General features: G+C 40.4%; 7 protein-coding genes across 10 annotated transcripts; 5 read left to right on the top strand and 2 right to left on the bottom strand.

Moving 5' to 3' along the window:
• Positions 1-16,925: 16,925 nt before the first annotated feature.
• Positions 16,926-23,156, top strand: LOC105285398 (phytanoyl-CoA dioxygenase domain-containing protein 1 homolog; the record flags this gene model as incomplete). The annotated part of the gene is made up of 3 exons (XM_011349568.1): positions 16,926-17,195; positions 17,406-17,556; positions 22,593-23,156. Coding segments are annotated over 3 exons (840 nt in total), but the record flags the coding sequence as incomplete, so codon positions are not given.
• On the bottom strand, positions 23,048-30,146 carry LOC105285396 (transcriptional protein SWT1). The gene is made up of 13 exons (XM_011349566.3): positions 29,776-30,146; positions 29,503-29,684; positions 29,094-29,398; positions 28,840-29,001; positions 28,496-28,752; positions 28,176-28,412; positions 25,429-25,647; positions 25,175-25,354; positions 24,901-25,096; positions 24,666-24,784; positions 24,263-24,420; positions 24,028-24,165; positions 23,048-23,952 (listed from the first exon to the last, which is right to left on the bottom strand). The coding sequence occupies exons 1-13, from the start codon at positions 29,899-29,901 to the stop codon at positions 23,745-23,747; spliced, it is 2,487 nt and encodes an 828-aa protein (XP_011347868.1). The 5' UTR covers positions 29,902-30,146; the 3' UTR covers positions 23,048-23,744.
• Positions 30,147-33,849: 3,703 nt separating this feature from the next.
• LOC105285397 lies at positions 33,850-34,797 on the top strand. Its single transcript, XM_011349567.2, has one exon. The coding sequence runs from the start codon at positions 33,850-33,852 to the stop codon at positions 34,795-34,797; it is 948 nt and encodes a 315-aa protein (XP_011347869.2).
• A 4,840-nt stretch (positions 34,798-39,637) lies between these two features.
• On the top strand, positions 39,638-40,944 carry LOC105285394 (protein lin-7 homolog C). Its single transcript, XM_011349562.3, has 5 exons — positions 39,638-39,872; positions 39,963-40,004; positions 40,085-40,197; positions 40,269-40,514; positions 40,597-40,944. The coding sequence occupies exons 1-5, from the start codon at positions 39,836-39,838 to the stop codon at positions 40,753-40,755; spliced, it is 597 nt and encodes a 198-aa protein (XP_011347864.1). The 5' UTR covers positions 39,638-39,835; the 3' UTR covers positions 40,756-40,944.
• Positions 40,945-46,554: 5,610 nt separating this feature from the next.
• LOC105285395 (casein kinase II subunit alpha) lies at positions 46,555-54,639 on the top strand. 3 transcript variants are annotated; one of them, XM_020033619.2, is made up of 8 exons: positions 46,555-46,762; positions 47,537-47,768; positions 47,852-47,963; positions 48,049-48,261; positions 48,617-48,811; positions 48,982-49,333; positions 49,425-49,502; positions 51,679-54,639. In XM_020033619.2, exons 2-8 carry the CDS (start codon positions 47,674-47,676, stop codon positions 51,795-51,797), a joined length of 1,164 nt encoding a protein of 387 aa, XP_019889178.1. In that variant the 5' UTR covers positions 46,555-46,762; positions 47,537-47,673; the 3' UTR covers positions 51,798-54,639. The 3 variants fall into 3 exon arrangements, with proteins under 3 accessions (XP_019889178.1, XP_011347866.1, XP_019889179.1); XM_011349564.3 differs by having other exon boundaries at positions 46,556-46,762; positions 49,425-49,518; positions 51,679-51,779; XM_020033620.2 differs by lacking the exon at positions 46,555-46,762 and adding an exon at positions 46,799-47,376.
• Positions 54,640-58,603: 3,964 nt separating this feature from the next.
• Positions 58,604-63,241, top strand: LOC105285393 (ubiquitin-like modifier-activating enzyme 5). Of its 2 annotated transcripts, none has more exons than XM_011349560.3 (6): positions 58,604-58,874; positions 61,225-61,360; positions 61,463-61,659; positions 62,212-62,398; positions 62,496-62,832; positions 62,915-63,241. In XM_011349560.3, the coding sequence occupies exons 1-6, from the start codon at positions 58,732-58,734 to the stop codon at positions 63,094-63,096; spliced, it is 1,182 nt and encodes a 393-aa protein (XP_011347862.1). In that variant the 5' UTR covers positions 58,604-58,731; the 3' UTR covers positions 63,097-63,241. The 2 variants fall into 2 exon arrangements, with proteins under 2 accessions (XP_011347862.1, XP_011347863.1); XM_011349561.3 differs by lacking the exon at positions 58,604-58,874 and adding an exon at positions 60,905-60,940.
• Positions 63,242-63,798: 557 nt separating this feature from the next.
• LOC105285392 (actin-related protein 6) lies at positions 63,799-65,399 on the bottom strand. The gene is made up of 3 exons (XM_011349559.3): positions 65,127-65,399; positions 64,079-65,047; positions 63,799-64,009 (listed from the first exon to the last, which is right to left on the bottom strand). The coding sequence occupies exons 1-3, from the start codon at positions 65,198-65,200 to the stop codon at positions 63,880-63,882; spliced, it is 1,173 nt and encodes a 390-aa protein (XP_011347861.1). The 5' UTR covers positions 65,201-65,399; the 3' UTR covers positions 63,799-63,879.
• Between the last annotated feature and the right edge of the window lie 4,038 nt (positions 65,400-69,437).

The raw sequence follows: 69,437 nt of genomic DNA, 5'->3' as shown, positions 1-69,437 counted from the left end.
AGGTTTTGCAACAGATGGCTATAGTATCAGTTGTTCAATAGCTGTTTCCCGATAACTGTTGTTTCTTAGTGTTGACATTATCCATGACATTTAGTTATTATAGCAAGATGCAATAACAGTCGCGTGTTATAATCATCGTAAAAATGCACTTCCGAAACAGCATTTTCGACATGCGTTGCTTTGTTTTTTAATCAAGAAAACTGCGGCTGACGTTATAAATGTGGAAACTTATGGCGATTCTGCGCATGCAATTTAAGACGTGTGAATAACTGGTTTAGACGCTTTAAAAAGTGTGATACTGATGCGAAGGACAAAGAAGCTCGGGAACATACGCAAGAAGCTTGAAAAATGCAGAATTTGCAGCATTATTGGACGAAAATCCAACACGAATGCCTCATTCAGAACTTGCCAGAGCATTAATGTCGATCTACAGAACAGTTACCAAACATTCACATGAAAATGGGCAAAAATTCAGAAAGAAGGGAAATGGTGTTGACATCAATTAATCGGAAAGGCCCATTTGAACATTTGCAAATTTCGTGGATCGCCAGGCAAAGAAAGAAGAGTCCTTTTGTCTCGGATTGTTACTGGGGATGAAGTGGATCTATTTATGATAGTCTCGAAAACGCAGAAAAACATGGGTTGGATCTCTATGACGTAAACCATCAACATCCACTCCGAGACGCAATAATTCACGGTTTCAAAAGTAAGCTCTGTATTCGGTGGGGATAGTGTACTATGGCTGTTAAATCCGCACGAGACTGTCACGGCTGATGGTTTATCGACACCAATTGTACAAGTTGGAAGAAGCATGTGGACGAAAAACGACGCACCAATTGGCGAGCAACGACCGGAAAGTATTCTTCTTCGTGAACAGTAACGCGCTCCGACCTCACGTTGGCGTTATCAGTGAAACAAACACTATTAGAGCTTGAATGGCAAGTCTTCTCCGGACATTGCTGCCATGCGATTATTATTTGTTCCGGTCGATGGCAACACGCTTTAGAGGATACATTGATAATTTTCGAAGAAGTGCGAAAATTCGTCGGACTGAATGGCTTCGACTAAAAAAGAAGAGTTCATTGTTATCGTGGTGGAAATCGGCATCTCTTGCCAGAGCATAAATGTTGATCGTACAAACAGTTGCCTAAACATTTACATGAATGGGAAAATTCAGAAAGAAGCGGAAATGGGTTCGACATCAAAATTATCGGAAAGTGCCCATGTTGGAGGGCGAGTTCGAGGTTGTCGGTGTATGCGCCAGGCAGAGGAGAAACGAAGGAGTGCTTTTTTGTCTGCGGATTGTTACTGGGGATGAAAGTGATCTATTTTGATAATCCGAACGCGGAAAATCATGGGTGGATCCAGGCGAACGCATCACATCAGCGTACGAGACCAATATTCATTGCAGAAAGTAATGCTCTGTATTCGGGTGGGAATAGTGTACTATGAGCGTTAAAATCCCACGAGAGGTCACGGCTGTGGTATCGAACCAATTGTACAGTTGAAGCCAAAGCATTGGACCGAAAAAACACAATCCAAATTGCGAAGCAAAACGACGGAGAAGTAATTCTTCTTCCGTGACAACGCTCGACCTGACGTTGCGTTATCAGTAAAGAAACACTATTAGAGCTTGAATGGCAAGTCTTCTCCGACACTTGCTCCAGCGATTATTAATTTGTTCCGGTCGATGCAACACGCTTTAGAGATACACACTTTGATAATTTCCGAGAAAAGTGCGAATTCGTCGACGATGGCTCGACTCAAAAGAAGAGTCATTTTATCGTGGTGGAGAATCCAATCTCTTGCCAGAGCATTAAATGTTGATCGTACAACGTTGCCAAACATTACATGAAATGGGAAAACCTTCAAAGGAAGGGAAATGGGTTCGACATTCAATTATCGGAAGTCCATGTGAAATTTGCATTTCGTTGATCGCCAAGGCAAGAAAGAAGAGTCTTTTTGTCTCGGATTGTTACTGGGGATGAAAAGTGGATCTTTTTGAGATAATCCGAAAGCGGAAATATAGGTGGATCCAGGCGAACCATCAACATCCACTGCCGAGACGCAATATTCAACGTTCAAAAGTAATGCTCTGTAATTCGGTGGGAATAGTGTAACTATTGAGCTGTTAAATCCGCACAAGACGTCACGGCTGATCGTTATCGACACGCAATTGTACAGAGTTTGAAGCAAGCATTGGACGAAAAAACGACCACCAATTGCGAAGCAAACGACGGAAGTGATTCTTCTTCGTGACAAGCTCGACCTCACGTTGTCGTTATCAGTGGAACAAACACTATTAGAGGCTTGAATGGCAGTCTTTCCGGAACATTGCTCCATGCGATTATTATTTGTTCCGGTCGATTGCAACACGCTTTAGAGGATTAACACTTGAATACATTTCGAAGAAGTGCGAAAATTCGTCGACAGAATGGTCGACTCAAAAGAAAGAGTCATTTTATCGTGGTGGAATCCATATCTTTGCCAGAAGCCATTAATGTTGATCGTAGCAACAGTTGCCAAACATTTAACATAAATGGGAAAAATTCAGAAGAAAGGGAAATGGGTTCGACATCATTATCGAAAGTGGCATTTGAAACATTTGCATTTCGTTTGATCGCCCAAAGGTAAAAAAAGAAAAAGAAGAGTCTTTTGTCTCGATTGTTCCTGGGGATGAAAATTGGATCTATTTTGATAATCCGAACGCAGAAAAATCATGGGTGGATCCAGGCGAAACCATCAACATCCACCTCCGAGACGCAATATTCACGGTTCAAAAGTAATGCTCTGTATTCGGTGGGATAGTGTACTTGAGCTGTTAAATCCGCACGAAGACGTCACGGCTGATCGGTTATCGACACCAATTTGTTACAAGTTGAAGCAAGCATTGACGAAAAAACGACCACCAATTGCGAAGTAAACGCACCCCGAGGAGTGATTTCTTCTTATGCACGGGCTCGAACCTCACGTTGCGTTATCAGTGAAACAAACACTATTAAGAGCTTGAATGGCAAGTCCCTTACCCCCGCACCCCGCGATTCTCGCGGACATTGCTCCATGCGTTATTATTTGTTCCGGTCGATGCAACACGCTTTAGAGGATACAACACTTTCATAATTTGGAAGAAGTGCGAAAATTCGTCGACGAATGGATCGACTCAAAAGAAGGTCATTTTATCTGGTGGAATGCCATCTCTTGCCACGGATAGATGGAAAAAGTTATAGAAACGAAGGAAAATATTTTTGAATTAAGGTATTCATCCATTATCATATTTTAATACATGCGTTTTTGAGCAAAAAAAACTCCTGCAGTGAATAACGTAAAATATATATTCCTAATAGCGTCTATCGAGAAGGAGCGCAATTCCTCCGCCTCGTCGAATTCCGCGGACGAGCAGAACGCATAGATCTCTGTCAGACGGTGTCCGTTGCTTCGCTGAACGCCAATAATGCCCGCAGTGTGTATATATGTTTAATTAGCCGCCGACCTATTCCGAGGTTGGTAATATCGGCGGTACGTCGAGAGAGAGAGTTACAACGTTTAATAAACGGGACATTTAGTCGCATATATTGGAAAACGGCTATTCAAAGAGCGAGAGAGAGACGTAAACGCGAGCGTTCGGCCTCACGCCTTCTTGAGGTACTTCGCCGCCGGCCTCCCGGCGACTACCCCAGCGTTCGGCGCTTCTCGATGCGAAATAAGCCACCTCTGCTAGAGAAGTACCTCTCCGCGCGCCATCTAGCTTCTCCCCCCCCCTCTCTCTCGCTTCTACACATAGGGGAAAGTAAAAGAAGTTTTCGCTTATAGAATTCTTTTCCCTCTCCCGTACGCATCAATCCCTCCACCAACTACGCGCGTAGCAGTAGTAGTAGTAATGTGGGGGCCCGTCTTCCCCTGTCGCCGTCTCCGACCCCCACCGTCCACCAGACGAAACCAATATACCGGCATCATTGCGCGCCGACCGCCGTGAGGAGCGCCGCATCGTTGTGCAGCGCTGTCATTTGTCGCGTTTCAGAGAGCGCGCGTTTCGCCGCCCAGGTGCACGGGGAGACGTAGTGCCGGCCGGGAATCGTCACGCGACGTGCTATCGTGAAAATCTGTCCTTCGACGTTTGACGTTCGACTAGGCTAGGTTAAGATCTCCCGAGTGATCTGAACTCGATCCAATTGCGAATTAGTGAAATCGTGTGCATCGATACGTGAGGATCAAGTGTCAGTCGGCGGGATTATAACCTCGTTCCTCACGCCGCTCACACGGATACGTATACGATTCGCTGTGCGCGCTTCCTTTTCAAAACGCCCTGAACGCTCACGACTCACTCGCGCACGGGACCTGTGAGCCCGCACGCGAGCTGGATTTCACGCCGGTAAGTGTTTCGAAGTGTCGTAACGGCGATTTTATGTCACTGTACTCGATGTCATTGCACGAATGCGGGTATCAATGGAGCGACGACTGCATGCAGCCGAGCGGAGGCGGGGAAGTCCACCCTCGCAACCTGCCGCGGGTGCGACGTTTTCGAAGCCGCCGGGTTTTCGGCGCGCCACGTGCGCCATCTCGCCGGCTCCGCGTGAGGTGGCAACACGGCGACATGGAAATTTCTGAATCGATGGTCTGTCGGCGCCATCCTTCCACTTCCCGGTGTGCCTTTTCTTTTTTGGTCATTAATTCGATTGATGTTTTTCCTCCCCGCCCCCCCGGACATTTCGTTAAAAAAGTCGTATCAAACATTTGACATTGCAGACACTGAATAATTTAGATCGAAAGAAGAAAACGTGTAAAGCGCCGATGCGGTTTCAATAAAATAATTTCTCAGACGATTTACGAGCGGTTTTTTTCTCGGTTAGTTCATACTCTGTACATTTGCTATAGGAACGCGAATTTATAACGACGGAACGGGATACGGAGTAAATATTGCGGATTTTTTGTTTAACACGTAATGCGATAATGCAATGATGACTCGATTGAGCGTTGCTTTCTATCGTGATTTGCTTGCAAGTGAGCCTGCTTCCACACGCACGTATTTATGCGGATTTTCCCGATGTGTAACAAATCAGATAACGGTTAGATAATAACGGTCTTGTGACCGTAGGGCGACCGCCGATAATCCGTATCGCCTTGCGACTGCATCACGCGCGTTTGTTTAATTACCGCGACTATTCCGAGGTTGGTAAGTTCGCGTTACGTCGAGAAATTACAACGTTTAATAAACGGGACATTTAGTCCATAGATGGAAAACGCGTATTCAAAGACGAGAGAGACTAACGAGCGAGCGTTCGCCTCACCCTTCTGAGGTACTCGCCCCGCCGGCCCCTCCGCGACTACCCGCGCGGCCCTTCTCGTCGAATAAGCCACCTCTGCTAGAGAGTACCTCTCGCGCGCCATTCTAGCTCTCCCCCCCCCCTCTCTCGCTCTCACACAGAGTTTCGCTTATAGAATTCTTTTCCCTCTCCGCGTACCGCATTCAAATCCCTCCACCAACACGTGCGGTAGCAGTAGTAGTAGTAGTGCCGTCTTCCCCTGTCGCCGTCCTCCGAGCCCCACCTACCGTCCACCACGACGAACCACATATACCCGGAATCATTGCCGCGCCGACCGCCTGTGAGGACGCGCGCATCGTTGTTGCCACGCTGTCATTTGTCGCGTTTTCAGACGAGCGCGCGTTTCGCCGCCCAGGTGCACGAGGAGACGTTAGTGCGCCGGGAATCGTCACGCGACGTGCTGATCGTGAAAATCTGTCCTTCGACGTTTGACGTTCGACTAGGCTAGGTTAAAGGATCTTCCCGAGTGATCTGAACTCGGATCCATCGAATTAGTGAATCGTGTGCATCGATACGTGAGGATCAAGTGTCAGTCGGCGGAAGAATAACTCTTCTTTCGAGCGTCACTCGACTGACATTTCGCTTTTGTATAACGACACTTCGCAATCCCCGGAACGTTCGTCAGGGAATGCACGGCGTGCGAGATAACGCGAAGAGGCTTGTGCCAACTAGCATGAAGGATTGCGTGTACCAACGCGTGAATCACGAAGCTGTGCGATATATGCGACACACCTCGGTTGGGCAAACATGTCTCTCTTTACATAGCAATATCAAGATAAATTCTTCACTAAGCACGGCGAGAACTGTTGCTCACGATCGGACGTAACAACACAGATTAATCTCTCAGAGTGCACTTTTGCCAGAAAGCTGTTGAGTGTTTCAGCGAAACGTTTCAACTTTATATCAGAGTCGAATGTACTCTAGTATAAAGCAAGCTTGATCATTGGATCACATTTTGAGATATCCCTTTCGAACAATACAATTTAGTTGTCCCCTTTGACTATACAGGGTGTCCCGGGTTTTAACCGGCAAACTGCGGGAGCATATTCTACTAGTGGAAATAAGAAAAAATTCTTATCGAGTTTGCTTAGAAATGCTTTATTACAAAGTTATAAACCAATATGAGATAAGTAACAACGGAACATAGTGTAGAATTTGCAAGGTCGAAGATGTTCACATGTATTCATGTTCACTATGTTGAAACGATTCAGTATGATTGTTACTTTCACAACAGTAGCCGTTAGATTTCAATCGTCGTATCAACTAGCAATTACTATCAGAATGCCAAAAGTGTTTTCAAATGAGGAATACACCGATATTCATTTCGTGTACGGATTCTGTCACGGAAATGCACGAGCTGCCGTACGAGAGTGTCAACGTAGATTTCCTAACAGGAGAGTACCAGATAGTTCTGTGTTTAGTAATACCCATTTGCAATTACGTAATTTGGGTTCATTTCGACCTATGAATGAATATGATGATGTTCGTTCAGCTCTAAGACACCGACGACGCTCGGAAAGAATCTTAAATCTTTTTGATAATACTCCTACACTAAGTGTTCGACGTGCTTCAGCTCAACTGCAGATATCGCGAAACACTATTTGGAGAACATTGCGTGCCGATGACAGATTCGCATATCGTTACACACCTGTACAAGAATGACTTCCAATCGATTATCAGAAACGAGTCGAATTTTGTAACTGGTATGTGAATGCAGTAGAAAGGGACAATCTTTTCTCATCAATGATATTATGGACAGATGAAGCGACCTTTACAAGACGAGACATATTCAATTCTCATAATAGCCATGTATGGGCTCATAATAATCCACATACTACCAGACAAAGAAACTTTCAACACGAATTTCGATGTAATGTTTCGATGGGTATGCTTCATGACCGGCTTATTGGTCCGTTCTTTTTACCTGACCGATTGAACGGAGAATCTTTTCGAAGATCCCTATCAAACGATTTACCAATTTTGATGGAAAATGTGCCACTGCAGTTTCGCCAAAACAGCTGGATACAGTTAGACGGTTGTCCATCGCACTATGCTAGACAAGTTAGAAACTGGTTAGATGAACATTGTGCTCATTTATATCACTATAACCTCAAAATTGTGGAAATAAGAAAAAATTCTTATCGAGTTTGCTTAGAAATGCTTTATTACAAAGTTATAAACCAATATTGAAAAGAAATATGAGATAAGTAACAACGGAACATAGTGTAGAATTTGGAAGGTCGAGGATGTTTATGTTATGTGTATTCACATGTATTCATGTTCACTATGTTGAAACGATTCAGTATGATTGTTACTTTCACAACAGTAGCCGTTAGATTTCAATCGTCGTGTCAACTAGCAATTACTATCAGAATGCCAAAAGTGTTTTCAAATGAGGAATACACTGATATTCATTTCGTGTACGGATTCTGTCACGGAAATGCACGAGCTGCCGTACGAGAGTGTCAACGTAGATTTCCTAACAGGAGAGTACCAGATAGTTCTGTGTTTAGTAATACCCATTTGCAATTACGTAATTTGGGTTCATTTCGACCTATGAATGAATATGATGATGTTCGTTCAGCTCTAAGACACCGACGACGCTCGGAAAGAATCTTAAATCTTTTTGATAATACTCCTACACTAAGTGTTCGACGTGCTTCAGCTCGACTGCAGATATCGCGAAACACTATTTGGAGAACATTGCGTGCCGATGACAGATTCGCATATCGTTACACACCTGTACAAGAATGACTTCCAATCGATTATCAGAAACGAGTCGAATTCTGTAACTGGTATGTGAATGCAGTAGAAAGGGACAATCTTTTCTCATCAATGATATTATGGACAGATGAAGCGACCTTTACAAGACGAGGCATATTCAATTCTCATAATAGCCATGTATGGGCTCATAATAATCCACATACTACCAGACAAAGAAACTTTCAACACGAATTTTGATGTAACGTTTCGATGGGTATGCTTCATGACCGGCTTATTGGTCCGTTCTTTTTACCTGACCGATTGAACGGAGAATCTTTTCGAAGATCCCTATCAAACGATTTACCAATTTTGATGGAAAATGTGCCACTGCAGTTTCTCCAAAACAGCTGGATACAGTTAGACGGTTGTCCATCGCACTATGCTAGACAAGTTAGAAACTGGTTAGATGAACATTGTGCTCATTTATATCACTATAACCTCAAAATTGTGGAAATAAGAAAAAATTCTTATATCGAGTTTGCTTAGAAATGCTTTATTACAAAGTTATGAACCAATATTGAAAAGAAATATGAGATAAGTGACAACGGAACATAGTGTAGAATTTGGAAGGTCGAGGATGTTTATGTTATGTGTATTCACATTATTCATGTTCACTATGTTGAAACGATTCAGTATGATTGTTACTTTCACAACAGTAGCCGTTAGATTTCAATCGTCGTGTCAACTAGCAATTACTATCAGAATGCCAAAAGTGTTTTCAAATGAGGAATACACCGATATTCATTTCGTGTACGGATTCTGTCACGGAAATGCACGAGCTGCCGTACGAGAGTGTCAACGTAGATTTCCTAACAGGAGAGTACCAGATAGTTCTGTGTTTAGTAATACCCATTTGCAATTACGTAATTTGGGTTCATTTCGACCTATGAATGAATATGATGATGTTCGTTCAGCTCTAAGACACCGACGACGCTCGGAAAGAATCTTAAATCTTTTTGATAATACTCCTACACTAAGTGTTCGACGTGCTTCAGCTCAACTGCAGATATCGCGAAACACTATTTGGAGAACATTGCGTGCTGATGACAGATTCGCATATCGTTACACACCTGTACAAGAATGACTTCCAATCGATTATCAGAAACGAGTCGAATTCTGTAACTGGTATGTGAATGCAGTAGAAAGGGACAATCTTTTCTCATCAATGATATTATGGACAGATGAAGCGACCTTTACAAGACGAGGCATATTCAATTCTCATAATAGCCATGTATGGGCTCATAATAATCCACATACTACCAGACAAAGAAACTTTCAACACGAATTTCGATGTAACGTTTCGATGGGTATGCTTCATGACCGGCTTATTGGTCCGTTCTTTTTACCTGACCGATTGAACGGAGAATCTTTTCGAAGATCCCTATCAAACGATTTACCAATTTTGATGGAAAATGGGCCACTGCAGTTTCGCCAAAACAGCTGGATACAGTTAGACGGTTGTCCATCGCACTATGCTAGACAAGTTAGAAACTGGTTAGATGAACATTACGCTCATAGGTGGATTGGTCGAGGAGGACCGGTTTTCTGGCCTCCAAGATCGCCCGATTTAACGCCTCTTGATTTTTATTTATGGGGAACTTTAAAAAATAAAGTTTACAGTACAGAAGTAATCTCGCTTGAAGATTTAAAGCAACGAATTACTAATTCAGTTACTGAGATGCAACAAAATTTTCAGGAATGTCGTACCGTAACAAATTCTGTACTACGTCGATGTCTAGCTTGTATCGATGTGCAAGGACAACATTTTGAAATGCGTCACTAAATCATTGCGTACATAATTTTTATTTTTATGAAAAAATCCGTTGTTACTTATCTCATATTTCTTTTCAATATTGGTTTATAACTTTGTAATAAAGCATTTCTAAGCAAACTTTTCTTATTTCCACTAGTAGAATATGCTCCCGCAGTTTGTCGGTTAAAACCCGGGACACCCTGTATACCTATGGACTGCTAACGTTGCCACTTAGGTAATGTAAAAGACGCGATCCAAGATCTCAGCGCACCCACGTCCCAACGGCTAAGCCATGGACTAATAGTCGTACATATACCTTTGACTGAATCATTTGTTCTGTGGTTTCATGACGCATGTGAGGTGTTATAAGTGACAAATTCTAAGTGAAAACAAAATGGTTCGTTATTGTTGTATCAAATCATGTACAATCACACGATACAAAGCCAAAACAGGAATACAAAAATCGTCTCGGAATAAAGAATTCACACTTGGTTCCTTAAATTCTCTGCGATTATCGGTCCGCAATTCCGGTTGTTGATGATGCACAGATCCTTGAATCTGAAAGGTTTCTCCTTACTTACTTACGAACGGACGTCGATTAATCATTGAGGTCATACCTCATACAATAACGAGCACTACAGAAAAAATATTTAATATTTATAGAATAGAAAATAAAACACGCATTTCAAAGAATGACTTTGCACGTAATAAGAGATATAAATGTCCAAAATCTTTTTACCAATTTTGACGCGCACGTATTAGATAATGATTTATTAGAAAATCACAAACATAAAATGATAAAAACAATAATAGAGTTTTATTTAAAAATAAAGTTATATTGGTTTGGCAAAGAATTGACACGTAACTTACATGTAAAATATGTCCGTAAAGATTTTACAAAACTAATTTTGTTCAAAGGGCAGTAAGTGTAATCTATATATATATAAGCCAAATACCACTCACTGACTCATCAACGTGCAGCTCGAACCACTGCATCTATCGACTTGAAATTTTAAGGGTATATTCCTACTAGTACGTAGGTGCTCACTAAGGGTGGGTTTTCCGAAATTCCACCCCTAACGGGTGAGAAGAGGTAAAATGTGTTTTTATTCAATTCTACACGTAATATCGCGGGCGAAGCCCGCGTGACGGGGGATGCTAGTGTATAATAAAACTGATTTCTAGTCTCTTAAGATTACGTTTTTATTTTCTTAATTTTTTCCTTTCAAGTATACTTTATTGTACTACATTCTCATGTACCTAATGCTTTATTGTAAGTAAGAAAAGAATTTGAAGTTATTTTGCAATTTAACATGAAAAGTGCAACAATTTTACTGTTCAAAAAGCATTAAAAAAATCATATTAATACAATGACCATGAATATTTTGTTTTATATTGTAGTATAAGAGAATGTGAATATTATATTCTTAAAACAATGTTCACGAAATATATGATTATTAGTTCTTGGTTTGGCCGTTGGTACCTGGTGGCGCTGAGATCTTGGATCGCACAATGGCTGCCCATTAGCAGTTCATAGGTATATAGTCAAAGGTTGTCCCCGATTTTTTTTTGAAAAGTCCTTTAATCGACCAATCTGGCAAATTAGTAATTAATAATATCCGAGAAAGGAATTAAAAATGCGATAGCATTTTGTACATACGACGACTCACGATTACGGCAATCGAGCAAAGGAAATTTTCGAAAGCTGGATGCAATTATCCACACGAGAAAGTAAAGCTATTAAGATACGAATAATGAAGCGACATGTACGAGAGGCTCTTCATCCAGAAATGCATTCGGTCGACTGACACATTTGTTCCTCGCGGATAAGCCGGGCGCCGTCGAGAAAGCTTTCTTTTAATTGCTTAATTTTCCGCGTTGCAGGCTAATCTCGGACGTTCATCTAGCACGCGAGAGTTCATCTAACGCGACTGTGCGACGAGTACTGAGGCAATTTGCTACTTTCCTGACATGTCGGACGACATGTGCACGTCGCGATCTGATTGCGTGATCGGCGTTAGTTAATGCGGTGGGCGTAAACGGAAAAACGCGGAACTCGAGGAGAGAATCCTGTTTGCCCTTTAAAGCAGGCGATGCCCGTGACTATTCTTAGATATCTTTATCGGCTGCGATCTATTTATAAAGAACCATGCAATGTGCATCGCTTAAAACATCGGCGAAAGCACGGGCACAGCGCTCCAATGGCCGAATGATTGATTGATGATCGAATTAAAGCTGAAACTTCGTTCAAACTTGAAAACCGCTTCGCGCGACTGCCTTGTTTCATGGATCGAATTCTTGCGCGAGCAAATCATTTCTATTGGGTTGGCCAAAAAGTAATTGCGTTTTTTTTAATATAAATAAAAGGCGAATTTTTCATGGGAAACAAAAACTTTATTAAACAATATATTGTCCATTTTGTTTGATTATCTTTTGCCATTTTTCAGGCAACTTCATGATTCCGCGCTCAAAAAAGTTCTTATCTTTTTCAGCAAAAATCAATTCCAACAACGATTTCATATCCTCATCAGCAGTAAAGGTTTTACCATTCAAGACGTTTTGCAAAGAACGAAACGAATGGTAATCTGATGGTGCCAGGTCTGGCGAATATGGTGGATGTGGTAACACATCCCATCCCAGCTGCAACAATTTTTCACGAGTGACCAAACTTGTACGTGGTCTAGCGTTATCATGGTGAAACACAACACCTTTGCGATTCACCAATTCTCGACGTTTCTGTTTGATGGCATCATTTAATTTATCCAGTTGACGACAGTATACGTCTGAATTAATGGTTCGATTCCTTGCAAGCAGCTCAAAATACACAATACCTTTAAAGTCCCACCAGACTGACAGCATAATCTTTCTTTGGTGAATATCTGCTTTTCAAGTGCTTTCAGCAGGTTCATCACGCTTGCTCCGCGATCTTTTTCGTTTGACGTTGTTGCAGACGATCCATTTTTCGTCGTCTGTTATCATACGTTTCAAAAATCGATCATTTTCCTCACGTTTTAAAAGAGAATCGCAGATGTCAATACGCTTAATGAGATGAATTTCTTTGAGCTCACGTGGTACCCAAATATCGAGCTTACTAATGTATCCAAGTCGTTTTGAATGGTTTTCAACACTCGATTTCGATATGTTAAGATTCTCAGCAATCTCTCGTGTTGTTAAACGCCGATTCGAATCGATCAGTGCCTTTATTTTGTCATCATCAATTTCGATTGGCCTTCCCGAGCGTGGTGCATCTTTCACATTAAAATCTCCAGATCGAAATTTAGTAAACCAATTTTGACACTGCCGCAGTTTTAAAGCATCTTCGCCATATATTGGGTTGGCCAAAAAGTAATTGCGTTTTTTTAATATAAATAAAAGGCGAATTTTTCATGGGAAACAAAAACTTTATTAAACAATATATTGTCCATTTTGTTTGATTATCTTTTGCCATTTTTCAGGCAACTTCATGATTCCGCGCTCAAAAAAGTTTTTATCTTTTTCAGAAAAAAACAATTCCAACAACGATTTGATATCCTCATCAACAGTAAAGGTTTTACCATTCAAGGCGTTGTGCAAAGAACGAAACGAATGGTAATCTGATGGTGCCAGGTGTGGCGAATATGGTGGATGTGGTAACACATCCCATTCAAGCTGCAACAATTTTTCACGAGTGACCAAACTTGTACGTGGTCTAGCGTTATCATGGTGAAACACAACACCTTTGCGATTCACCAATTCTCGACGTTTCTGTTTGATGGCATCATTTAATTTATCCAGTTGACGACAGTATACGTCTGAATTAATGGTTCGATTCCTTGCAAGCAGCTCAAAATACACAGTCCCACCAGACTGACAGCATAATCTTTCTTTGGTGAATATCTGCTTTTCAAGTGCTTTCAGCAGGTTCATCACGCTTGCTCCACGATCTTTTTCGTTTGACGTTGTTGTAGACGATCGATTTTTCGTCGCCTGTTATCATACGTTTCAAAAATCGATCATTTTCCTCACGTTTCAAAAGAGAATCGCAGATGTCAATACGCTTAGTGAGATGAATTTCTTTGAGCTCACGTGGTACCCAAATATCGAGCTTACTAATGTATCCAAGTCGTTTTGAATGGTTTTCAACACTCGATTTCGATATGTTAAGATTCTCAGCAATCTCTCGTGTTGTTAAACGCCGATTCGAATCGATCAGTGCCTTTATTTTGTCATCATCAATTTCGATTGGCCTTCCCGAGCGTGGTGCATCTTTCACATTAAAATCTGCAGATCGAAATTTAGTAAACCAATTTTGACACTGCCGCAGTTTTAAAGCATCTTCGCCATATATTGGGTTGGCCAAAAAGTAATTGCGTTTTTTTTAATATAAATAAAAGGCGAATTTTTCATGGGAAACAAAAACTTTATTAAACAATATATTGTCCATTTTGTTTGATTATCTTTTGCCATTTTTCAGGCAACTTCATGATTCCGCGCTCAAAAAAGTTTTTATCTTTTTCAGAAAAAAACAATTCCAACAACGATTTGATATCCTCATCAACAGTAAAGGTTTTACCATTCAAGGCGTTTTGCAAAGAACGAAACGAATGGTAATCTGATGGTGCCAGGTCTGGCGAATATGGTGGATGTGGTAACACGTCCCATCCAAGCTGCAACAATTTTTCACGAGTGACCAAACTTGTACGTGGTCTGGCGTTATCATGGTGAAACACAACACCTTTGCGATTCACCAATTCTCGACGTTTCTGTTTGATGGCATCATTTAATTTATCCAGTTGACGACAGTATACGTCTGAATTAATGGTTCGATTCCTTGCAATCAGCTCGAAATACACAATACCTTTAAAGTCCCACCAGACTGACAGCATAATCTTTCTTTGGTGAATATCTGCTTTTCAAGTGCTTTCAGCAGGTTCATCACGCTTGCTCCGCGATCTTTTTCGTTTGACGTTGTTGCAGACGATCCATTTTTCGTCGTCTGTTATCATACGTTTCAAAAATGGATCATTTTCCTCACGTTTTAAAAGAGAATCGCAGATGTCAATACGCTTAATGAGATGAATTTCTTTGAGCTCACGTGGTACCCAAATATCGAGCTTACTAATGTATCCAAGTCGTTTTGAATGGTTTTCAACACTCGATTTCGATATGTTAAGATTCTCAGCAATCTCTCGTGTCGTTAAACGCCGACTGGAATCGATCAGTGCCTTTATTTTGCCATCATCAATTTCGATTGGCCTTCCTGAGCGTGGTGCATCTTTCACATTAAAATCTGCAGATCGAAATTTAGTAAACCAATTTTGACACTGCCGCAGTTTTAAAGCATCTTCGCCATATATTGGGTTGGCCAAAAAGTAATTGCGTTTTTTTTAATATAAATAAAAGGCGAATTTTTCATGGGAAACAAAAACTTTATTAAACAATATATTGTCCATTTTGTTTGATTATCTTTTGCCATTTTTCAGGCAACTTCATGATTCCGCGCTCAAAAAAGTTTTTATCTTTTTCAGAAAAAAACAATTCCAACAACGATTTGATATCCTCATCAACAGTAAAGGTTTTACCATTCAAGGCGTTTTGCAAAGAACGAAACGAATGGTAATCTGATGGTGCCAGGTCTGGCGAATATGGTGGATGTGGTAACACGTCCCATCCAAGCTGCAACAATTTTTCACGAGTGACCAAACTTGTACGTGGTCTGGCGTTATCATGGTGAAACACAACACCTTTGCGATTCACCAATTCTCGACGTTTCTGTTTGATGGCATCATTTAATTTATCCAGTTGACGACAGTATACGTCTGAATTAATGGTTCGATTCCTTGCAAGCAGCTCGAAATACACAATACCTTTAAAGTCCCACCAGACTGACAGCATAATCTTTCTTTGGTGAATATCTGCTTTTCAAGTGCTTTCAGCAGGTTCATCACGCTTGCTCCACGATCTTTTTCGTTTGACGTTGTTGTAGACGATCCATTTTTCGTCGCCTGCTATCATACGTTTCAAAAATCGATCATTTTCCTCACGTTTCAAAAGAGAATCGCAGATGTCAATACGCTTAGTGAGATGAATTTCTTTGAGCTCACGTGGTACCCAAATATCGAGCTTACTAATGTATCCAAGTCGTTTTAAATGGTTTTCAACACTCGATTTCGATATGTTAAGATTCTCAGCAATCTCTCGTGTCGTTAAACGCCGATTGGAATCGATCAGTGCCTTTATTTTGCCATCATCAATTTCGATTGGCCTTCCTGAGCGTGGTGCATCTTTCACATTAAGATCTCCAGATCGAAATTTAGTAAACCAATTTTGACACTGCCGCGGTTTTAAAGTATCTTCGCCATATACATGACATAACTTTTTATGAGCTTGCACAGCGTTTTTCCCTTTTTGGAAGTAATAAAACAAGATATGAGGAAAATGTTCTTTTTGATTTTCCATTTTGAAATCGACGGCAAACTAACAATTGTTAACGAAATGGTGTACTTTCTTTTTGTAAAACAAGCTTGAACTGTGAGTTGTTAACCTACATAATGAATTTGCGGTTTAGAATGAAGTTAGTTACATTTCAAGACATGTATGTCCATCTATTGGAAAAAAACGCAATTACTTTTTGGCCAACCCAATAGATTCATCCGAATTTACACTACGCGATAGCTGCACGGTGTCCCGATAAAAGTACTGGAATATCGAAAGTCACAAGTTATTCGTCCTCATGTCTTGCGCAACTTTTCTGCCTTATTTCGTCAGTAAAATGATAAATTATTTTATTTGAAAAGTAAAATTTATTTAAAAATGCTTTATCATATATTTATGAGAAATCATTTTATTTGAAAAATAAAACTTATATAAAACGATAAATCATTTTATTTGAAAAGTAAAATTGATTTAAAAATGCTTTATCATATTTAATCATTTTATTTGAAAAATAAAACTTATTTAAAATGATTTATCATTTTATTGACGAAATAAGGCAGAAAAGTTGCGCAAGACACGAGAACGAATGTACTCTCAAATTGTACTGCATGCTTATTCGCACCGAACGGCGCGTGACTTTGAAACGCACCAAGACCACTTACTTATGCTGATCGTGTAATCAACAGTTTGAGAAAAATGGCTACGTCGTCCTGGAGGACTTCTTTCGACCGGAGGAGATCGAGGAACTTGGGACTTCCGGAGAGGAATTCACAAATAAGCTGCCACCTGAAGCGGAACGAAAGATATTTAACACGATAGATTTACAACAGAATAAGGATCAGTATTTCTTGGACAGCGCAAACAAGATAAGTCTCTTCTTCGAGGCTGAGGCTCTGGAAGAAGACGGGAAATTGAAAGTTCATCCGAGGGTGTCGTTGAACAAAGTGAGTTCTGAAATTTATTGAAAGGCATTTATTCTTCAATTTAATTCTTCATTATCCTTAATTTTATTCTTGATTGTTCTTAAAATTAAAATTATTCTTTTAATTCTTTTAACGACTTTGATTCTTTTTACTTTTAACGGCTCGTATACGTAACGATAAACTAACTAGGTACACACTCGATCGCGTTCACCATCATTTCGCTTCTTCCAGATAGGCCATGCTCTCCACTGGTTGCATCCTACCTTCAAAAAGTACACTTTCGACGAAAGAGTCAAAGAAGCAGCGTTCCAACTCGACTACCAAGAGCCAGCGGTATGCCAATCGATGTACATTTACAAAAATCCTGGGACAGGATCGGAAGGTAACTAACTCGATCGCTCACTTCTTTCTACACTACTCAACAAAAAATAGGGAACACTTTCTAAACCCTAAAAATTAAGCTATTTTCAAACCACTGAAACTCGGCGAAAAATTATCGTAGGACAAAAATTAAAAAAGCGTTTCAAAGTGTGAAGTTTCAACTTTAACGCGCTTTCGGTAGATTTTCAAAATTTATTTATCTTTCTTGGTCTATGCTTTAAAAAGGAACACATTGCTTTGTTCCTTACAATTACGTATTTTTGACAACTTAAAACTCAATAAAATAAATTTCTTTCGAAAAATGCAACTCACGTTCCATAAACTACAACATTTCGCCTACAAAACGCTTTTTTAAAAACTTTCCTACGATTTTTTTGACCGATTTACACGATTTTGAAGTTAACCCTTTTTTTCTTGAAAAGTGACGTTTACCGCCGATATTAGCGTTACCCAATGTGCACCACGTGGAGGTTGCCGGTCGGATTTTGCACATTGTGTGCGTGTGTGCGTGCGCGCGCGCGTGCAGGCGTGACTTTAATATCGTGTGTTACCTCTTCTTCGATTAATTACCGCTTGTAAGCGCTCTCGACTGTTTATGCACCTTTCGCTCGTGCTTTGTGGAATTTCATGCCAAATTTGTCTGAGCGCTTCTTCCAATTAATTTAAATTATGCGGCTGTTCCTCGCGACACCTTAATCGCCGTTCCATTTCGTCCCAAATGTGTTCAATGGGATTTAAATCTGGACTATTGCCGGGATGTGGTAGTAATGGAATATCGTGTCGTTCGAAAAAACGCCGAGTTACGTTGGCCGTGTGAGGACGAGCGTCCAGATTTAAATTCTATTGAACACATTTGGGACGAAATGGAACGCCGATTAAGACGTCTCGAGGAACAGCCGAATAATTTAAAGCAATTGGAAGAAGCGCAAAAATTTGGCACGAAATTCCACAAAGCACGAGCGAAAGGTGCATAAACATGCGAGAGCGCTTACAAGCGGTAATTAATCGAAGAAGAGGTAACACACGATATTAAAGTCACGTCTGCGCGCGCGCACACACATACACACAACAGAGAGGGTTTGGAGTCTTTAAATACTGTAGGAGTGACGAACTGTGAGGTCCTTATCTCTGCTGTGACACACACACACACACACACACAATGTGCAAAATCCGACCGGCAACCTCCACGTGGTACACATTGGGTAACGCTAAAGTCGGCGGTAAACGTTACTTTTCAAGAAAAAAAAGGGTTAACTTCAAAATCGTGTAAATCGGTCAAAACGAATCGTAGGAAAATTTAAAAAAAGCGTTCTGTAGGCAAAATGGTGTAGTTTATGGAACGTGAGTTGAATTTTTTGAAAGAAATTTTTTTATCAAACTGCAGAGTGTCAAAAATATGTAATTTTAAGGAACAAATCAACATTTTTAGTTTTAACACCAAACAAGGAAGATAGAAAAGTTTTTTATAATCACCAAAAGCGCGTTAAAACACACTTCAAGCTTTAAAACGATTTTTTATTTTTTTTTCTACGATGATTTTTCACCGACTTACGACATTATTTCTAAAACATATAGGGTTAATTTCGAAATCGTGTAACTCGGTCAAAACGAATCGTAGGAAAATTTAAAAAAAAGCGTTATGTAGGCAAAATGGTGTAGTTTATGGAACGTGAGTTGAATTTTTTGAAAGAAATTTTTTTATCAAACTGCAGAGTGTCAAAAATATGTAATTTTAAGGAACAAATCAACATTTTTAGTTTTAACACCAAACAAGGAAGATAGAAAAGTTTTTTATAATCACCAATAGCGCGTCAAAACTGACACTTCAAGCTTTAAATCGATTTTTTATTTTTTTTTCTACGATGATTTTTCACCGACTTACGACATTATTTCTAAAACATATAGGGTTAATTTCGAAATCGTGTAACTCGGTCAATAAAAATCGTAGGAAAATTTAAAAAAAAGCGTTATGTAGGCAAAATGGTGTAGTTTATGGAACGTGAGTTGAATTTTTTGAAAGAAATTTTTTTATCAAACTGCAGAGTGTCAAAAATATGTAATTTTAAGGAACAAATCAACATTTTTAGTTTTAACACCAAACAAGGAAGATAGAAAAGTTTTTTATAATCACCAATAGCGCGTCAAAACTGACACTTCAAGCTTTAAATCGATTTTTTATTTTTTTTTCTACGATGATTTTTCACCGACTTATGACATTATTTCTAAAACATATAGGGTTAATTTCGAAATCGTGTAACTCGGTCAAAACGAATCGTAGGAAAATTTAAAAAAAAGCGTTATGTAGGCAAAATGGTGTAGTTTATGGAACGTGAGTTGAATTTTTTGAAAGAAATTTTTTTATCAAACTGCAGAGTGTCAAAAATATGTAATTTTAAGGAACAAATCAACATTTTTAGTTTTAACACCAAACAAGGAAGATAGAAAAGTTTTTTATAATCACCAATAGCGCGTCAAAACTGACACTTCAAGCTTTAAAATGATTTTTTATTTTTTTTTCTACGATGATTTTTCACCGACTTACGACATTATTTCTAAAACATATAGGGTTAATTTCGAAATCGTGTAACTCGGTCAAAACGAATCGTAGGAAAATTTAAAAAAAAGCGTTATGTAGGCAAAATGGTGTAGTTTATGGAACGTGAGTTGAATTTTTTGAAAGAAATTTTTTTATCAAACTGCAGAGTGTCAAAAATATGTAATTTTAAGGAACAAATCAACATTTTTAGTTTTAACACCAAACAAGGAAGATAGAAAAGTTTTTTATAATCACCAATAGCGCGTCAAAACTGACACTTCAAGCTTTAAATCGATTTTTTATTTTTTTTTCTACGATGATTTTTCACCGACTTATGACATTATTTCTAAAACATATAGGGTTAATTTCGAAATCGTGTAACTCGGTCAAAACGAATCGTAGGAAAATTTAAAAAAAAGCGTTATGTAGGCAAAATGGTGTAGTTTATGGAACGTGAGTTGAATTTTTTGAAAGAAATTTTTTTATCAAACTGCAGAGTGTCAAAAATATGTAATTTTAAGGAACAAATCAACATTTTTAGTTTTAACACCAAACAAGGAAGATAGAAAAGTTTTTTATAATCACCAATAGCGCGTCAAAACTGACACTTCAAGCTTTAAAATGATTTTTTATTTTTTTTTCTACGATGATTTTTCACCGACTTACGACATTATTTCTAAAACATATAGGGTTAATTTCGAAATCGTGTAACTCGGTCAATAAAAATCGTAGGAAAATTTAAAAAAAAGCGTTATGTAGGCAAAATGGTGTAGTTTATGGAACGTGAGTTGAATTTTTTGAAAGAAATTTTTTTATCAAACTGCAGAGTGTCAAAAATATGTAATTTTAAGGAACAAATCAACATTTTTAGTTTTAACACCAAACAAGGAAGATAGAAAAGTTTTTTATAATCACCAATAGCGCGTCAAAACTGACACTTCAAGCTTTAAATCGATTTTTTATTTTTTTTTCTACGATGATTTTTCACCGACTTATGACATTATTTCTAAAACATATAGGGTTAATTTCGAAATCGTGTAACTCGGTCAAAACGAATCGTAGGAAAATTTAAAAAAAAGCGTTATGTAGGCAAAATGGTGTAGTTTATGGAACGTGAGTTGAATTTTTTGAAAGAAATTTTTTTATCAAACTGCAGTGTCAAAAATATGTAATTTTAAGGAACAAATCAACATTTTTAGTTTTAACACCAAACAAGGAAGATAGAAAAGTTTTTTATAATCACCAATAGCGCGTCAAAACTGACACTTCAAGCTTTAAAACGATTTTTTATTTTTTTTTCTACGATGATTTTTCACCGACTTACGACATTATTTCTAAAACATATAGGGTTAATTTCGAAATCGTGTAACTCGGTCAAAACGAATCGTAGGAAAATTTAAAAAAAAGCGTTCTGTAGGCAAAATGGTGTAGTTTATGGAACGTGAGTTGAATTTTTCGAAAGAAATTTTTTTATCAAACTGCAGAGTGTCAAAAATATGTAATTTTAAGGAACAAATCAACATTTTTAGTTTTAACACCAAACAAGGAAGATAGAAAAGTTTTTTATAATCACCAATAGCGCGTCAAAACTGACACTTCAAGCTTTAAAACGATTTTTTATTTTTTTTTCTACGATGATTTTTCACCGACTTACGACATTATTTCTAAAACATATAGGGTTAATTTCGAAATCGTGTAACTCGGTCAATAAAAATCGTAGGAAAATTTAAAAAAAAGCGTTATGTAGGCAAAATGGTGTAGTTTATGGAACGTGAGTTGAATTTTTTGAAAGAAAGTTTTTTATCAAACTGCAGAGTGTCAAAAATATGTAATTTTAAGGAACAAATCAACATTTTTAGTTTTAACACCAAACAAGGAAGATAGAAAAGTTTTTTATAATCACCAATAGCGCGTTAAAACTGACACTTCAAGCTTTAAAACGATTTTTTATTTTTTTTTCTACGATGATTTTTCACCGACTTACGACATTATTTCTAAAACATATAGGGTTAATTTCGAAATCGTGTAACTCGGTCAAAACAAATCGTAGGAAAGTTTTTAAAACAGCGTTTTGTAGGCAAAATGGTGTAGTTTATGGAACGTGAGTTGCATTTTTCGAAAGAAATTTATTTTATTGAGTTTTAAGTTGTCAAAAATACGTAATTGTAAGGAACAGAGCAATGTGTTCCTTTTTAAAGCATAGACCAAGAAAGATAAATAAATTTTGAAAATCTACCGAAAGCGCGTTAAAGTTGAAACTTCAAACTTTGAAACGCTTTTTTAATTTTTGTCCTACGATAATTTTTCGCCGAGTTTCAGTGGTTTGAAAATAGCTTAATTTTTAGGGTTTAGAAAGTGTTCCCTATTTTTTGTTGAGTAGTGTACTTGCACATAAGGTGCAAGACGATCAAACTTAATTCACTTAATTCTCATCGGTTATCCAAGTTAACGATATATACAGATAATCGTCGCATCGAATAAAAACAATGATTGCCTCACAGTTACGATGCATCAGGACGCTTCGTACTTGTACACCGAACCGGTGAAGCTCGTGGGTTTCTGGATCGCGTTGGAGGATGCGACGCAGGACAACGGATGCCTGTGGATCGCTCCGGGTTCGCACCAGAGCGGGGTGCACAGGCGTTACGTGAGGAACAAGGATCCGAATTCGCGAGAATTGCTCGTCTACGACAGCGCGGCGCCCTGCTATCCACTGAGCAATTTCCGGCCGGTGCCGGTGCGCAAAGGAGCGTGCATCCTTATCCACGGTCAAGTGGTTCACTTCTCTTACCCGAACAAGAGCGAGAAGTCGAGGCACGCCTACACGTTCCACGTGATCGAAACGAAACACGTGTCCTACTCGAAGGAGAACTGGCTTCAGCCGCCCACCGGCGGTTTCCCGAGTCTTTACAGGAATTAGATAATCGTACTCGTTAAGAACAATCGTCCGTCGTGCTTTTTTGCTGCCTGGTTATATTTCTCAGAATGTTTACTCTTTACACCGTATAAGAAAATTACTGTCGACCCGGAATACAATTTAGAAACAATAAAATGGATGTTTTCACAAATTTCGCTGCTAGAAACTAATACCGACAATACCTTTAATAAGCATGTTCATGAACTAAACAGAAGGTAACGAAAATGTTTTCCTCATTTTCTCGGTAACTGTGAAGGTAAACCTTGTTTATAACTAAAGTGCAATTAGTTGACGTTCCAACTTTTTTCCTTATTGCTCCTCTGGTCCTCATGATTTCGTCAAGTGCCGTTAACGTTTCGATCGCTTCAAAACTCAACTTACGAATCAGCAATAATGTGTACGGTGGACAAACGCACAAGGAGGCGGACGAAAATAAGAACGATTTCTCCCTGAAATCTCCAGATGATGAGATTCTTCGATTGAATTGAATTGAATTGAAGAATCTCACCATCCGGAGATTTCATGGAGGAATTGTTCTTATTTTGTCTGCCTCCTTGTGTGTTTGTCCATCGTACATTATTGTTTCCATCGTTTGCCCATTGTACATTTTATTGCATATTTCCGTTAATATAAATAAAGTTTGAAAAAATCAAATTTAAATATATCTCAGCTAATAAATAAAGGAATATTTATACATGTACACACACACGCGCCCGCGCGCGTACCTATACGCCTATTAACGGGTAGCTAGCGCGCAGAAGTGACTGTTTATATCTTGAAACTGCCTTAATCCGCACTTCAGCGTGTCCTCTTGTAATTTCGTACAGTAATATATGTCCAAAGGCTCCACGTCAAACGTCTGTTGAAAATACGTGTTTATGCTTTGCTGTAGGTTGAGCAGCGTCTCGTACTTGACGGTGGAGTTCTCAGATTGTCTCAGTAACCTGATGGCAGAAACGGAGCCGCGTAACGTAATGTAACGCGGGGAAATTAAATATTGCTATCGGGAAGCGACTCACCTATTTAGGTTCATCGTTAGATCAAGTATCTTCTGACTGACCTCCGGTCGTTCCTTCTCCAGTTCCGTGTGCGACGAGGGACTCAGAGGTGCGGCATTAAAGGAACGGGCTAGTCCCGCGACATCGCACGCCAGACCGCTATCGAGAACGTAAATCGAATGGATTATTCGATTGCGAAGACACGAGAGAGGAAAAATTGCAGGATCGTCGGCTAGCATCAAGTATATCGCCTTACCATATGTCACGCGCGTGACTGTAAATACGCTCGAAGCACAGAAACGCTTTTTTCGCTCTGTTCTCTTGCTCCTCGAGATTTTCCGAGAAGCCTAATTTGTCGCGCAACTTTTTCTGGTCCATATCGGTGATGTGTTTCCGGCATGTCTTCTTCAGTTCCTGAAAGCATCGATTTCCGACGTCTCATGAATCCCTTGACGCACGAATTATTTACATTCCCGTCTCACGTTACAAAGATATCTCCGATAATGAATAAGGATCACAACGATACGTTTGCTTTTTTAACAATATTAATAAATAAATTGCTTCGTTTTGCTCATAAATGACGACGGCTTGGCAACGAATCATAAAGGCAGGATAATAAAATTTAACCAACTAAAATGATCGAATGATGTGCGCATTACCGTGATAGCACTGGACGTTTCCGTCATGAGGCCAGCGTGCTTATCCATATTGACCGTCTGCAGTAAATCACTGCATTTTTCCAAAATGTGCTCCACATCGCGCAACTTCCTGCCACCAGCTGGGAGTAAAAACAAAAGCATGTTAAGTATAAAAAAATCCTCAAGCTACAATGGAGATGCATGATATGCAGAATAATGTTCTACTGCCACAAACAGATGAATAAATAAAATATACCTGGAGCACGGTCAAACGCTGGGAGCAACTCCTTCAGGATGCTCTCGGACTGTCTACGGAACGAGTCGCTTACGGCAGCGATCCAGTGCTTTATCGCGCACTTCAACGCAGTCACCACGGTCCATGGTGGCTTTATAATAACATACATCTTCCATTCCGTAGCCCCATAAATTTCCGACATCTGCTTCGTGACAATCTGAAACAGAGACGTCCGTCAGCGGCCGCGACTTGCGCGAGCCACCGGCTCGACACTGCCCCAACGCGCTATACGTACTGTTGACAGAAAGTTTTTCATGACCGCCTTTGTATCCTCAAAGACATCGTCCGTTAGGTCCAATTCCTCGGTGAGCACGGTCGAGTCCACGGTTTTCTCCAGGCTCCCACCGTGCTCCAGTGTATCGATATTGTGTATCATTGCCTTGTTGCAAAGATTAATGTCGTACGATAGTAAAATCTGCGAAGAGATGGAGGAATGAGAGAACGCAGCGCGCATCGATGAACTCGTAACGCGATGGAACGCCGTATTACCACGGGTTTCTGTAGGTCACGCATCTGCAGGCAGCACTGGAGAATCTCATCGTCCGGAGACTTCAGAGAGAAGTCCTTCTTATTTTTTACCGCCTCTTCGTGCGTCTGTCCGATGAAACGTGGATGCTTGGAGGCCAGGTGTTTGTGTATGAAAGTTATGGCCCTCCTAACTTTCGCTTTCAATTCCTCTCTGTGTCTGTCCTTGAGAAGATCCAATTCCTGTCAGAGGTTGTTCGAAGAATGAAACGTTTAAAACTTTCACAAATAATGATAAAAGGATAGTTCCCTTTATGTTCGCTGTACTTTTAAGGGGGTATTCTAGTGCAAAAGCGGAATTTGTATGCTATTTTGGTGAATTGTTTTTGAAAAAAGTATAAGGTTTTTTGAGGCAGGGTTTTCCCTGCTTATTCATACATATTTGGTGTATGTTTCCAAATTTTTGTAGTAGACAATAACTATAAATAAGCGCTGCACATGATATTAAATAAGAACATGAAAAAAAAAGTTGGTCCATGGTTCCCATGATTTCAGCTGTTCTGCTCATCTGAAACAAAAAACCAAAGAGATTCTTAATTAGTATGAGTGTGGCTATAGCAGGTACCAGAATGAAAAAAAATGTTGAAAATTTAAAACATGACTTCATTGAGAAAATTAAGTTTCGATTTGTGCCATTTTTTTTTCACCATTGAAGGGCTGTAGAAATTCCAAAAAACAATATTTCGACTTGATTGTGGTAGGGGCTATAACCACACATATACTGCAGATGTGTGCAAAAGCCTGAGTCAATTGATTAACTGGTTTTTGAGATATCATGGGAACCAATTTGAAAAACGTGGTTTCGAGAAAAACACGTTTAAAGTTTTTCATACTGATTACATAGAGATAATGTTACCTACGATCAATCGGCTAGTCCAGGGCCATGCAGGGGACATTCCTCTTGTTCGTAGAAGTCCTGCAGAGCCGATCTCTCTTCCCTGCGATTCATTCTCTGATCTCGAGAGAAGTTAGTGGAGCGCCGCTCCGAGCGGATGATACGAGCTTCGTTCCGGGAGTTTGCGTGCATCACCGCTTGCTGACCAATACTAACTCCCATCACGTTCATAAGTTTGAAAATTGGCATAAATCCTTTATTGAAAATTATAACTGCCAAGAATGTTGCTGTTTCAACAACTTTCACGCCAGCATGGAGATGTTTTGGAGCAAAAGTCCAAATCAATGAATTTAGAGATTCATTGTACTATACAAAGGCTCCAATTCAAATGTACGACCTTCAAGGAATAACGATCTTCCGACCCTACCTAAAATACTAACACAATGCTCTGTTGTGTGCCGCGCGGTCCAACCGCCGAGCGCGCGCCGGAGGTTATTTTCTATTAGGTGCTATTACTTTGTTAATTTTGCGAATCGGGCTAAATCTTCTCGCAAACATATTTTCCATACCATATACTTGCAAAATATGCCAAAAAAATTCGATTTTTCTGACATGCTACACTAGAATACCCCCTTAAGGGGGTATTCTAGTGTAAAAGCGGAATTTGTATGCTATTTTGGTGAATTTTTTTTGAAAAAAGTATAAGGTTTTTTGAGGCAGGGTTTTCCCTGCTTATTCATACATATTTGGTGTATGTTTCCAAATTTTTGTAGTAGACAATAACTATAAATAAGCGCTGCACATGATATTAAATAAGAACATGAAAAAAAAAGTTGGTCCATGGTTCCCATGATTTCAGCTGTTCTGCTCATCTGAAACAAAAAACCAAAGAGATTCTTAATTAGTATGAGTGTGGCTATAGCAGGTACCAGAATGAAAAAAAATGTTGAAAATTTAAAACATGACTTCATTGAGAAAATTAAGTTTCGATTTGTGCCATTTTTTTTTCACCATTGAAGGGCTGTAGAAATTCCAAAAAACAATATTTCGACTTGATTGTGGTAGGGGCTATAACCACACATATACTGCAGATGTGTGCAAAAGCCTGAGTCAATTGATTAACTGGTTTTTGAGATATCATGGGAACCAATTTGAAAAACGTGGTTTCGAGAAAAACACGTTTAAAGTTTTTCATACTGATTACATAGAGATAATGTTACTTACGATCAATCGGCTAGTCCAGGGCCATGCAGGGGACATTCCTCTTGTTCGTAGAAGTCCTGCAGAGCCGATCTCTCTTCCCTGCGATTCATTCTCTGATCTCGAGAGAAGTTAGTGGAGCGCCGCTCCGAGCGGATGATACGAGCTTCGTTCCGGGAGTTTGCGTACATCACCGCTTGCTGACCAATACTAACTCCCATCACGTTCATAAGTTTGAAAATTGGCATAAATCCTTTATTGAAAATTATAACTGCCAAGAATGTTGCTGTTTCAACAACTTTCACGCCAGCATGGAGATGTTTTGGAGCAAAAGTCCAAATCAATGAATTTAGAGATTCATTGTACTATACAAAGGCTCCAATTCAAATGTACGACCTTCAAGGAATAACGATCTTCCGACCCTACCTAAAATACTAACACAATGCTCTGTTGTGTGCCGCGCGGTCCAACCGCCGAGCGCGCGCCGGAGGTTATTTTCTATTAGGTGCTATTACTTTGTTAATTTTGCGAATCGGGCTAAATCTTCTCGCAAACATATTTTCCATACCATATACTTGCAAAATATGCCAAAAAAATTCGATTTTTCTGACATGCTACACTAGAATACCCCCTTAATACTGTATTGCTACTTATACTACTTGCTCCCGATACTCACACATATCACAGTCCATGGAATCACAATAAAAGGCCGCGGCTTCCTATCCGTGTTCCTTACTTGTTCAATTACATCGAGATTTGTTAAAAATACATTTGTGTCAACAACAACGTGTAGCGCTTCCTCGTTTTGCGATTCCAGCCTGCCAGGCTGTATCAATTCCTTATTGTTTCTTGTTATACGGTTCACCTCATCCACGTAATATTTGTTGCTGAGTTGCGTTCTGGCGACCTCGACCTACACAAAATTACAAAATCAGTAAATAAAAAGTCATACACGGATTATTAAACGCAACACGTTCGCGATCACAAGAATAATACCTCCAGTAAGATCTCTTCAGTTTTCATGGGTTCCCAGTCCATTTCTTCACAAAAGACCTCTCGATTAGCCTGTTCCACTAATTCATCTTTCGTCATGTTGTCAGTTTGCTTGGTCTTATTATCTTTATCTTTTTTTGGTTGTTGTTTTAATAGACCATCCTTCCCGTGCGCCAAGTCCATTAAGACTCTATTCTGCAATCTCTTCAGTCGGATATCAATATTTCTACATGACGACGGCACATTTACGACATCGTCATCTGCAAAAGAAAACGATTTATAGATGTTATTAAAAAGAATTCGTAACCGGTAAAATTTTATCAAAGATGTAAAATTCATCCACTTACACAAGTTGGATAAACTTTTGTCAATTCGCTGAGTCTTCTCGGGAATATTATTAATTGCTACACTATCAGAGTTGTGTCTCTTCCTTATCATTTGCATACGTTCCTTTGCCAAATTTTTCTTCAGCGATGAAGAATTTCCTTCCTGTTCTTTTTTTCTTGTTCCTAAACGCAAAATTAGTTTTTTGATTTTACGATTATAATTATAACGCGACGTTAATTCTTAAATATGGATTCACATAATTTTTATCAGTTACCAGAAAGTTTTTCATGGTGCGACGAGCAAGTGGCCTGTGTTTGATTGTTCCTGTACCGCTCAGTGTTATCACTCTTACTCCCTTCGTGTTTATCTCTTGGGTGCTTACTGGTCTTCGGTGTTGTTGAAGCTTGCTCCGTAACCTTTAGATCACCCTTACCTGCAGTCCCTTTAACTGTTTTGTCTGCACTTTCACTAGAGCCTAACTTCTTGTTATAAATAAGACGCATCTGCGGCATGAATGTTGTGGCGCAACTGCTCGTTTTGTCAGAACATTTCGTCGACGAACTCCTGTGGGACGAACTCCTTGAAAAATAAAAAAATAAAACTCGTTACTTTATTTTCCGTCAGCCTTGAACGTAGACTCACGCATGGACTTTGCCAAAGCAAAAGGAGAGAAAGATTCGTACATGCTACTTGATTTCTCACGTGCTTCTTTTCGTTTCGCTTGTGCCGTCTCTGCAACTGCTCTGTGCAATGACGATGATGAGGATGATGTGTCGCTTCCCACACGTCTGAGTGCTCTTGCTTTATCCTTGTTATGCTTTCTTCTGTCATCCTGGCCTTTATCTTTGTTTTGTACCGAGGATGCCTGTGATACACACAATTAAGAAGACGTAGATAGGGAACAAAAAAAGATTGGGAGATTTCAAATCGAGATGACACGCGAGAGAGTAACGTACCCTCGGGATTAACGTGGGTTCGATCCACGTGGTTTGGTTCGTCTTCACGTTGAAGTAATACATCCTGTCCGGATGACTCTTCGAGTTAACGGCGATCCAATCCTTCGGCAACTTATTCTTCACCATCTTGGAAACGTGCTGCACGTCAACAAATTTGGACACAACGAGACGTATGTACGAGTCGCACCGTAATTTTATGATCCAGTTGCTCTTCACAGACGCAATGTTCAGCCAAACAACGCACCGCTGAACATGTGTAATAAATCAGAATTGAAATCTGAATTTCCGAAACAAAACGACTTCAGAACGTCGACATGGTCCCCACGTGACATAACATTGGACTTTAAACATGGCTGCGTCCGGCAGAGAAAGCTGCGTTTTGCACAATTCCGTTGCAAACTTCGTGAATCTGATTGGCGTGTGCTCTTAGATTCAGTCAAAATTAACAGCCAATCAGATTCAGTTTAGTTATGCATGTATACCTCTAATGTAGTTTCCATGAAACTACATTAGCCATTTAATCGAAAAATTAATCGATAAATCTATTTAACAGTTAGTATCTTTATCTTCAAAGAGAAACGCGATTTCTCCATTTTACTATTTACGTTAAATTTGTTTCCGAAGATTTCATCTCACAATTCGAGTGAAAAGAAGTGACAGCGCCGTGAGCGGTCACTTCTAGCGCAACCATTTTCATTGATTATTAAGGGGAAGCTGGAGTTGCTAGTGAACTATTTTTTCACTATAGCGATGGTAATTGCAGTTTCGAAAATTCTCTTTATTGCTTGTGCAGAATAAAAAATCCTTTTCCACAATTGAAGTACAGATAGAAAGAAAGTCCGCTCTACAGGACTTTATATTTAAAATGGAAAAAAGTTAAAAACTTGCATTTGTCTTTTCTAACTTTTTTCCATTTCGAATATAAAGTCCTATAGATCGGACTTTCTATCTATACTTCATTTGTGGAGAAGGATTTTTTATTCTGCACAAGCAATAAAGAGAATTTTCGAAACTGCAATTACCATCGCTATAGTGAAAAAAAAGTTAAAAACTTGCATTTGCTTTTCTAACTTTTTTCCATTTTGAATATAAAGTCCTGTAGAGCGGACTTTCTTTCTATCTATACTTTATTTGTGGAGAAGGATTTTTTATTCTGCACAAGCAATAAAGAGAATTTTCGAAACTGCAATTACCATCGCTGTAGTGAAAAAACAGTTAAAAACTTGTATTTGTCTTTTCTAACTTTTTTCCATTTTGAATATAAAGTCCTGTAGAGCGGACTTTCTTTCTATCTATACTTTATTTGTGGAGAAGGATTTTTTATTCTGCACAAGCAATAAAGAGAATTTTCGAAACTGCAATTACCATCGCTGTAGTGAAAAAACAGTTAAAAACTTGCATTTGTCTTTTCTAACTTTTTTCCATTTTGAATATAAAGTCCTGTAGAGCGGACTTTCTTTCTATCTATACTTCATTTGTGGAAAAGGATTTTTTATTCTGCACAAGCAATAAAGAGAATTTTCGAAACTGCAATTACCATCGCTGTAGTGAAAAAACAGTTAAAAACTTGCATTTGTCTTTTCTAACTTTTTTCCATTTTGAATATAAAGTCCTGTAGAGCGGACTTTCTTTCTATCTATACTTCATTTGTGGAGAAGGATTTTTTATTCTGCACAAGCAATAAAGAGAATTTTCGAAACTGCAATTACCATCGCTGTAGTGAAAAAACAGTTAAAAACTTGCATTTGTCTTTTCTAACTTTTTTCCATTTTGAATATAAAGTCCTGTAGAGCGGACTTTCTTTCTATCTATACTTCATTTGTGGAAAAGGATTTTTTATTCTGCACAAGCAATAAAGAGAATTTTCGAAACTGCAATTACCATCGCTGTAGTGAAAAAACAGTTAAAAACTTGCATTTGTCTTTTCTAACTTTTTTCCATTTTGAATATAAAGTCCTGTAGAGCGGACTTTCTTTCTATCTATACTTCATTTGTGGAGAAGGATTTTTTATTCTGCACAAGCAATAAAGAGAATTTTCGAAACTGCAATTACCATCGCTGTAGTGAAAAAACAGTTAAAAACTTGCATTTGTCTTTTCTAACTTTTTTCCATTTTGAATATAAAGTCCTGTAGAGCGGACTTTCTTTCTACCTATACTTCATTTGTGGAGAAGGATTTTTTATTCTGCACAAGCAATAAAGAGAATTTTCGAAACTGCAATTACCATCGCTGTAGTGAAAAAAAAGTTAAAAACTTGCATTTGTCTTTTCTAACTTTTTTCCATTTTGAATATAAAGTCCTGTAGAGCGGACTTTCTTTCTACCTATACTTCATTTGTGGAGAGGATTTGTTATTCTGCACAAGCAATAAAGAGAATTTTCGAAACTGCAATTACCATCGCTATATTGAAAAAACAGTTAAAAACTTGCATTTGTCTTTTCTAACTTTTTTCCATTTTGAATATAAAGTCCTGTAGAGCGGGCTTTCTTTCTATCTATACTTCATTTGTAGAAAAGGATTTTTTATTCTGCACAAGCAATAAAGAGAATTTTCGAAACTGCAATTCCCATCGCTATAGTGAAAAAAAGTTAAAAACTTGAATTTGTCTTTTCTAACTTTTTTCCATTTTGAATATAAAGTCCTGTAGAGCGGACTTTCTTTCTACCTATACTTCATTTGTGGAGAAGGATTTTTTATTCTGCACAAGCAATAAAGAGAATTTTCGAAACTGCAATTACCATCGCTATAGTGAAAAAATAGTTCAGTAACTCCAGCTTCCCCTTAAACCAGAGAGAAACCTGAGAGCGGCCACCAGCCTCCACGGGCACATTTCCTAACGTTTGACGCGCCGCCTGACAAAGTGGACGTGAACTAGTTCGTTACGCTCGGTAATGATACATGATTCGTGTCCAAACTATTCACAAGGAAGCTTTCCCATGTAAACTCTACTTTCGAACGAGTCATAGTGCGTTCGAAAGGGAATGTAAAAATATTAATGTCGTGTTCGAGGGTTTGGGTGTATGAGCCTTGGTTTCGGAGAAATTTACATCTAAAAGTGAGCATTTTCCAGCGGTACGTATCATGCGGTAAAGTATCATGAATAGCTACAATTTGGCGTGAAGCGCGGTAGTCTAGTGGCTAAGCGCGAGACTCGTATTTTGCCATCCGCGCAAGTTGGGTTCGAGATCGAGTTGTGATAATTTTTTTTCTTCAGATTTTTGTTTCTTTGTGTTTGCATTATATTTTTTTATTATGTAAATAATGATTTATTATGTCTTATTATATTTTGGAGGTATATGTATAATGAGACATAAACATATACATTTAACTTTTGTAAACTTTTTATTTATTTATATAGTTTGTATACTGTCGAGTGTTTATTTTGTGGCGATTATATGACCACATGCGTCATCGCCTAGACGGTCGGCAGTATCGCGCGGCTAGACTCAGGCGAGGCAAATAGACCGAAAAACACGTTGTCAAAATAAACAGATTAGCGAATAATAGACTAGACCGTTAGATAGGGAATCCCCAATGAGCCGTTGCAGATTTGCAAGTGTTCCGCGAAATGTCGGGGGATTCCGTACCGACGACCGTGACGAGGCATACGCGCGGCGGCTGAAAGTGTGGTGATCGCGTCATGGAGGCGCGGGTCACCGAAAGAAGCAGAGCGCGATAAATAGGCGGAACGATTCCTCCCGTAGGAAATTCAAAAGGACCTTCGAGAGGTCCTACGAAACAAACAGACTCATGAGAGTAGGCTTTCGACGACCAAGATGTCGACAAATAAGGGATTCGACTGGTAATCGTCTACGCGAGCGGACGTGTCTTTGTATATTGGGACTCAGAATACAATTCGGGCTGTGCTCATTATACACCGAGCAAATATTATAATCTTTTAATTACACCCGATCCGCTCCTTTTTTTACTCGGCACACGAAGAGCCAAAGTGGTGACCCTGACGTGATCTGCGTGAGAAGACATTCTTTCTTTTATCCGGTGACGGTTGACAGTAAATCCAGTTGAATCCAGTAGAAAAGTACAAGTTACGACGCGTTTTATAAGCGAGTGCAATGGTGATTACGCGTGACGAAGCTGCTGCGGCCCAGAACACGACGGAGCGGCTGGTCGACCTGCAGGAGCCGGGGACCAGCGCGAACGGACAGAGACCCCAGGGCGCTCAACCACGGCCACTGATGATGCAGCCGGCGGCAGAGACATCAGGTTTTTTCTTGCTCGGTTCCGAGGTGAGCCGGGTTGGCTTGCGAATGCCGGAATTTACGCCAACTGATCCGGAACTATGGTTCAGTATTATTGATCGGAGTTTCCACGCCTCGGGGATCACGGCGGACGCGACGAAATTTGGGTACGCGCTGACTACACTCGGGCCACGATATACTCTCGAAGTGCGGGACATTATCATGAATCCGCCCGCGGAAGGGGCGTACGAGACATTAAAATCGGAGCTCACAAAACGCCTGAGTTTATCGCAGGAACATAAGACGCGCCGGCTCCTCGAGCACGAGGAAATCGGGGACAGAAAACCGTCGCAGTTTTTACGGCATCTCCGCAGTCTTGGTGGTAACGCGGTCGGTGATCAGGTGGTGCGAACTGTTTGGCTGAGCCGATTACCAGCGCATATTCAGCCGCATTTAGTAACGCGCACGGCGGACACCCTCGAACAGTTGGCCGATATCGCGGGCGCGATTGTTGAGGCCACTATGACGCCGCTATACCAGGTAGCGGAGGCGACGAGGTCCTCGGCAAGTCAGGCCCAACCGAGGAACGACCCTGTATCGATGGAGGCGAAGCTAGAGTTGCGGTTGGCGCAGATGAGACTGGCCCTGCAGCAGGAGATGTCCGAACAGTTGTCGGCTATACGTCGGTCCATCAATGAGATAGGCGAGAATCGGCGCGCTTGCCGTGATCGCAGTGGTGATCGACGCCGTCCGCGTTCGCATTCGCGGTCGCGATCGGGGAGCCGTGGTCAATCAGCAAGCGGCATATGCTGGTGCCACTGACGATTTGGACCGGACGCCCGTCGTTGCACACCGCCCTGCTCGCAATCGGCGCAGCTGCAGCAGGGAAACGCGACAACCGGGCGCTGATGGCGGCAAACGATCCGGAGGTGAAAACGCGTCGCCTCTTTGTGACTGACGCGGGAACGAAAATTAACTTTCTGGTTGACACGGGCGCTGACCTTTGCGTGTATCCGCGGAAGAAGGTCCGGGGACCGCGTCAGAGGTCAACCTACGAACTGTCGGCGGCAAACGGGACGGTGATTAACACGTACGGAACGGAGACATTAACATTGAATTTCGGACTTCGACGCGCATTTACGTGGCGATTCGTGGTGGCGGATGTGCCGCGACCGATTATTGGTGCGGATTTCCTCGCGTATTACGGTCTCCTTGTGGATTTGCGGAACTCGCGTCTCGTGGACCAACTAACGAACCTGACTACGCCTGGTCGTTTTCTTCAGTGCCGTATGCCGTGCGTTAAGACAGTCACGGGAGTAACGCCTTATCACCGGCTGTTAGAACAGTATCCGGACATTACGAGGCCGGAAGGACGACCGAGGGAAACGAAGCATCTCACTCAGCATCACATTGAGACCACGCCGGGGCCGTCTGTAGCATGCAGGCCGCGGAGACTCGCGCCGGATCGTCTGGCGATTGCCAAGCGAGAATTTAGTAAGATGGTGGAGGCCGGAATTGCGCGACCTTCGAAGAGTTGTTGGTCGTCACCTTTACATCTGGTGCCGAAGAAAGACGAGGAATGGCGAGCCTGTGGAGATTACAGGGCGCTAAATGCACGGACAATCCCAGACCGTTATCCTGTGCGCCATATACAGGATTTCTCACAATCACTCCAGGGGAAATGTATCTTTACCACCCTGGATCTTGTTCGGGCATATCATCAGATCCCGGTAGCGGAGGAGGATATCCCGAAAACTGCAATCACCACGCCGTTCGGCATGTTCGAGTTCCCGTACATGTCGTTCGGATTGCGAAACGCGGCGCAGACGTTCCAGCGGTTCATCGATGAGGTCCTGCGCGATTTCGAGTTCTGTTACGCGTACATCGATGATATCATTGTCGCCTCATCATCGGAGGAGGAGCATTTGGACCACTTGCGAGCGTTGTTCGAGAGATTGCGGACATACGGGGTGGTGGTGAACCCCGTGAAGTGCGTGTTTGGCCAGCCGGAGGTAGAGTTCCTGGGGTACCGGGTGTCGGGTGCCGGGACTCGACCGTTACCCGCGCGCGTAAAGACCGTCCGGGAGTACGAGTTGCCGGAGACGGCTAGGGATCTCCGGAGATACCTCGGGATGCTCAATTTTTATCGGAGGTTCTTGGCAGGAGCCGCTGAGACCTTGGCACCGCTCAACGATCTTCTCCAAGGAAACACAAAAGGCCGTACGCCTATAACGTGGACGCCGCGAGCGCGACGGGCATTCGAAGTGTCGAAGGAAGGTTTGGCGCAGGCAGCCCTGCTGGCGCATCCGAGGATCGACGCGGAGCTCGCACTGTTTACCGACGCGTCCGAACATAGCGTCGGAGCGTCCTTACAACAGCAAAGCGAGCACGGCTGGGAACCTTTGGCTTTCTTTTCCAAAAAGCTAAACCCAGTCGAGTCGAAGTACAGCGCGTTCGACCGTGAACTGTTGGCTATCTATCTTGCAGTAAAACATTTTCGGCATATGTTGGAGGCGCGTGTATTCGCGATTTATACGGATCATAAGCCCCTGACGTTTACTTTTCGACAGAAGCCCGAGAAGAGTACACCCAGACAGTTCCGACAGTTAGATTTTCTTGGTCAATTCACCACGGACATTCGATATGTGAAAGGAGAGGAGAATGTTGTAGCAGATGCGCTATCTAGAATCGAGGAGTTGCAGTCCCCGTTGGATTACGACGCGTTGGCGAGATCGCAGGAGGACGACGAGGAGCTTCGCGGGTACCTGCACCGGGAGTCCGGCCTCAGGATGGACAAGGTGGAGATCCCAGGCACAGGGATTGCTGTGTATTGTGACACAGCGGCAGCGACGCCACGACCGTTCCTGACAAGGCCCTTTCGCCGGGCCGCTTTCGACCTGGTGCACAATTTGGCTCACCCGGGAATCAGAGCGACGGGTAGACTCGTAGCACAGCGTTACGTATGGCCGTCGATGAGAGCGGATTGTCGTAATTGGGCACGGACATGTGTGCCTTGCCAAAAATCCAAGGTGTCCCGGCACGTGGCGGCACCACTGGGAAAATTCGCAGCTCCATCCAGCCGCTTTGAGCACGTCCATTTAGACATAATCGTGATGCCGGTCTCGGAGAATAAACGATATTGTCTGACGTGCGTGGACCGCTTCACACGATGGCCGGAGGCTATCCCGCTGACAGACCAGGAGGCCGAAACGGTGGCGAGAGCCTTCTACGAGGGGTGGATCTGTCGATTCGGGACGCCGCTACGAGTCACGACGGACCAGGGGCGCCAGTTCGAGTCCCGACTTTTCCGGCGGTTAGCTGCCCTCACGGGGGCGCAGCATTTGAGGACGACGGCATACCACCCGCAGGCGAACGGCATGGTCGAGAGATTTCATCGCCAACTCAAGGCGGCGATTAAGTGCCGGGAGAGCAGTCGGTGGACCGAGGTGCTGCCTACTGTTCTGCTCGGGATCCGTGCAGCCTGGAAGGAGGACGCACAGGCGACAACGGTCGAGCTGGTGTACGGGCAGACGCTAAGACTTCCGGGCCAATTCCTGAATCGGCAGGCGACGTGCGAGAGCGGCGACGTTGCCGATTTCGTACGAGAGTTGCGCTGTCAAATGAAAGAGTTGCGCCCGGTTGACGGAACGAGACATGGAGAGCGAAGGCCATTTGTATACAAGGACTTGACCACAGCCGAGCAAGTGTTCGTGCGACACGACGGCCCGAGGTCAATGCTGCAGGCACCGTATGACGGACCGTACACGGTTGTCAGTCGCGATGACAAAGTTTTCGTCGTGTGAAAGCGCGGGGAAAACGTAAGTATTTCGATCGATCGACTTAAACCTGCGTACATAATTTCAGAAAGCATCGACAATAACAGTTCGGCAGAGCCCGTGAGAGAGACGATACACAGAGAGAGCAATGAACCCGGACGAGCCGCACTCGCACAGCCGAGCCGGGAGCAAGACAGAGCGATAACAAGGACGAGGTCTGGAAGAACGGTCCGATTTCCCGAACGTTTCCAGGCGGGTCTGCGATAGCCGGAACTCTGTATTACCGCGCATATTATTTTATTTGTTTTTTTTGCGTTTTAACGATCTGATTATATCTGCGGGCATTTTCGTTCCTCAGTACATAACCGCATCGAGAAGTAATTGTACATAGTATATCGATCGTAGTCAGTGACGCATCGTAAGACTAGATTCTGTGACTCTATACTAGTTATTCAATTATGTACTCATTATTTATCACTCTTGGTACACACGGACACAAGCAACTTTGCATACGCATATATGTATCGATAACATTTGTAATTTTAGCCAGCCCGGGCGATCAAACATTTTAGACTTTTATTTTTATATTCTTTATTGTATTTTATACGTTTTTTTACGTACTTCATTTATATATCATTTATTGTATGTTTTTTTTAAATTTTATTCGTTTCCGTACACGCTGCACGTAGGATCTGCATTAGTAATTTTTTTTTTGTCAACATCGTGCCATCGGCATAGCACTGGCGAGGGGGTACTGTGGCGATTATATGGCCACATACGTCATCGCCTAGACGGTCGGCAGATCGCGCGGCTAGACTCAGGCGAGGCAAATAGACCGAAAAACACGTCGTCAAAATAAACAGATTAGCGGATAATAGACTAGACCGTTAGACAGGGAATCCCCAATGAGCCGTTGCAGATTTGCAAGTGTTCCGCGAAATGTCGGGGGATTCCGTACCGACGACCGTGACGAGGCATACGCGCGGCGGCTGAAAGTGTGGTGATCGCGTCATGGAGGCGCGGGTCACCGAAAGAAGCAGGGCGCGATAAATAGGCGGAACGATTCCTCCCGTAGGAAATTCAAAAGGACCTTCGAGAGGTCTTACGAAACAAACAGGCTCGTGAGAGTAGGCTTTCGACGACCAAGAGGTCGACAAATAAGGGATTCGACTGGTAATCGTCTACGCGAGCGGACGTGTCTTTGTATATTCGGACTCAGAATACAATTCGGGCTGTGCTCATTATACACTGAGCAAATATTATAATCTTTTAATTACACCCTATCCGCTCCTTTTTTTACTCGGCACACGAAGAGCCAAAATTTATTATAAAATTCTGATTCATTAAAAAAAGTGTCACAACCTCTGTGCCTATGACTGTACAGTGTTGCGGATGAAAATTTATATAAAAGCATTTATGTTTTTTATGCTTTTATATAAATTTTCCATCCGCAACACTGTACAGTTATGTCAGAATTTTATAATAAATAAACACTCGACGGTATACAAACTATATAAATAAATAAAAAGTTTACAAATGTTAAACGTATATGTTTATGTCTCATTATATACGTATACCTCCAAAATATAATAAAACATAATAAATCATTATTTACATAATAAGAAAATAGAATGCAAACACAAAGAAACAAAAATCCGAAAAACAAATTATCACAACTCGGTCTCGAACCCAACTTGCGCGGATGGCAAAACGCGAGTCTCGCGCTTAGCCACTGGACCACCGCGCTTCGCGCCGAGTAGTAGTTCTTCAGGGTATGTACTTTCCGTACCGCTGGAAAATGCCCACTTGTATCATTACCGAGCGTAACGAACTAGTTCACGTCCACTTCGTCAGGCGGCGCCAAACGTCAGGAGGCTGGTGGCCGCTCTCAGGTTTCTCTCTGATTAAACTTGTCCAGCGAAGTTAAACAAGTATCGATCGGTTCTCCAGTGAAAGTACTTATCGCACAATTGTGCGGTTGCGAATAATCGCGCGCATTAGATTTTATACTGCCAATGTTTATTTCTACTGTACATAAAGTGTCGAAGTAACTGAACAAAGTTTTATATCGTCGCATAAGAAGTATGGCAACCATTGGCGAACCTCTTACTCTGGCGAGAGGTAAGTGACAACGTATCCCAACGTGAGTAGAAAAGAAACGTTTGTCTCAAATCTGCGAAGAGTAACGCGGAATCTTGTCTTATTCTGCAGATGTCAAGAGATCCATAGAATTGCTGGATAAATTGCAGAAAGGTAAGCGATCGTAGCACCACATAAGACCATTTTATTTTTTTAAGTTGCGCATCTCTTATTTGGTCACTCATCTTCTCCAGGAGGTGAAGTTCCCACGACAAAATTGGCAGCGTTGCAGAAAGTATTACAAAGCGACTTCCTCAGTGCTGTGCGAGAGGTATACGAGCACGTGTACGAGACTGTCGACATCCAGGTATGCAGGAAACAAAGCCAATGTTTTAATTTGACAGCTGATTGCAACCATTATACGTTATTACTTTGAAGGGTTCGCAGGATGTACGCGCATCTGCAACAGCGAAAGCGACCGTGGCTGCTTTCGCGGCCAGCGAGGGTCACGCGCATCCACGTGTGGTCGAGCTGCCAAAAACGGAGGAGGGACTCGGCTTTAACGTGATGGGGGGAAAAGAACAGAACTCGCCGATTTACATATCTCGCATTATCCCGGGCGGTGTCGCCGACAGGCACGGTGGTTTGAAGCGCGGCGATCAACTTCTGTCCGTTAACGGAGTGGTCAGTGAGAATTTGTTGCGTTTACCTTCGCTTTTAGATATTAGACGGAAGAAATAACGAGAGAAATCTGAAATTGCTTCAGTGCGTCGAGGGTGAGAACCACGAGAAGGCGGTAGAATTGCTGAAGCAGGCGCAGAACTCGGTAAAACTGGTGGTTCGTTACACCCCGCGCGTTCTCGAAGAGATGGAGCTGCGTTTTGACAAACAGAGGGCTGCTCGCAGACGTCAACATATGCCATAAGTATGAAATAAATGCAAATATTAAGTTATGTTCATGTAAGGAGATGCAATCTATTGACTATGGTGTCTATATATCACACACATATATTATATATTGAAGTTATGCTCATAATTATAGTTTATAGTCAGCATTTTGGCAACAGTATTCATGTGCTCCATTCATTAATAAATATTACCTGTTATCTACACGTAGCCTTTGCCAACTCTTTACACCATGGCCCATATTCGCGCTTACAACGATAAAAGTTGCCCTCGGTGTGGCTTCTTAATCAATCAGCCGATTTTTCAGCCATTCAGCTTCTAGAGAAGGCACTTTTATTGTTGTAGGCGCGTCTGAATATTTATAGGATATAATTTGTAAGTGTTAAAAATAAAGCCTGAATCCTGTGAAGTGTGTGCCCAATGCACACTAATTTAGAATATAATTGTAAATAAATAAAAATCTATCCGATCCGCTCGTTGCGATAGCACTTTGAGAGTAAAACTCTTGTTCCAATTTGCTTTCGAGTTACTTTAAAATAAATGTTTCTTAATATTGAGGTTTGCTACTAGAAGTAAGAATTTCGTCCGATGCCACTTTGAATCTCGTGCTACTCTCGGGTTTTCTCAGTTAAAAGCAGAAGGCTCTTGTGGAAAAGTGGATGTCTAGATACAGGGCTGCTGCAGAGTGACAAGATGATTTGACTCTTGACAAATTCCACAAGCGCCTTATATTTTTACGAATCTGATCTGCGAGCATTTCTGAGTTTTCATTAGTGATATTATGCTATATTGAGAAAACTGCTTGACAGTTAAAAACCATGACAGGGTAGTATTCCATTCTCAAACCGAGATAATTTTAGTATACTTCTCAGATACTAATACACCTAATTGGCTAACAAATATCGTAAGATCATATTTAAAACGACCTTAATAGAAGAAGGATTATGAATATCGGCCTTAGGTATTTAATATTTATAGTCCATTCTAAAGAACCTCAAGTAAGAGTATGGACATCGTGGATCGAAAATGGCGTTCGTATGGTCACTATCTATAAGGAGTATACAATATAACCTTCCTTACTTTAGGATTAAAAATATTAGTGTAAGAAAAGTAAACGAAATGACTGGGTATTGTGTACGAGGTTGTACAAATAAGGATAAAAGAAGATGTTACATGGCAACTTTGCCAACAAATGCAGAAAAACGAGCAGTATGGATATCCTTGGTGGAAAAATTTCTAAGATTTTTTCAGGATGTCTCAGAATTTTTTTTAGAATTGGGACGATTCTTATTCCTCATAACTTAGACAATCAGAAATATTCTCAAACATTATTACTATTTTACAGAAATGTTCATACTCAGAGCTGCTGAAATATTCTCAAAATTCTCATCCAGTTATTTCTGAAAAATTCTGAAAAATTATTTTCTCAATATTTTTCAGAAATGACTGGATAAGAATTTTCAGTATCTCTATGTATGAAAATTTATAAAACATAATAAAAAGTAATGATTTTTCAAATTTTTTTTAGATTTTCTGATTTATTCTGAGAAACGCTCCAATTTTTTTAGAAAATATGATAAATTTTTCCAACAGGAATATTTTTTATTTTATACAGATATTGTTATTTTCACAATTAATGTTAGGTGCAATTTCTTTTTCTAACAAAGATGTATTTTATTTAGTAGAGTCCCTTAATTGATAAACCTCAAGTCCGCCATTTTCGATCCCACCAATCAGGTGCGAATCCACGATGTCCATACTCTTACTTGAGGTTCTCTAGTCCATTCCATCCATTCTAATAACGAGATAAAATTTAAGGGGATGCTGGAGCTGCTGGTGAACTATTTTTTCACTACAGCGATGGTAATTGCAGTTTCGAAAATTCTCTTTATTGCTTGTGCAGAATAAAAAATCCTTCTCCACAAATGAAGTATAGATAGAAAGAAAGCCCGCTCTACAGGACTTTATATTCAAAATGGAAAAAAGTTAGAAAAGCCAAATGCAAGTTTTTAACTTTTTTCCATTTTGAATATAAAGTCCTGTAGAGCGGGCTTTCTTTCTATCTATACTTCATTTGTGGAAAAGGATTTTTTATTCTGCACAAGCAATAAAGAGAATTTTCGAAACTGCAATTACCATCGCTATAGTGAAACAAAAGTTAAAAACTTGCATTTGTCTTTTCTAACTTTTTTCCATTTTGAATATAAAGTCCTGTAGAGCGGACTTTCTTTCTATCTATACTTCATTTGTGGAGAAGGATTTTTTATTCTGCAAAGCAATAAAGAGAATTTTCGAAACTGCAATTACCATCGCTGTAGTGAAAACACAGTTAAAAACTTGCATTTGTCTTTTCTAACTTTTTTCCATTTTGACTATAAAGTCCTGTAGAGCGGACTTTCTTTCTATCTATACTTCATTTGTGGAAAAGGATTTTTTATTCTGCACAAGCAATAAAGAGAATTTTCGAAACTGCAATTACCATCGCTATAGTGAAACAAAAGTTAAAAACTTGCATTTGTCTTTTCTAACTTTTTTCCATTTTGAATATAAAGTCCTGTAAAGCGGACTTTCTTTCTATCTATACTTCATTTGTGGAAAAGGATTTGTTATTCTGCACAAGCAATAAAGAGAATTTTCGAAACTGCAATTACCATCGCTATAGTGAAAAAATAGTTAAAAACTTGCATTTGTCTTTTCTAACTTTTTTCCATTTTGAATATAAAGTCCTGTAGAGCGGACTTTCTTTCTATCTATACTTCATTTGTGGAGAAGGAATTTTTATTCTGCACAAGCAATAAAGAGAATTTTCGAAACTGCAATTACCATCGCTGTAGTGAAAAAACAGTTAAAAACTTGCATTTGTCTTTTCTACCTTTTTTCCATTTTGAATATAAAGTCCTGTAGAGCGGGCTTTCTTTCTATCTATACTTCATTTATGGAAAAGGATTTTTTATTCTGCACAAGCAATAAAGAGAATTTTCGAAACTGCAATTACCATCGCTGTAGTGAAAAAACAGTTAAAAACTTGCATTTGTCTTTTCTACCTTTTTTCCATTTTGAATATAAAGTCCTGTAGAGCGGGCTTTCTTTCTATCTATACTTCATTTATGGAAAAGGATTTTTTATTCTGCACAAGCAATAAAGAGAATTTTCGAAACTGCAATTACCATCGCTATAGTGAAAAAAAAGTTAAAAACTTGCATTTGTCTTTTCTAACTTTTTTCCATTTTGAATATAAAGTCCTGTAGAGCGGACTTTCTTTCTATCTATACTTCATTTGTGGAAAAGAATTTTTTATTCTGCACAAACAATAAAGAGAATTTTCGAAACTGCAATTACCATCGCTGTAGTGAAAAAACAGTTAAAAACTTGCATTTGTCTTTTCTAACTTTTTTCCATTTTGAATATAAAGTCCTGTAGAGCGGATTTTCTTTCTATCTATACTTCATTTGTGGAGAAGGATTTTTTATTCTGCACAAGCAATAAAGAGAATTTTCGAAACTGCAATTACCATCGCTATAGTGAAAAAATAGTTAAAAACTTGCATTTGTCTTTTCTAACTTTTTTCCATTTTGAATATAAAGTCCTGTAGAGCGGACTTTCTTTCTATCTATACTTCATTTGTGGAGAAGGAATTTTTATTCTGCACAAGCAATAAAGAGAATTTTCGAAACTGCAATTACCATCGCTGTAGTGAAAAAACAGTTAAAAACTTGCATTTGTCTTTTCTAACTTTTTTCCATTTTGAATATAAAGTCCTGTAGAGCGGACTTTCTTTCTATCTATACTTCATTTGTGGAAAAGGATTTTTTATTCTGCACAAACAATAAAGAGAATTTTCGAAACTGCAATTACCATCGCTATAGTGAAAAAATAGTTAAAAACTTGCATTTGTCTTTTCTAACTTTTTTCCATTTTGAATATAAAGTCCTGTAGAGCGGACTTTCTTTCTATCTATACTTCATTTGTGGAGAAGGAATTTTTATTCTGCACAAGCAATAAAGAGAATTTTCGAAACTGCAATTACCATCGCTGTAGTGAAAAAACAGTTAAAAACTTGAATTTGTCTTTTCTAACTTTTTTCCATTTTGAATATAAAGTCCTGTAGAGCGGATTTTCTTTCTATCTATACTTCATTTGTGGAGAAGGATTTTTTATTCTGCACAAGCAATAAAGAGAATTTTCGAAACTGCAATTACCATCGCTATAGTGAAAAAATAGTTAAAAACTTGCATTTGTCTTTTCTAACTTTTTTCCATTTTGAATATAAAGTCCTGTAGAGCGGACTTTCTTTCTATCTATACTTCATTTGTGGAAAAGAATTTTTTATTCTGCACAAACAATAAAGAGAATTTTCGAAACTGCAATTACCATCGCTGTAGTGAAAAAACAGTTAAAAACTTGCATTTGTCTTTTCTAACTTTTTTCCATTTTGAATATAAAGTCCTGTAGAGCGGACTTTCTTTCTATCTATACTTCATTTGTGGAGAAGGAATTTTTATTCTGCACAAGCAATAAAGAGAATTTTCGAAACTGCAATTACCATCGCTGTAGTGAAAAAACAGTTAAAAACTTGCATTTGTCTTTTCTAACTTTTTTCCATTTTGAATATAAAGTCCTGTAGAGCGGACTTTCTTTCTATCTATACTTCATTTGTGGAAAAGGATTTTTTATTCTGCACAAACAATAAAGAGAATTTTCGAAACTGCAATTACCATCGCTTTAGTGAAAAAATAGTTAAAAACTTGCATTTGTCTTTTCTAACTTTTTTCCATTTTGAATATAAAGTCCTGTAGAGCGGACTTTCTTTCTATCTATACTTCATTTGTGGAGAAGGAATTTTTATTCTGCACAAGCAATAAAGAGAATTTTCGAAACTGCAATTACCATCGCTGTAGTGAAAAAACAGTTAAAAACTTGAATTTGTCTTTTCTAACTTTTTTCCATTTTGAATATAAAGTCCTGTAGAGCGGATTTTCTTTCTATCTATACTTCATTTGTGGAGAAGGATTTTTTATTCTGCACAAGCAATAAAGAGAATTTTCGAAACTGCAATTACCATCGCTATAGTGAAAAAATAGTTAAAAACTTGCATTTGTCTTTTCTAACTTTTTTCCATTTTGAATATAAAGTCCTGTAGAGCGGACTTTCTTTCTATCTATACTTCATTTGTGGAAAAGAATTTTTTATTCTGCACAAACAATAAAGAGAATTTTCGAAACTGCAATTACCATCGCTGTAGTGAAAAAACAGTTAAAAACTTGCATTTGTCTTTTCTAACTTTTTTCCATTTTGAATATAAAGTCCTGTAGAGCGGGCTTTCTTTCTATCTATACTTCATTTATGGAAAAGGATTTTTTATTCTGCACAAGCAATAAAGAGAATTTTCGAAACTGCAATTACCATCGCTGTAGTGAAAAAACAGTTAAAAACTTGCATTTGTCTTTTCTAACTTTTTTCCATTTTGAATATAAAGTCCTGTAGAGCGGGCTTTCTTTCTATCTATACTTCATTTATGGAAAAGGATTTTTTATTCTGCACAAGCAATAAAGAGAATTTTCGAAACTGCAATTACTATCGCCGTAGTGAAAAAACAGTTCACTAGCAACTCCAGCTTCCCCTTAAGTATGTTAGATACTAATTTTAAATCACCAGACTACACCCTAATCCTGAATAATCGTTTCTATGTGAAAATGCTTCTCTATAGAAAATGCAACCAATGTCTGAAAGATCCAATTGCTAGTATGAAGATAGCGCCGAAGGCGTCGCCGTCCTTCGCGCGCGATCCCGCAGCGCACGGACGTCGCGCGGTAGATTTTCCGGCCTCGGTTTTTCGGAGTCTATGGCGGGTTGCCGGCTGCCATCTTGCACCTCGCTCGTTTGAGAAGCCGGCCGCCCTCAAAAATCTCGAGTTTCACGCGTTCGCGCGGCCTCAGCCACCTCGGGAGTAAGTTCCGCGCCACCGCAACGAACTCGAGAACTCGTCGTATTTAATCCAAACAAGATTCGGGCTCGGAATGCTTTAGGTGAGTCCGAAATGCGCCTACATCGATTCCGTGATCGCGCGATGGCGTGTGATTTACGGGGTACATGTGTGTACGTGCCTTGTGCCTCCTTGCATGTGCGTGCTCTTGCTCCGTTGGCCGGTAGCACGGTTAAATTCTCGCCACGATACTCGAGTCGCGCGTGCGGAGGGAGCACGCTCCTTCCGCGAGCGGTTCCTCGGCCGCGCGGCTCACCCCGCAAACGTGCTCGTAGACGAAGCGGAGGACGTTAGATATATCCAAAACTCCAGCGTTACAATCGATAAACGAAAATACCGAAACAACGTGCCCTACCGGTATCGTGACTACCGAGCACTTGGATCTATATTTTCGCCTGCGTGCCCCTGCCTGTCCGTTATCTCCCTGAAAACTTTGAATAACTCGCAGATCTATAGCATGCCCTTTTTTCTTTCAGACAAATTGCATTTCTAACTGTGTTTAGAGGCCCGAGTTTCCATATAAGGCCCTGAAATCATATGATGCCTAATCCTAGCATAAGCAAACCGAAATATGTTCTCGCTCTCTCTTTCGATGAATAGAGTTCTTTATGCTATTCATCGACGTGTGCGTTGCAAACGCTATCGCAATGTTTTAATGTTAGTTGTTACGTACCTGCTTTTATTCGATTAACCGTCTCTAGCCATGCTCCATCTATAGTTATATTATCACTATCTACACCGTTTCCTTTTCTATCTGCTTTCTGTACGTGCAAACTTGCAAGCAACGATACAACTGAATTATTGTGAATTTGTTTAGGTTTATTACTATCTTCACATGTACGTAGTTGGATAAGCGGAAGAGACAAGATCATCAGTAGCTCTAAGTGTGGAACATACAACCAAGATAGTGCATCAATCAACAAGACGCTTAACGGTAGTAACACTTTTGAGAAAATGGCGTTACCAAGTAGAGCACGAGTTTATGCTGATGTAAATTCACATAAGCCAAGGGAATATTGGGACTACGAGTCTTATGTTGTTGACTGGGGGTAAGTCTCTCGCTGCGGCACGGTCAGTGTAGCACTTTTTAGTTATTTTCTTTTTTAATATATATATTTCTTTCTCGACGCAGACAACAGGATGATTACCAGCTAGTGAGAAAGTTGGGCAGGGGTAAATATAGCGAAGTATTCGAGGCTATAAACGTTACAAACAATGAGAAGTGTGTCGTAAAAATATTGAAGGTACCATAATTATGGGTCGCAATAGATATTCGCCATGAAGCAGCAATTGGACAACGTTAACATTACTCTTCCTCGTTTGTTGCAGCCTGTAAAAAAGAAGAAAATAAAAAGGGAAATAAAGATTTTAGAAAATCTTAAGGGCGGGACCAACATAATTACACTCCAAGCAGTCGTCAAAGATCCAGTCTCGAGGACGCCAGCACTGATCTTCGAGCATGTCAACAACACAGATTTCAAGCAATTATACCAGACGCTAACTGACTACGACATAAGATACTACCTCTACGAATTATTAAAAGTGCGTGTTCTGTTAAGTGCAATGGAACGAAATATCAGTTCATGGTGAAACCTTCGAGATTATTGTTTGTTTCGATGGACGTAGGTGTACATCGTAGGTCTCTCCCAGGAAGAGCTCTTAAAGATGTCGAATTAAGTTCCGCTCTTTCCTTTTAACATCAAGATCATATCAGTTTGCCACTGCTTTAATCGTATATTACGAATAGCATTTACGCAACATTACACACACATACTGTACACATGCTCCATCTTGCTCCGGTCGTGTTGCTCGCAGCACGTGCGCGGAGTCTCGTCGCGGACGAGAAAATATTCCGGCGTCATCCCGGCGTAACTGGTTTCTCTTTCGTTCTGTGCAGGCACTAGATTATTGTCACAGTATGGGAATTATGCACAGGGATGTGAAGCCGCACAACGTTATGATAGATCATGAAAATCGAAAATTACGGTTAATCGACTGGGGACTAGCAGAGTTTTATCATCCCGGTCAGGAATATAACGTACGAGTAGCTTCCCGCTATTTCAAAGGCCCTGAATTACTTGTAGATTATCAAGTACGTATCGATCAATATCAAAATGATGGAAAGGCAAGCGAGAGGAATAAAAAAACGGAATAATCGAGATAGTAATCATTTAGATAAAATTATAAATTTTTCAAAACGTTGTTTGGATATTTGCGATGCAGTGTATACGTGTACTGTACTTGTTAACGTTCCTCTTACAGATGTACGACTATTCATTAGACATGTGGTCGCTGGGTTGTATGTTGGCCAGTATGATATTCAGGAAAGAGCCGTTTTTTCATGGACACGACAATTATGACCAATTAGTACGAATTGCAAAAGTTCTTGGGACTGAGGAGCTGTTTGAGTATCTTGACAAGTATCACATCGAGCTCGACCCTCGCTTCAACGACATACTAGGCCGGCACTCGCGCAAGCGTTGGGAACGCTTTGTACATTCGGAGAATCAGCATCTGGTCTCGCCGGAGAGCCTGGACTTCCTCGACAAGCTCCTACGCTACGACCACTACGAGAGACTAACCGCACGCGAAGCTATGGAGCATCCCTATTTTTGTAAGCGCATGCATTATTTTTAGGATGTAGCAGCACCTGTCGTCCGCTCGATTTACCTCATTGAAATCGACCAATTCCGCTTCTGTTCTAGATCCCATAGTAAAAGAACAAGGTCGATTGGCCATGGTGTCATCATCACCTACTCCCATGGCAGGCTCAGTGCCTGTAGGTGAGTAGCGGCCCAGGTAATGTCACCACCTTAATCTACCTCTAACTCTATACTAATTGATATAGCTGTACGACATATATTGGATATTGCGGATTCAAAATACTGTGTAAAATACTTCTTGTTTCTCTCTCTCTCTTTCTCCCTTACTTTATTGAGATTTACGTTTCTTAAGAGTATATGTATCTTTTTTTTCTAAAATTGTTACGCGCGCTCAACATTTTATATATACATATATGTATCTATCTCTATTATTATCATTATAACAGACTTGTAATAATATACCTAACGCGACAAGTACATTCGCCTGTACAACTTTTACGATACGCGCGTAAAGGAGGATGCGCGCGAGCGGAGATGTGCGTAACCGCGAATGTTTGCACTTTACATTTAAAAATAACTTGTATTTAATTAAGGTAAAAGGGATGTACGTTGTAAATACATTATTATTACAAATAGAGAGCATTAATTATTGGGTCGTCCGGAAAGTTCGTGCCGATTTTTAATAGATGGCGTTGGAACATGTCTGAATATATCAATGTTATTGAAAACATACGATTTATATACATATGCTTAAAGGTGACATTTCAACGCATCTTTAGGAAAAAAGTTCTTTCAGATAAATTGATTCGTGTCAGTTTTGTACTCGTTTGAAGATGGAAGAAAACAAAGAACATTTTAGACACTTGATGCTTTTCTATTACCGGAAAGGCAAAAATGCCTCACAAGCAACAAACTCGATATGTTCTGTTTACGGAGAAGGCGCTTTAGCTGAAAGAACCGTACGTAAGTGGTTCGCTAAGTTTAGAGCTGGTGATTTTAACCTTAAAGACCAAGAACGCTCGGGCAGACCCTCTACTACTGATGATGACCAAATCAAGACACTGATCGAGAATAACCCGCGCTACACGACACGCGAATTAGCAGAGATACTGAAAATATCGAAAACCACTGTCCACGATCATGTAGTGAAGCTTGGTTACGTAAGTCGCTATGATGTATGGGTTCCGCATAATTTGGCCGAAAAAATTTAATGGATCGCATTTCCATCTGCGACTCGCTGTACAAGCGCAACGAAAACGTACCATTTTTGAAGCAATTAGTGACGGGTGACGAAAAATGGATCATTTGCAACAATGTAGAACGAAAAAGATCCTGGGGTAAGCGAAATGAACCAGCATTAACCACTCCGAAAGCCGGCCTTCGTCCAAAAAAGTCATGCTCTGTGTCTGGTGGGATTGGAAAGGAATCCTATATTATGAGCTCCTACCACACAACCAAACGATAAATGCAGATAAGTACTGCTCGCGACTGGACGAATTAAAGACAGCGATTCAGGAAAAACGTCCAGAATTAGCTAATAGGAAGGGCGTCGTGTTCCATCAGGACAATGCCAGACCTCATGTTCCTTTGACTACCCGACAAAAATTGTCGGAGTTTGGCTGGGATGTGCCACCTCACCCACCGTATTCACCAGACATTGCACCTTCAGACTTTCACTTATTTAGGTCTTTGCAAAATTCTCTTAGCGGCAAGAACTTCAACTCTTTGATCGACATAAAAAACCACCTTGAGGAGTTTTTCGCCGAGAAACCTAAGAAGTTCTGGGAGAATGGAATCTTCCAGTTGCGTGAAAGATGGACAAAGGTTGTGAAACAAAACGGTGCATACATAAGTCAATAAATATTTATCGACATAAAAAAATGTTGCCTTTGAATTTTCCTTAAAAATCGGCACGAACTTTCCGGACGACCCAATACATGTACACACGTGCTGTTTATTCGTTACATCATATAATATATAGCAGCTTATCGCATCAATCTGCGCTGTTGCATATTAATTCGTAACGAGTACAATATTGCGGCATTCGAGTAACGATTGTGCACCGTGCATGGCGCACTCGCAAGCCTTGATATCCCCGTTCCTCGTCGTTTCAGCGATTACTCGAGAATTTCAGGTCGAGATCTCGTGCGAGAAATGTGTTGTTATCGACGAAACAAGACGCTACGATTGCACACGAAACCGTTATTCGAATCGGATCGAGTTAATATATATCGCTCTTGAAGAATCGCATCGCAACACGTCGGCGCGTTGATTGATTAGGCGACACACATTAATATTATAAGACTATATAACGTGCCATGTCGAGGTGCTCTTTTTAACTAGGAGATCATTGCAGATCATCGTGGCGTAACAGTGAGCAGCGTACCGGTTCATGGGACAAACGGATTGGAAAGCATGGAAGGAGTTGGAAGCGGGTGTTTGTCCGCTTCGGAAGAATTGCCTCAACTCTTATAAGTTCAACTTCGATTCTGAACAGCAAACCGACTCCCAATCTACCACTGACTATAACAAGTACATTCTTCTCCGCACTCAGATCATACTGGTTTGTAAGAACGACGGTTACCACCATCATCGCGATCCCCCAGCGTTAAGACTGAAATATCTCACTTCGCTGTGTCTCCCTCGGAAAAACAAGAAGCATACCATTCAAAATTTGCAATGTACTTAGAGAGAATCGCGGGAGATTAGGATTCTGACGATAGAAAATCTGTCGCACACGAGGAGGGCACATGCTCCGTCCATACCGGCCGGTGTGCATGCGATAACGAGAAAAAAGCAGTCGCGTTGCTCCACTTCCGTTTTTCGCGATTCGCAACGCGTCCATATTACTGTCTACTATTTTTTTTCTTTTTCTGATGTTGCTATTATATCGTGTTTTTTGGCAGATCTATAATTAAAACATGAAAGATGCAGCTAGATTCTTCTTATTTGAAAGATGATTTCGTGGTTACATGATAACGCGCAGCGGTGGAGATTTTAAGCAAAAAAATCACCTATTCGTATTCACGTTGCATTCTCACACACAGACACACACACACGTACCGACATACATATAAAAACATACACGCTTAACATACTTAACACGTACCTTAGGCCATTCGGTTTAGTATTTTTAACGATGATAAAAATGTTCGTTTATATCTGATACCATAAATAGTTGAATAAAATGTTTGTTATAGCCAAGTACCCTTTGTGCTCTGTGAATACCTGCTCTGTGCATCCAGCGAATATTCCCGTTACTAGAAGCGGAGAATTCAATTTAAAGCCGCGACGCGTGCTCTCGCTAATCTCTAAGATTGCTCTTTTGTTCCTACTTGAGAGAGAGAGAAAAAGGGAATCGATCAAAATGTAGACGCAGGTCGCGCGCGATAAATTCCAGTTAGTTATCGCGCGAGCAAATTCACAGGCCACCCCAAACACTTGGCGCTAAAGCCTACAAACATTATCGACGTACACACTAATTGAAGAAAAACGCCATATATATATTATACACACACATATATGTGTATATGACGTTTTGTATGTACATGTATATTTGTAAACTCGATCTCTGTGCGCTGGTCAATCTTATATATATGTCAAAGAGATTGCTTTCCATTACTTCGGTCATGCAAAATTGCCAATATCTTTGTTACGCATTGAAACACGTGGATATATTATTCTATATAAATATGTAAGGTCGGCTCATCATGTACATTCGTGAGAATTTGTACATCAAGACGAGAGACGTACTTGTAAAGAAAATGTATAGGAATACAATACGCTCCACTTGTACACTGTATCTTTTTATATAATTTTCCAAGGATTTGTCAGTTCCTATATATATGAATACGAAGATGGATTAAATAAGGAAGATCGATCGATCGAATCGAATGATGCCGTTTACATATGATGTACGAGCGGCATGTATACGTGTGTCCACGCATAAAAAAAACAGTACGCATATTTGTATCAAGCGGAGCGTGGTGGAAAAGTAAAACGGGCGCGCGAGCGCTCTTACCTTTATCAATTAGTAAAATAGTGACATTCGCTTCTCGGTCTGACTGCTGCGCCGTTTTTGCCTTATAAAATATATTTATATTCATATTTTTTATTTTTCATGAACGTTGCAGAGACACACACACACACACACACACACGCCCACGCATGTATATTCATACACGTATACAAATGGAATAAAAGTATAACACGCATATATAGACTAATGAGCAAATGTTGCTATATACGTATATGACAACATGTAAACCTGTAAAAAGGATGACGACTACGCTCTACCTAGAAATAGCTAAATAAATATATTTTATTTATTCCATTTTACTGTCACGCCGTGCTGCCGAGTATTAAACTGTTTATACACATGGCAGACTGTTCAATCGGGAAATTGCTTCCATGTGGCAAGAACGGCGCGCACGCACACACGTATGTGTTTATCTAAGTTTTATACACTCTCTTGTTCATACGTTAAGTTTATCATAATCTAGTTTAGTTTTATAGAGAGGAGAAATATCGAATAATCACTATTTAAAGTAAGCAAATTAGCTTGGAGAACCGAAATAATGAATTATCTCGCCGATAGAAATAATACATTGCGCTAACTTTTGGCTATGATATATTTTTTCGCATTCATATAAAACGTGCGAACTGTTTCAATGATATAAAGATACGACGAACGAGAATCGTTTGGAAAAAAAACAAACACCCTGTCCTTCCAGCTCTTTTTTCAAAGCCGATGCGTTCCGAGTGATCATCAATTTTTTATCGCTCTCTCTCTCTTCCCCTCCCCGCCCGCCCTTCTTTTTTTCCTGCCCCTCCTCCTCGCGAGAATGTACTCGTATGACGAAATTGCACCCGGTTATTTCTCACGCAGAGAGCTTGCGAATCAATTTCTTTGTTGCATTCTGTGTCGCGATTGCCAGGATGGGACGCGGTCGCTTTGTCCCGCGCAAGTCTCCGGTGTGTTTCACACATATTTTGCATGGTTAAGGTATGACAATAAACTTTGCCAAAGTGCGCTAATTGCATTAATTTTAAACCCGCACTGCAAGGGAGGAGTGACGTGTTTGACGTATTTTTGCGATATACCTATGTCAAAATATTAGTAACATAACGTATAAACAATATCTCGAGAAACGTGCGGACTCGTGCTAGTGCAAAATGCGAAATAATTGTCTACGTACGCACGACGGAGGTGCAACATGATAATGTTGTATAATAATGTCTCTGTTACAAGAGGGATAAGGTATAACAAAAATTACATTAACGTTGCGATATGAAAATTAAAGATTGAAACAAATACGATTAAGCCCCTAACGAATTATTCCCCTAATTATTTATAACTGGCCGGGCTCACGAGAGAATATCATTTCCGTTATCGTAACTATAAATTAGTGGACGGGAAAATTTCGAGCGTGTGTCAACGCGGTTTCTTTTTATCATTACGTAGGCAGAGAATTAATATAATTTCATTGTATATAAAATGTTCTACATACACGGTGCTTTCATTTTTCTCGAATCTTCCGTGGAATTTTGGGAATAAAAAAGCCCGTCGTCTTGTTTTATTAATCCTTTGCAATTTGCCAAAACAAACGACAATTCCAAGTTGTAATAATGCGTTTTCCGTTTTCATCGAATTCTACTTAAAAATATATCGTATGAATCATGTATGTGTGTGCGTGTGTTTATTTGTTTCATTCGCTATTATAATTCCGGTCAAAGTCAAAAATGGATAAATTAAATCTGTAAAATGAGTTTCTCATAATACACACATCTACGCTACCCGCATAAATAAAACGAGCCAATCAAAAGTAGGCACATGTTACTTCCCGCAATGGCTTCCTCGGCGAAACGAAATGTCTCTATATTCCTATACCGATGAGTTTTCAATATCAAAAAACTACGATTCAATAAAAATAATTAATTACTTAGGTATCAACAAACAAATTTGACAATGCAGTACTACGTTTGAATGTGATGTAGATACGAATGTAAATGTTTCTGCGCGGGAACTTGGAATTTAACAAAATGTAGGTTATAAAGCGTGAGGCATAAAGCCACGCTTGAAGAGTCGGCGAAACAAAAGAAATTGCACGGTTTGCTTGTGCAGAGTATTGTTAATATCTTGCTGATGATCTTTGATTATTATACAGGCGAAATGACCAAACCAGAGAGAAACCTGAGGGCGGCCACCAGCCTCCTGACGTTTGGCGCCGCCTGACGGAGTGGACGTGAACTAGTTCGTTACGCTCGGTAATGATACGAGTGAGCATTTTCCAGCGGTACGGAAAGTACATACCCTGAAGAGCTACTACTCGGCGCGAAGCGCGGTGGTCCAGTGGCTAAGCGCGAGACTCGCGTTTTGCCATCCGCGCAAGTTGGGTTCGAGACCGAGTTGTGATAATTTGTTTTTCGGATTTTTGTTTCTTTGTGTTTGCATTCTATTTTTTTATTATGTAAATAATGATTTATTATGTTTTATTATATTTTGGAGGTATACGTATAATGAGACATAAACATATACGTTTAACATTTGTAAACTTTTTATTTATTTATATAGTTTGTATGCCGTCGAGTGTTTATTTATTATAAAATTCTGACATAACTGTACAGTGTTGCGGATGGAAAATTTATATAAAAGCATAAAAAACATAAATGCTTTTATATAAATTTTCATCCGCAACACTGTACAGTCATAGGCACAGAGGTTGTAACACTTTTTTTAATGAGTCAGAATTTTATAATAAATTTTGGCTCTTCGTGTGCCGAGTAAAAAAGGAGCGGATCGGGTGTAATTAAAAAATTATAATATTGGGTCATTAAGTATGAAACTTTACAAATAGAACATAAACTTTTGCATTTTTTGGCACATGGACATGATTTATTTTCAATCGAAGTATGCGCCCATGTTATCTACACACTTCTGCCATTTTAGTGGTAGTTGGTCTATGCCTCTACTATAGAAGCCAGGAGTACGGGAATCGATGAAGTAGCGGAGGGCTGTTTCGACTGCCTGTTGAGAATTGAAGAATTTTCCCACCAACAAGTTGTCCAAATTCCGGAAGAAGTGATAGTCGGTAGGTGATAGATCTGGTGAATATGGTGGATGACGGAGAGTTTCCAATTCCAACTCCTGTAGCTTTGCCACGGTCAGTCGTGCAGTGTGCGGTCGAGCTTTATCATGCAACAGGATTGGCATTGACCGATTGACCAATTTCGATTGTTTAATAGCAAGTTGTTGCATCATTTCGTCCAGTTGCTTGCAATATACTTCAGCCGTTATCGATGTACCAGGTTTCATAAAGTTGTGGTAGATAACACCTGACCTGGACCACCAAACAGTCACCATAAGCTTCTTCTGTGTAATGTTGGGTTTCGCGTGATGTCTCGGTGGTTCATCAGCGTTCAACCACTGATGTGAGCGTTTACGATTGTCGTAGAGTATCCACTTTTCATCGCAGGTCACAATTCGATTAAAAAAAGATTCATTTTTGTGACGGGAAAGCAAAGAAAGGGAAGCCTCTAGACGTTGCGCCTACTGCGCATCGGTCAATTCGTGCGGGACCCATTTGTCCAACTTCTTTATCTTACCAATTGCAGCTAAATGAACCAATATGGTGGGTATGGAAACATTGAATATCGATGCCAATTCACGTGTACCTTGAGATGGATCGGACTCTACTACGGCTCTCAAGTGATCATTATCCACCTTCGTCTTTGGTCTTCCACGTGGCTCATTAGCGAGGCTGAAATCTCCATCTCTGAAGTTTTTGAACCAATTGCCCACCGTTGCTTTAGTAGTTGAACCTTCACCAAATACAGCGTTGATATTACGAGCTGTCTCCGACACTGTGGTTCCACGGCGGAACTCATATTCATAAATCACACGAATTTTGGACTTTTCCATAGTTCTATAAAAAAGAATCCACCAATAAAACTAATGAAGATATTTGAACAAACAAATATGACATTTGAAGAGCGAACATACATCTATCACACTAACCTAACCTGATACTGACGTCTGGCGCCAAATTTGAGATAACAAATGTTAAGGATGGCGCTTTTACATTTGTAAAGTTTCATACTTAATGACCCAATATTTGCTCGGTGTATAATGAGCACAGCCCGAATTGTATTCTGAGTCCGAATATACAAAGACACGTCCGCTCGCGTAGACGATTACCAGTCGAATCCCTTATTTGTCGACCTCTTGGTCGTCGAAAGCCTACTCTCACGAGCCTGTTTGTTTCGTAGGACCTCTCGAAGGTCCTTTTGAATTTCCTACGGGAGGAATCGTTCCGCCTATTTATCGCGCCCTGCTTCTTTCGGTGACCCGCGCCTCCATGACGCGTCACCACACTTTCAGCCGCCGCGCGTATGCCTCGTCACGGTCGTCGGTACGGAATCCCCCGACATTTCGCGGAACACTTGCAAATCTGCAACGGCTCATTGGGGATTCCCTATCTAACGGTCTAGTCTATTATCCGCTAATCTGTTTATTTTGACGACGTGTTTTTCGGTCTATTTGCCTCGCCTGAGTCTAGCCGCGCGATACTGCCGACCGTCTAGGCGATGACGCATGTGGTCATATAATCGCCACAAAATAAACACTCGACAGTATACAAACTATATAAATAAATAAAAAGTTTACAAATGTTAAATGTATATGTTTATGTCTCATTATACATATACCTCCAAAATATAATAAGACATAATAAATCATTATTTACATAATAAAAAAGTATAATGCAAACACAAAGAAACAAAAATCTGAAGAAAAAAAATTATCACAACTCGGTCTCGAACCCAACTTGCGCGGATGGCAAAACGCGAGTCTCGCGCTTAGCCACTAGACTACCGCGCTTCACGCCGAATAGTAGCTATTCATGATACTTTTCGTACCGCTGGAAAATGCTCACTTTTAGATGCAAATTTCTCCGAAACCAAGGCTCATACACCCAAACCCTCGAACACGACATTAATATTTTTACCTTCCCTTTCGAACGCACTATGACTCGTTCGAAAGTAGAGTTTACATGGGAAAGCTTCCTTGTGAATAGTTTGGACACGAATCATGTATCATTACCGAGCGTAACGAACTAGTTCACGTCCACTTTGTCAGGCGGCGCCAAACGTCAGGAGGCTGGTGGCCGCTCTCAGGTTTCTCTCTGACCAAACTCGGGCTGGAAAACAAAGGTGCCACGACTAAATTAATCAGTTGGCTATCCTGTTATCGTGGAATGTAAACTCCATCTATGCATTCCTATATCATTGGTCCACCACATGGTTGCATGTGGTAGTATTCTTCCTGTCCGTGTGTAGCCAGCTGTCACCGCCGAAAACAGCTGGTTTTGTCAGATTCATCCTGTTTAAATAACTTTTCTGTCGTCGAAAGATGAACGAAGTCGTGAGTTTGCGACGGAGGATCGCGGAGCTCGAGAACCAGCTGCGAGAAAAGAAAAGTAAAGATGAGGCGACGACGATGAGGGGAAGGATCGAGCATATGTCAGCAGAGGTGGTGGATTCGAACCCATACAGGTACAAATTATCTTAGAATAGGTACTATTTGCTTAGCATTTTATTATTGCAATTTTCTGTCAGATTTAGCTTGTTTAAATAATTTTCTGTCGTCGAACGATGAACGAAATCGAGTTTATTATTTGTTATTATTAGAGGAGAATCCCCTATTATGAGACATGCTCCTAATATGAGATAATGGGGTTTCTGCTACACTAGTGAGCACCATTTGTTAGTTCCACCATGAACTTATTACTCTTGGTGTAAAATGTATTTAGTGAAAAATTCATTGTTCGTTATTGCGTTTAGCCTTTGCAAGAAAAGGTTTGTGAAATTGTGAACATGTCAAAGGAACTTGAGGTAAGTCTTTAAACCTTGTTTATTATATAATAAGGAAATGGTTTGCAATAAATTCAATATGCAATGATAGAGTAGAATCGTAGTAACAGGAAAATACGCAATTTGTTGAATTGCTTAATTTTAGAGGTTAGATTTCACGATCGCGGAACCGCTAGGCGCGTGGCTCGTATAATGAGATATTCAGGGTACTCTTAATATGAGATAACACAGGCCGACATGGTTTTTGCTGTTTGAATATAAGATATCATTTTCGATGTATTTTTTCACGCTGAAAACGAATCCGGCCGCGAAATTGCTCTATGACGTCAGGTTTTTGAGAAAAATGAGGTTAAGAGTGTCAAAAGTGACGTTTTTTGCCATTTTTATGATTTTTTCGCTGGTAAAATAAATTTTATTTTTTACTCCCGTTTTCGCCACTTAAAGTGCCAACTTTTATCTTTAAACCCGATTTGTCGAAACTCCGTAGGATTTTTTTCGCCGAGTTAACCACTCCGCTGTCAGACGAACATTTCGTGCCAAAAATGTACTTGGAGAACAAAAACTTCAGAACTGGATAATAATGATTTTAATATGAAGGTTTTTGAGGTCGCTGAGTCCAATTCTGAAATAAGATTTTAAAAATTAAATATGGCCGATCCAATATGGCGGGCCAAAATTTGTAAAACTATTAGAATTTCAATAAAATTTGGTATATACTGTTTTTTTTACTTCTGGGTGGGTTACATTTCGCTTCCCCAAATGAGATTCTGGCATTTTAAATCTTCTGTGTACAATGTACTTTACACGAGCAAAAATTAACTATACCTTACTGATGCAAACACAGTATCCTGCACCATGTTCTTTGTTCGTAGACCGTTTAGCCGCAGTAGGAGCGATTTTACAAACCTTCTACGTTTACCGGAGTGCACCACGTGGAGGCAGCCTACATCACACTCTTTTGATTTTTTAAAAATGTTTTTAGCTTTGTTGTTTTCAAATTGTTTTATCATTTTTTATCATTTTAATTTTCATTTTTTTAATCATTTTTTATAATTTCATCTTTTTATTTTTAAATCATTAAAAAGATATTATATAAGTACATAGGCACATATAAACTTAATAACTTAATATCATAAATACTTAAAATCGAGTGCTACGGAGGCCGAAATGTTCGTCTGACAGCGGAGTGGTTAACTCGGCGAAAAAAATCCTACGGAGTTTCGAAAACTCGAGTTTAAAGATAAAAGTTGGCACTTTAAGATGGCGTAAACGAAAGTAAAAAATAAAATTTATTTTACCAGCGAAAAATTCATAAAAATGGCAAAAAACGTCACTTTTGACACTTTTAACCTCATTTTTCTCAAAAACCTGACGTCATAGAGCAATTTCGCGGCCGGATTCGTGTTTAGCGTGAAAAAATACATCGAAAATGATATTTTATATTTAAACAGCAGACAAAAAGTCTAAAAATGTCGGCCTGTGTAATTATTGCTCGAATATGAAGATTATGTAGTGTAATAAAATGAAAGAAAATACTACTTAAGGTTAGAGAAAAGTTAATACGAATTTTTGTGTATTTAATTTTTATAGAATCTGACTATGGAGGTTAGGGAAACGAGGAAGCGTCGACAGTGGAACCGTGAAGATTTGGCGAAGGCTGTGGCAGCAATATTTTTATAAAACTATCTAATAAAGTTTTTTAATTGCAATACTGATGTATTTTGCACTTTTAACACCGATTTCTCGAGGTATCTTATATTAGGAGCACACTTTCTCGATCCTGCGTAAAGCTCTTTTTTCAAATTTTTTTAATTTTCGGAAAAAATATTTAAATTAGATTTTTCATTTTACCAAGCTAAAGCTTATTAAATTCTCCTCAAGATAACGTATTACGTTTTTAAATTCTGCCTTATAGGTCCTTACATTCGGCAAAATCGATATGGTATCTCATAATCGGGGACTTTCCTCTATATTTTTATTATTGTTATCAAGTGTCTTGTCTTGTAGCGGCTTTGCTTATAATTTATTTCAGCCGATTGATGGCACTGAAGCGCATGGGTATCGTGGAAAATTACGAGAGCATACGCGACTTCTCGGTTGCGATAGTCGGGGTTGGCGGTGTCGGCAGCGTAACGGCAGAAATGTTAACGAGATGCGGCATCGGGAAGGTAAGGCAATGAAGTAGGCGTTATTGTAATTATTTGCGTTAATAATATTAAGCTGTGTCAACTGCTTCGTGGATATTCAAACGTCTCAAACACTTCTCGCAGCTGATATTATTCGATTACGACAGTGTGGAACTGGCGAACATGAACAGGCTGTTCTTCCAACCGCACCAAGCGGGTCAGAGCAAAGTGGAAGCAGCGGCGAACACTTTGCGCAACATAAATCCCGACGTGGAGATCGAGACGCATAATTACAACATCACGACTGTCGATCACTTCCAAGATTTCGTGGATAGAATAAGGCATAAATTATTATTTATCACATTCCGCTTCGTAATATTAGACTTGGATATTTGACGCTTTCTTCAATCGATATACAGGGTGTTTCCTAAGTAAGTAGACAAACTTAAGGAGGATATTCCTTGGCTTATTTTAAGAAGAAAAGGTCATATAAACATATGTCCCAAACTGCTTTGTTTTCCAAAAAAAAGTACATCACTGTTTTCGTTCACTTTTCGTTTATTATAGAACAGTTTGTGTTATTGCAAATGAAACAAATGAAAAACAATAGTAACCAAAAAGAAAAATAATAACATCACAGTAACTGCTGAAAATGTCCACCTGCAGCCATGATACACGCCTCGACTCTCCTTTCCATTGATTGACGTACACGCTCAAAAATAAAAAAGCAGTTTAGGACATATATGACCTTTTCTTCTTAAAATAAGCCAAGGAATATCCTCCTTAAGTTTGTCTACTTACTTAGGAAACACCCTGTATCTCGTTACTGCGATTTTTGATTTATCACTTGCGATTACGACGAGTGCTTTGAGATTAATTTAAACTCTTTGCAGCACTTCCGGTTTAGGGGACGGCCCGGTTGATCTGGTTTTGAGCTGCGTCGACAATTTCGAGGCTCGTATGGCGATCAACACCGCGTGCAACGAGCTGACTCAAAGCTGGTTCGAGAGCGGCGTTTCCGAGAACGCGGTGTCCGGCCACATCCAGTTTATCCTGCCGGGTGAAACGGCCTGTTTCGCGGTAGGATCGACCAATCTTACAGTCCACGATCGGATCCCTTTCAGACCTTCGAATTCGCGTTCTGTTGCACATGAATGGTCGCTACTTGATGTTTCAGTGCGCACCACCTCTGATCGTAGCCTCTAGCATCGACGAGAAGACGTTGAAACGCGACGGCGTGTGCGCCGCGTCCTTACCCACTACGATGGGCATAGTAGCGGGCTTCCTGGTGCAGAACACCTTGAAGTTCCTACTAAAGTTCGGGCAAGTGTCTCATTACCTGGGCTACAACGCCATGGAGGACTTCTTCCCTAAGATGACTTTAAGACCGAATCCAAATTGCGACGACGCACATTGTCGGCAGAGGCAGAAGGAGTACGCGGCGAGGCCGAGGATTCAGCAAAAGCCGGCCGAGGTTGTCGATGAAAAGCCGACACACGAGGACAACGAATGGGGTGCGTGTGGAGGAATTCATTCATTAACCATTAAATTAATTTGATTTCTAATCGAAAAATTGTTTATTACTTTTCTTGATAGGAATCTCGTTGGTTGACGAGCAGAGTGAGCAGTCGGATAAAAAGACGTCGACGTCCGGGGTGCGGCACGCATATACCGTACCTGCACACACGCGCGCGGACAGCTCCGAGAGGGAGCAAACCGTTCCCGAGTCAACGGGACCAAGCTTAGAGGAACTAATGGCGGAGATGAAGGCTATTTGAAAATAATCCGTTGCGTGCAGAACGCATTCCAAGCTCGAGAACTTTCGATTCCCATGCGTTTTTATTCGATGTATTTAATGTACGGATTTTACTCCGTTGCTGTAACCGCGAGTCTTGAAAGCTAAAGAAAGTGCGTTTGTAAAGATGGCATAAATTTTCATTTATAGTACAATATTTTATACAGGGTGTCCCGAATTTAAGTGTCCAAACTTCGGGAGCGTGTAGGGGATGATAAATGAAAAATAAAAAGTCCTTTAGAGATATGCTCGTTTTTACTTCGTTTTGGAAAAATCGCGAAAAAGAAAACGTAGATTTCATGCAGCAATGACTCGTCGTTCCGGAATTCTTCCGCTTGAAAATCGGCGCGCATACTCTCGCACCGCCTCCCTAGCATTACCGTCACAGAAACCATACACGAAAACCATATCAGCATATTCAACGTTGGAATATGTACGCGGCATTGTGACAGGAGTAATTCGCTCGATGGCTTCCGATGAGTAACTGACGAATTTACAGGAGAGAAGCAGAAATGTAAACAGACAAAGGAAGTGCGAGAGTATGCGCGGCGCCGGAATAAAAAGGACTTTTTATTTTTGATTTATCACCCCCTACACGCTCCCGAGGTTTGGACATTTAAATTCGGGACACCCTGTATAACCGCGACAATTAAGTAAGAAAAAGATGAAATATAATACAATATTGTGTTCTGAAAATATTCATATTTTTGTACGCGTTTATTAAGATTCTATTACAATTATTAACGAGAAACTAGAAAGGATGGAGTTATACGTCGAATCTTTCAAAGCACAGAGATGCTCCCTCCTCTTCGTACTCTTCTCTAGTTACCAAAAGATTAGAAAATGTTGCGTCTTGCGAGAGTGTCTTTCCACCGTGCCACGCGTAAGTAATTGGGCTAGAAGAAATTTGATGTTCGTTAGCAAGCTTTCCAAGCGATCTAAAAAACAGAAAAGAGTATACGTACTTTTGCGGCAGATGGACATTCACGGCACACTCCGCCGGCGCTAAGCTCCGCACTTCTCTCTGGATTCTATCCTTAAATCCCGGAAACTTGGCATTACCACCAGTGAGAATAATGTTGGACAGAAAGTGAGGCCACATTTCTTCATTGCAAGTCTTGATCGAGTCCAAGATAGCCTCGGGAATGCCCATTTGCCGGATGCCGACGTCCGACGGGTGGAACAATATTTCCGGTATCGCAAATCTCTCGTTGGTCAAGCGCAGCGTCTGCTGCTCGTTAGGCGGCTCCGGGTCCTTGAGATATCCGCGTCGCAGGCTCGTGTAATCCGGCAGAACGTAATCTTTGGCGACGGTGTTGCTCTCCAGCTTGCGCCTGGCCAGCTCCATGTCCTTGACCAAGTCTTGCGACACGAAGCAGGAGTCCTCCTTCACCTGGTTGATCACGTACGTCTCGTCCATGACGTGCAACTGACGGTAGGATATGATCTCCTTCAGATGATTGGTAAGGAGCTTCCCACCCACGTCTATCCTCCGTATCCCTTCCTTCACTCTCGCATTGCTGATGTAAGGCACGACGTGCGTGAAACTGTAGCCACTGTCCACCACGATGCAGCACTTGGCCGGGTTCTCCGCCCGGTAATTGTAGCACGAGAGGCTCGCCGCGTTTATCCTCAGCAGGCTGTGGCACTCGTACTCCTCGAAGAAGATCTCCGTCATGGCTTCCTGAACGCTTGGGAAGTTGAATATCGGCTCCGTCACTATCACCGACAGCTGGCTCAAACTGACCGAGCAGGACTCCTTCGAGAGTACGTAGTCCCACACGGTCTTCTGGATGTCCCAATTTACCAAGTAACCCTTCTGAAACGGCAGAATGTAGAATAACCCAGACGCGTCCCTGCACTCCTCGATCTGGTTCCCTACGAAGGGCCGGCGTCGTTCGCTCTTCGCCTTCATTATGCAATTCGGTACCAGTCTGGAACAGGTTTATTGATCAGCAATTTTGCACTGCACAAGGTCGACGAGTTTCATTTTCCACTCGGCGAAGTACTTACTTGGGGGTCTCGTTGGATAAACCAGCTTTCGCCGTGTAGGCGCCGTTGTCGAGAATAAAAGTGCCGCTACTCATGTTTCGAGAATTCTCGTGAATGAAATACAATTAAATACAATTTTGACGTGCGCGGCGGTGACGAAGCTTTCAACGCTCATTAAACTATCTCGATAGCGTCACCGGCGTTTTCACATGCAAGCAGTGCAGAGTGTGTGTAAACAAACTCCGGGATGTGCAGACTTGTTTTTCGAGCGGTTTTAGTTCACCGATTTTGAAGGTGGCGCACCATGCGTCCCGCGATTAGTTCCTCAAGGACAGGTTCCGTGCCCAGATGGCGTAAAATCGCCCTCCACTCTTTATAAGAGCGAGTTTGCTCCAGCTTGCTCCCATTTGCTCTGCTCAGGCAACGTGGAAGGAGAGAATGTTCGTCTTTCTATCTCCTCTCTCGCTCTTATTGAGGCACGAGAGTTGAAAAATTGAACAATTTCTTGCTTTACTTTTTTTAAGTAAAGCTGAGTTTTTTAAAGTTAACCCATACAGCACAGAAGCTTGCACCAACATTCCAGCAACGTTGCAACGTTGCAGAGATATACAGGGTGTCCCGGGTTTTAACCGACAAACTGCGGAAGCATATTCTACTAGTGGAAATAAGAAAAAATTCTTATATCGAGTTTGCTTAGAAATGCTTTATTACAAAGTTATAAACCAATATGAGATAAGTAACAACGGAACATAGTGTAGAATTTGCAAGGTCGAAGATGTTTATGTTATGTGTATTCGCATGTATTCGTGTTCACTATGTTCAAACGATTCAGTATGATTGTTACTTTCACAACAGTAGCCGTTAGATTTCAATCGTCGTGTCAACTAGCAACTACTATCAGAATGCCAAAAGTGTTTTCAAATGAGGAATACACCGGTATTCATTTCGTGTACGGATTCTGTCACGGAAATGCACGAGCTGCCGTACGAGAGTGTCAACGTAGATTTCCTAACAGGAGAGTACCAGATAGTTCTGTGTTTAGTAATACCCATTTGCAATTACGTAATTTGGGTTCATTTCGACCTATGAATGAATATGATGATGTTCGTTCAGCTCTAAGACACCGACGACGCGCGGAAAGAATCTTAAATCTTTTTGATAATACTCCTACACTAAGTGTTCGACGTGCTTCAGCTCAACTGCAGATATCGCGAAACACTATTTGGAGAACATTGCGTGCTGATGACAGATTCGCATATCGTTACACACCTGTACAAGAATGACTTCCAATCGATTATCAGAAACGAGTCGAATTCTGTAACTGGTATGTGAATGCAGTAGAAAGGGACAATCTTTTCTCATCAATGATATTATGGACAGATGAAGCGACCTTTACAAGACGAGGCATATTCAATTCTCATAATAGCCATGTATGGGCTCATAATAATCCACATACTACCAGACAAAGAAACTTTCAACACGAATTTCGATGTAACGTTTCGATGGGTATGCTTCATGACCGGCTTATTGGTCCGTTCTTTTTACCTGACCGATTGAACGGAGAATCTTTTCGAAGATCCCTATCAAACGATTTACCAATTTTGATGGAAAATGGGCCACTGCAGTTTCGCCAAAACAGCTGGATACAGTTAGACGGTTGTCCATCGCACTATGCTAGACAAGTTAGAAACTGGTTAGATGAACATTGTGCTCATTTATATCACTATAACCTCAAAATTGTGGAAATAAGAAAAAATTCTTATATCGAGTTTGCTTAGAAATGCTTTATTACAAAGTTATGAACCAATATGAGATAAGTAACAACGGAACATAGTGTAGAATTTGGAAGGTCGAAGATGTTTATGTTATGTGTATTCGCATGTATTCGTGTTCACTATGTTCAAACGATTCAGTATGATTGTTACTTTCACAACAGTAGCCGTTAGATTTCAATCGTCGTGTCAACTAGCAACTACTATCAGAATGCCAAAAGTGTTTTCAAATGAGGAATACACCGATATTCATTTCGTGTACGGATTCTGTCACGGAAATGCACGAGCTGCCGTACGAGAGTGTCAACGTAGATTTCCTAACAGGAGAGTACCAGATAGTTCTGTGTTTAGTAATACCCATTTGCAATTACGTAATTTGGGTTCATTTCGACCTATGAATGAATATGATGATGTTCGTTCAGCTCTAAGACACCGACGACGCGCGGAAAGAATCTTAAATCTTTTTGATAATACTCCTACACTAAGTGTTCGACGTGCTTCAGCTCGACTGCAGATATCGCGAAACACTATTTGGAGAACATTGCGTGCTGATGACAGATTCGCATATCGTTACACACCTGTACAAGAATGACTTCCAATCGATTATCAGAAACGAGTCGAATTCTGTAACTGGTATGTGAATGCAGTAGAAAGGGACAATCTTTTCTCATCAATGATATTATGGACAGATGAAGCGACCTTTACAAGACGAGGCATATTCAATTCTCATAATAGCCATGTATGGGCTCATAATAATCCACATACTACCAGACAAAGAAACTTTCAACACGAATTTCGATGTAATGTTTCGATGGGTATGCTTCATGACCGGCTTATTGGTCCGTTCTTTTTACCTGACCGATTGAACGGAGAATCTTTTCGAAGATCCCTATCAAACGATTTACCAATTTTGATGGAAAATGGGCCACTGCAGTTTCGCCAAAACAGCTGGATACAGTTAGATGGTTGTCCATCGCACTATGCTAGACAAGTTAGAAACTGGTTAGATGAACATTGTGCTCATTTATATCACTATAACCTCAAAATTGTGGAAATAAGAAAAAATTCTTATATCGAGTTTGCTTAGAAATGCTTTATTACAAAGTTATGAACCAATATGAGATAAGTAACAACGGAACATAGTGTAGAATTTGGAAGGTCGAAGATGTTTATGTTATGTGTATTCGCATGTATTCGTGTTCACTATGTTCAAACGATTCAGTATGATTGTTACTTTCACAACAGTAGCCGTTAGATTTCAATCGTCGTGTCAACTAGCAACTACTATCAGAATGCCAAAAGTGTTTTCAAATGAGGAATACACCGATATTCATTTCGTGTACGGATTCTGTCACGGAAATGCACGAGCTGCCGTACGAGAGTGTCAACGTAGATTTCCTAACAGGAGAGTACCAGATAGTTCTGTGTTTAGTAATACCCATTTGCAATTACGTAATTTGGGTTCATTTCGACCTATGAATGAATATGATGATGTTCGTTCAGCTCTAAGACACCGACGACGCGCGGAAAGAATCTTAAATCTTTTTGATAATACTCCTACACTAAGTGTTCGACGTGCTTCAGCTCAACTGCAGATATCGCGAAACACTATTTGGAGAACATTGCGTGCTGATGACAGATTCGCATATCGTTACACACCTGTACAAGAATGACTTCCAATCGATTATCAGAAACGAGTCGAATTCTGTAACTGGTATGTGAATGCAGTAGAAAGGGACAATCTTTTCTCATCAATGATATTATGGACAGATGAAGCGACCTTTACAAGACGAGGCATATTCAATTCTCATAATAGCCATGTATGGGCTCATAATAATCCACATACTACCAGACAAAGAAACTTTCAACACGAATTTCGATGTAACGTTTCGATGGGTATGCTTCATGACCGGCTTATTGGTCCGTTCTTTTTACCTGACCGATTGAACGGAGAATCTTTTCGAAGATTCCTATCAAACGATTTACCAATTTTGATGGAAAATGGGCCACTGCAGTTTCGCCAAAACAGCTGGATACAGTTAGACGGTTGTCCATCGCACTATGCTAGACAAGTTAGAAACTGGTTAGATGAACATTGTGCTCATTTATATCACTATAACCTCAAAATTGTGGAAATAAGAAAAAATTCTTATATCGAGTTTGCTTAGAAATGCTTTATTACAAAGTTATGAACCAATATGAGATAAGTAACAACGGAACATAGTGTAGAATTTGGAAGGTCGAAGATGTTTATGTTATGTGTATTCGCATGTATTCGTGTTCACTATGTTCAAACGATTCAGTATGATTGTTACTTTCACAACAGTAGCCGTTAGATTTCAATCGTCGTGTCAACTAGCAACTACTATCAGAATGCCAAAAGTGTTTTCAAATGAGGAATACACCGATATTCATTTCGTGTACGGATTCTGTCACGGAAATGCACGAGCTGCCGTACGAGAGTGTCAACGTAGATTTCCTAACAGGAGAGTACCAGATAGTTCTGTGTTTAGTAATACCCATTTGCAATTACGTAATTTGGGTTCATTTCGACCTATGA

The sequence above is a fragment of the Ooceraea biroi genome, chromosome 13 (assembly GCF_003672135.1).
Source record: "Ooceraea biroi isolate clonal line C1 chromosome 13, Obir_v5.4, whole genome shotgun sequence".
Classification (NCBI taxonomy): Eukaryota; Metazoa; Arthropoda; class Insecta; order Hymenoptera; family Formicidae; genus Ooceraea; species Ooceraea biroi.
This window is presented reverse-complemented; position numbering and strand designations above follow the sequence as displayed.

Bases quoted from the DNA above. Each gene is read 5' to 3' on its own strand.
- LOC105285396 (XM_011349566.3), bottom strand. From the start codon at position 29,901: ATGGTGAAGAATAAGTTGCCGAAGGATTGGATCGCCGTTAACTCGAAG. The intron at 28,753-28,839 runs GTAAGTGGATGA...TTTCTTTTGCAG, and splicing joins CAAAAGTTTATCCAACTTGT to ATGACGATGTCGTAAATGTG. The intron at 28,413-28,495 runs GTATTATTCTTG...AATTTTGTGTAG, and splicing joins CTGAAGAGATCTTACTGGAG to GTCGAGGTCGCCAGAACGCA.
- LOC105285397 (XM_011349567.2), top strand. From the start codon at position 33,850: ATGGTGATTACGCGTGACGAAGCTGCTGCGGCCCAGAACACGACGGAG.
- LOC105285394 (XM_011349562.3), top strand. From the start codon at position 39,836: ATGGCAACCATTGGCGAACCTCTTACTCTGGCGAGAG. The intron at 40,198-40,268 runs GTATGCAGGAAA...ATTACTTTGAAG, and splicing joins ACGAGACTGTCGACATCCAG to GGTTCGCAGGATGTACGCGC. The intron at 40,515-40,596 runs GTCAGTGAGAAT...AAATTGCTTCAG, and splicing joins TTCTGTCCGTTAACGGAGTG to TGCGTCGAGGGTGAGAACCA.
- LOC105285395 (XM_020033619.2), top strand. From the start codon at position 47,674: ATGGCGTTACCAAGTAGAGCACGAGTTTATGCTGATGTAAATTCACAT. The intron at 47,769-47,851 runs GTAAGTCTCTCG...TTCTCGACGCAG, and splicing joins TCTTATGTTGTTGACTGGGG to ACAACAGGATGATTACCAGC. The intron at 48,812-48,981 runs GTACGTATCGAT...TTCCTCTTACAG, and splicing joins AATTACTTGTAGATTATCAA to ATGTACGACTATTCATTAGA.
- LOC105285393 (XM_011349560.3), top strand. From the start codon at position 58,732: ATGAACGAAGTCGTGAGTTTGCGACGGAGGATCGCGGAGCTCGAGAAC. The intron at 58,875-61,224 runs GTACAAATTATC...AATTTATTTCAG, and splicing joins GTGGATTCGAACCCATACAG to CCGATTGATGGCACTGAAGC. The intron at 62,833-62,914 runs GTGCGTGTGGAG...TTTTCTTGATAG, and splicing joins ACACGAGGACAACGAATGGG to GAATCTCGTTGGTTGACGAG.
- LOC105285392 (XM_011349559.3), bottom strand. From the start codon at position 65,200: ATGAGTAGCGGCACTTTTATTCTCGACAACGGCGCCTACACGGCGAAA. The intron at 65,048-65,126 runs GTAAGTACTTCG...AACCTGTTCCAG, and splicing joins TTATCCAACGAGACCCCCAA to ACTGGTACCGAATTGCATAA. The intron at 64,010-64,078 runs GTACGTATACTC...AATTTCTTCTAG, and splicing joins AATGTCCATCTGCCGCAAAA to CCCAATTACTTACGCGTGGC.